Source organism: Grus americana, chromosome 3 (genome assembly GCF_028858705.1).
Source record: "Grus americana isolate bGruAme1 chromosome 3, bGruAme1.mat, whole genome shotgun sequence".
Classification (NCBI taxonomy): domain Eukaryota; kingdom Metazoa; phylum Chordata; class Aves; order Gruiformes; family Gruidae; genus Grus; species Grus americana.
In genome coordinates, this window is record NC_072854.1 from 20,282,203 (window position 1) to 20,354,291 (window position 72,089).

Genomic DNA, 72,089 nt, shown 5'->3' on the forward strand with positions numbered 1-72,089 from the left:
CAACTATTTAAAGTTGTTGACTTGTTGAGAATGCTCGTCCCACATCTAACAGAAGCACTGTTCACCAAAAGGGTTATCAAGCACTGGAACAGGCTGCCCAGGGAAGTGGTTGAGCGACCATCCCTGGAGGTATTTAACACGCATAGATGTGGTGCTTAGGGACATGGTTTAGTGGTGGACTTGGCAGTGCTAGTTTAACGGTTGCACTTGATGATCTTAAAGGTCTTTTCCAACCAAAACGATTCTATGATTCTATGATTCTTCACTGACTCTAGTTAAACATCTTTTTGCATGGGTGAATTATGTGGCTGAATCTTTCTGAGGAAAATATTTAGTGGAAACATTTTTCTCTGATGCATTTCTAAACTGATTAACGAAAGTATACACCAATATTTTCATAGGAATTAGGATCTTCTTAGCTCTGTTCCACAGGGGTGGAAAATAGTTTTTAGTTGACAGGAAATATGTTACTTAGCGTGTTCTGATAAGCTGTCCTCTGATTGTTTAAGTTTTAAGATCTTATCACCTTAATAGTCATTTTTGTCAAAGAAGATACACGAGCAGTTGAGGTCTATATTTATAGAGACCAGTGCTGAATGCTAGTATTTTATCTAGAGAAAGCTGAGACTGGTAAGTTGTCCCAAGGGACAAAATTTGCCACTGGAGCAAATACAAATAGATTTTAAAAGAAGGCTGTCAACACTGAGACTGATCTTGATGACTAGTTGCCTGAGTATTGTTATACTGAATTGTCTTTATGGGACTCTGCTCTACATAAGGCCTATAGACATCTCCAGGAGAAGATATGGGAAGAGGCTGTTTGGGCTTGGCTTAGCAGGCCTCAAGGACCAATATGGAGCAGTAACAGCAGCTGGAACATTCTTAGAAGAAGGAAGGAAAAGAGGAAGGAGCTGGAGGAAAAGCCACTGGAAGTCCTGAGGGTGGCTGCAGGAGCAGCAGGGAGCAGCCTGGCACAGTCAGGACCAGGACAGGGACAACGGTGTCCTGCTCCTGACTGGGGATGAATGTTGGGGCGCTGAACTCCAAGGTGTCACTGGAAGTGAGGTGATGAGTTTAAAACCTGCACTACCAGTGCAAGCGGGACCTGCAAAGTCTGTGAACCAGTGTCTGGTGGGTTGGAGTAGGAGCTGGTGGTACACTCCTTCACGTGGCACTTAAAGCAACTGTGCCCATGACAGTTTCACTGTCTGAGCATGGAAATCATAGTGTGTTATTTGTCAGGATACAACTATTTATAGCCCATGGGGGGCCCAAGCTGGGAGAGGCTGGTGTCCAGGCACACGCTTTGGCCCTGCCTCTGACTTTGCACTGTCTCTGCACATGTCTGCACATCAACATGCCACACGTTCACGCCGACAGCCCAAAGAGGGATCAGTTGCATTATCATCTAAATCCCAATAGTGTGCTTGGATCTGATGATGACACTAATATACCCTATTTCTGTACAAAGAAAACTGCACTGATGGAAGCAAGGAGGATGGCAGATGGGAGCTGTGGCTTACCAGGTGTGGAGGTTTATAGGGACTACTTGTCTGGAGTTTTTACTCATTATCTTTTCATATGGTACTTTCTCAAAAAAAAAAGCCAATGTAGTTCTAGTCTCTCAATTATCTGTTTGTATGCTTGTACACATGTACATAACTATCTGTAATCTTTCGCTGTCATATTGCCAGCATGATTTTTTTAATCAGAACAGTTGCCAGTAGCTCTGTCTCTGCCTGTTTCCTATTCCGACAAAGATGCGATTTCACAGAGCGCAACTAACAGTTCTTCTTTCCCAGAATGTCCCAAAGTTTGATCTTTTTAAAAGGAAAGATAGGAAAGGCACCTTGAGTATTATTGCTACTGCTGCTTCCCTTTAATGGTTATATGGTGACACTGCTTCGCACAGGATTACTGTCACTGGCGCAGAGGGGATAGGAGATTGGCTGCCTTGAGGAATGAGATGAGACGATAAAGGAAAGAGGATGCTACCTCTGCCGCATCTGGCTCCGTCTCTCGATTTTCATTCCACGCGTTCTGTGTGGAGCCAAGGTGGGGTTTGAAGCAGTTTCTTGCCTTTGCGCACCTGCCATTGTTCGGCAATGGCAAAGAGTGAGAGAATTGTGACAAATCTATTTTACTTAAAATAACTGAACTGTGTAATTGTTCGCGAGGGCTTAGCAGGCAAATGCGATAAAGCTGAAAGTTATGCAGATCACCAAAGGTACAGGATACAGTGACAGAGTGATGCAGAAAATTGACTTGTGCTATATTATTCTTTGGTAAGCACTGACGTAATTATATTACTTAAGTGCTTATATTGCAGTGAACATGGTTTTCAGAGTGCCACACTTCTGCTTAACTGGAATGAAAACCCCTAAATTTCTTAACTACATTTTGCTTTGTGCAGCCAAGTCTGAAGTTTTCTCCACAGAAATCAGGTTCCAGTATACTAACCCCTTTGGAGTGCGACAGTTAGAGCTAATCTGGGCCATTTTTGCTTCATATGCATCAAAAGTGTCACAATTAAGACTGTGACGGCAGGAGAGAAAAATCATAAAAGGAATGAGAGGCCCAAGAGTGGGTTGAGAAGAGGGGAAGTTTTAGCTGAGCCTCACTTGCTAGAGCGAGTTTTCCTCCGAAGGCAGCGGCACGTGGGTGGCTCCTGAGCTTGCGCCTGTCATCAAACAGGCAGCTGCTCTGCCAGCGGTTTTACCTTTGCGCTCTACAAAGTTGTGTCTATCCCAGAGAATTTAAGTAAAAATGTTGTCCCTTAAAAAAAATCTCAGTAGTGAGAGATTTCAGTTTTCTATTGAAAGTTTCCTGTAATAGTCTTTCTGTTATTTGATGTCTGTTCATTTCAGGGAGGGGTAATTAAGACCCAGAAGAGAAAAGAAGAAAAAAAAGTATCTCACCTTTCTGGCATATTTTCAAAGGATTCAATTAGGGAACAGAAAACAAAATTCCTTTAAAAACCTGATTGATGTGGGAGCTTTAACTAGGTGCTGTCATTTGATGCAGGGGCTTTTTATTAATGCATATTGCACGATAGAAATGTGGGGGACAGGATGCCAGGCTGCTGACAGTGTTTGTGTGTGGTGTATGTGTTACATGAATAGATGGGCTGTGTAAAGGTGCATTTTGTTTCTTCTTTCACTGGTTCATTTCTTTAATCTGAACTGAATCTGAAAGATCTTACTGTGAGGCAAGGAGTTTTGAGTGAATAGGGTTGTTAAGAAAATCTGCCTTGAAGGGGAATATTTTATATACAGAATGTTATTTTCTCTAGAATGGAAATCCTTAAAAGTTCGTGGTTGTACCCTATATTATGCATACTGCAGAGGTCTGGGAAACCATTCATGACCATTTGATGTTCCTGATTTTCTGCGTATATATGCACATATATACAGATGTATATATGTGCATATATACAGATGTATATTTGTACATATTCCATATACACATATTCATTTATACTCATATACATCCAGATGATATGTATATATGATGTATATGGTATGAATATGACAGCACAATCACTGAAAGTTGTAAAATGCTGTTAGCCTATCAATAGCCTTTAGAGTTAAGAGCCGCTTCTGATGGAGAGCAAGATCTTTGTCTCATCTAGAGAAAGACAATAAACTGTGAAACCCTTATTGGTTTTGAAAATGCAGTTCAGAAAGTGAGTAGTCATTTTTTTTGTTATGGACATTTAATTTGCCTATAAATAGACAATATTCTCCTCTCTTTTTTTTTATTGTTTGGTTGTGGGGGTTTTTTAATTTAAGAGTGATGAGTTGCCTGTGCATGATGCAACCCTGATGAAATGAAAAATTTGACAACTGTTATTGAGGGATTATAGCTAATCATCTTGCATATAGATACCAGTAGCTCTGGCGAAACCTAAGGTGGTCTTGCATGTTGGAAGAAGTTAAAATGTAGGTACTGGACAACAGTTTAAAACAGTTTTTATATTTCGGAAATATATACAATGACATTATTCGCCAGCTTTCTAAGGAAGATTAGGCAGTAGTTTAGGGGTTACAAAAAGTAAGCCTTAAACCCCAGAAATTTTGTTCAAGAAGCAGGTAAGAAAATAGTTTAATAAATTGTTTAATGGCAATTTGTTTTAAGCCAAAAATAAGTTTGTGCATTTTTTCTTTTTTATTAAGATCTCTGAGATTTTTACCTAGAACTGTGCATAAGCATGGTAAATACATTCACCAAGTATGGGATTTGAAACTGCGAACACACATGAATAATTTTACTGAGATTTGTGCTTGACCAAGTAGGTACATGTGATCTGCCCTGCACCACGACTTGATCTTTTGCTCGTATCGGAGAGCTGAGAGCAGCCCCTGGCTGGACTCCAGCATTATTTAAAATGGTTTCCTACAGACCTTAACTCAGATACCCTTCCTTGTGATGCTTTTGCAAACAGCGTTGAACATAGTCTGAATGGCACGTCCATTCACAAAAAATTGCACCCAGACAATAAATCTTTCAAAACTGCTTGTGAGATTGCTTTGCTACAGCACTAGCTACTTGAAGCACTGAAGAATTGTCCAGTAAATAAAAGGTACTGTTAGAAACTGCTAATAAAGTTTAGAGAACCACCCACTGACAAATTTCAAAAGAGCAGTCTTTCGATAAAAATGACACTACTTGAGCACAAGTAGGAAAATTATCCAAGGGGTAGAAGATGAAAGGTTCAGAAAATCTAACTTTTTATATAGTGGCACACTCAGATCCATTTCCTGTAGGTCTAAAATAAAAATTGCCATTTAAGAATAGAGATTTCGAACAAATGGCAGAGTTGGCAGAAAGAACTGCAGGACCTTGGATTTTGGAGAAAATACGTTAACATGAACATACTGTGTACATATTGCCAGGAGTAAGGAGAAAAGGGCAATAAGGTAAAACATTTGTCTGAATATATGTCTCAAGACTTGCACTCAGACAATGGAGTTTTTTCATCCATTATATCAGAGCCATTAGATGAACTCAGTAAATTTATTGTTTGAAGACACCTAGGTAATATATAACAATTTTTTTCAATGGAATAGCTGTTCAGATTAGAGCCATTGTAGTGTATGAAAAAAAGTGTTCAGGACAAAATATCTAAAAAGGAAGAGACTGGGCAACATTGTTAGGAAACAACAAATTTGCTATTGAAGAATCTCCTTAAATTGGCCAAATGCTTTTGCAGCAGATAATGAGCTATAATTCCTGAATACTGAGTCTGAGAAACTCTTAATTGCTCATAAATCCATGTACTAGAAAGTTTGGAACATTTAATGAGTTGGCAACAGACTTCAAAGAAAAGGATTTCATCCAGACTGAATTAGTAGAAACTGATGGACAATGGGTAAATAAGAAGGACTGCAGCTGAACTGTTGGGGACTTAGGACAAACCAACCCATACATTTTGAAGATTAAATCTTTCCTGCATGGTCAAGGATATCTGTCTTCTACAATGATGATGACTTCTACATATAGTTTGAGACATGAAGTTCAAACAATAATACATATCTTGCCTTATTGCAAAATGATCTAGGACTGTGCATTTTCCACACAGGTATCTTTAGTTGCTTGAAACAGAGGGAGTCACACAAAGGACAATGACACCGTATACCTTATTGCTGTAAGCTGGTTTCGTTTCTCTGTTCTTTGAGTGAGAGTTTGATGAGGCCTGACTTGCTCATGAGGATACTCACATATAGAAAAATCTGTCTTTTGGGGACTTGCATCGTGCACCTGTGTTCTTGAAACAAATGTTTTGATTGGGATCCCCATTGCACGTCTCAGCACCTTGTACTGACACCCCTCAGCGAACATCCAACTTGACATCAGCTCTACAACTGGCTGCCCTGTCATGTGTCACTAATGACCAGGCAGATTCAGCAAGCTCTGCACATGCCTTGTTAGCACTGATCCTTCTTTGACATGGCTCCTTTCGGTGATAGCGGACAGATGGCATCTACAGGCAACCTCAAGTTTGCGATTACAGATTTTGTAGGAATCTGAATGTCTATATTTGTTCTTTTAAATTAGGTGATCTATTAGAATTGCTCCAAATGCGTATTGAGATTTCTGATAATTTCCAATTATATTGCCTCTTTCATCCGCATTTTGTTTTTTGCCAACTTTCAGAAGGCAAATATCATTTTGTGTGTTGTCTGTGGACTTATCTCAGAGAGCATTTCATTAATCTGTGCCCTAAACAAGGCTATTTTGGTGTCTGGGCTTTTTGAAAGCTACGTATGGTCCATTAGAACTGTGTTCACAAGCTCCTCCTTCTTCACTGCTCATCTAATATTTGTGAAGCTTATGTTTCAAACCTACCATAAAAGTTAAGACATTGCAGAAAAAAGCTTAAAGGAATTAGATAAATAAGAGCAGCAGTAGCAGATGTATGAATAAAAACACATAATGTGGCATCCTGTATTCGCTTTGATAAAAATCTTGAAAAAAAAATACTTCTGTGGGCAGGTTATAGGATATGAAATGACTCTACCAAACCATGTAAATAAAGTTGTCCAATTCCAGTTTTGCTATCTCAGAAGTTACTGGATAATATCCTGATTAACGGACTGCAAGAAGTCCTTAACAAAGTCCAGTTATTCCATAACTAGAATAAAACCAGTGGGTTATGAATGACTACATAAATACAGTAAGATGACGTATATCTTGTGTAATTTTCATTTTCTGTAGATGTTTAGAAAATAGAAAGTAATTCTAGAAAACTCAAAATTATCACGATAACTAGCTTAGAATGATTATGTGCTGTACATAGTAAAAATGCCAAGTCCTGAAAATACATTTGCCTGAGTTTTTAAATGTAGATATTATTAAAGAAGTTAATTTCAGGGTTTGCTACAAAGTAACAATTCTGTCTAAGGATTGGAAAGTATTTTTCAGCCCGTAACAGCAGAACAGGTATCCAATTGTGGCTCAGCATTTGTTTTCGATTTCTCAGTGCTTAAAGGACACCCTACACCAGATCTGCTTTTAGTACAGATTATTTCCCCTTTTGTGGAGGCACAGGTCTGCCTAAAGGGACAAAAATATAGAACCAAAGCTTTCCCAGCTCTTCATGCTTGTTCTCTCCCCTCCTTCTCAGAGGAAGATGCAGTGGCCTTCACTCAGGTCTCTACTGGACTCGTGGTGCCATGGAGCAAGAGTACAGGGTGTTAAAGCTTTTGTCCCTGGCACAAAAGGTCTTCCTAGTTAGGCAGGATCTCTGCAGAAACTTTATTCTTCTTAATGCGTGGACCACAACTGAAAAAGTCATGAAAAAAATAAAGCCTTTTCCAAACCGTCTGCCCACAACCATATTCAACGTTCTCCATCAGTCTAGAAGTTTTGTCTCCCTTCTCGGGGGACTCTGACACGATGCATTTACAAAGTAAAAGGTGACACCTGCTGTGAAAGCAATGAAGATTATTAGTGTGTCCAACTTCAAATACTTTTCAATCTTTCAGTGATTATGGATGCTTCCTATCAAAACTGTCCAAGATGCTGTAACTTTTATATGGGTTTCTGCAAAAAGATAAACCTTGGAAGTTGCTGGACTGTAAAATAGCAGTACACTATGACACCGGCAAACCTTTAAAAGATAAATCTTGGCAGCCACTGGACTGTACAATATTAGCACACTCTGACACCATTGGATCTCTGAAACTCCAGAGAAGGATCCTAGAAGTTATTTTTCTCATGTAACAGAATGAAGAGGACTGCCTAACCTTAGAAATCCATCTGGCTTAATTTAATTTACAGCTATCCTGTGTAAGTGCATATATCTTCAGTGATCTCCTTCTAGAAAGGCAACAATGGCAATTACTTAGTTGGTTTATATTGGTTTATATACTGTAATGATAGCTCTGAAACAAAGCCTGGCAATTCCAGTTCTCAGAACAATGGCTTATCTGTAAAAAAAACCCCTTCTAAAATAGTCGATAATTTTGACAATGTAGTTTTGCCATTTCCAAGATTTGAAAACAATAAGCTTGAGCCCCCCATATTTGTGGCTGCCTAAAATCACTGGAAGCTTCTTATTTTATACCTAAATCAAACTTTCTTTTGTCCCTTTTTCTCTCCTTTTTAGCTTTAGTGAGAAACTCCCATTTCCTTCTTTCTCCCACCTTCCCCTCCCTGTCTGTGGCATTTTTGCAGGTTTTAAGTTTATCCTTAAAAACCCGTGCAGAAATGCAAACTCTCAGCTCACTGATCCAAGAGACTCTATCTACTAGGAACCCCTGAGACTCAGATTTCTCTATCCCTGCTGCAGGAGCAGCTACCTGCTTGAATTTTCTTTGCGTGTTTTCGCATAGCTCCCACGCCACAGCATTTGCTTGACCTCCATACTTCCTCCTCTTACAATTTCCTACTTGGCACTTTCCTCCGCTCTGTTACTGCACGTTCGCCTGCACTCTGACTCCGTGTCCTCATCTTCACGCTTGTCTGCCCCTCCTCTGCATCCCTCCTGGTCCCTACATTAGTCTCACTCAATTTGTTGTCCCGTTTCTGAATGCATTTTCCCTCCCTGCTGCTCCCACCATCTCTGGCACGTCCATATTCTCCTGTCCCCTGCCTGGTCCTCACAGAGCAGCTAACGGACCATTAGCTTCCCTGATGGCATCCTGTCTTCTGCCCAATTGCAAATAACAAGGATTGGCATCCATCTTCACTGGTTTACCCTCTCTTTCACCCAGAAACTTTAAATGGATCTGGCAACCAATCTTCAGAGACCAGGCTTTGTCCTGGTTCCAGTGTTGGTAATGGGAGATGGAAGGCATTTTACTTACAGATGAAATTTCACAATTTTTTAAATAAAAAAAATTATTAATAACTTTCATACCCAAAACATAATTAATAATAACCCTCTAACTAATCTATTTTATAATATGAGTGAAAACATGGAGGCTGGTAAGGCTGTTGATGAAGGCCCTACACAGCAGTTGCAGGGGTGTGAAATCACGGAGGACTGAGAATGGGGCTTTTCCTCTGGTATTGGTGGGACTGTGCTCCAGTGAAACCCTTACAAAATGTTAACATCACTTACTGAGTTCAAATCCTAAATAAATGATCCTTGCTTGCCTCACTTGCTTTCACCTTTCCGCGGAAAGTTGTCCCACGCTTTGGAACAATTCCTGCCATTTCTGTGACAGCTGTCTGTAAAAAACTAGAAATGATGGCAGCTTCATTATGATATCTCTTGCTGCACACTGTAGAAAACTAATCATGACCTAAAACTAATCACTGGACCTAATAAAACACCTTGCTTTCTATGACTTCAGAAGCTATATTTTATTTCTAAAGTTAATCTACCCTTAATGTGTGGGGAGGGAGGACAATAGACCATGTCCTCTCAGCACAGGCTGGGAATCTCAGGCGCAGTGTGGTTTTGACAGCTTTGAATAGCAATCCATCACTTAACAGACAAATAGAGGCTACGGTCTCTTTGCAGCAGCTCTTTTTCAACACTAGGATGACATCTGTGCCCTCTGCAAAGGATTGCACGGTGCTAGCCTCAGAGAGGGATAGGTTTCAAACACAGCTGGGCTTGAGCAGGCTGTTTGCAAGGTGGTTGGAGTGTTATTTCTTCTTCAAGAACTGGTTCTCCAATGGTGATACAATATTTCTGCCGCCCAAACTAGGCACACCAAAACAGGATAGCTAGGTAGTGGGTAACGGCATTTGGGGATCACAGCCCTATAGCTGTATGTGACAAGCAAAATAAGATGTTATACTGGCATATGCAAAACTTCATCTGAAAGCAGAACTGACGTAATGTGTACATCAGAGGATTACATAATGATATCTTCTGATGTTGCTCTCTTTGATGAAAGTTTTGAAAATAGGGGTAAATATTTGTAAACATTTGGCTGGGGAAACTGCATTAAATATATATATTATAAAGTGAATTTGCAAGTGAATTCTTAAGAGATTTGGACACAATACAGCAAGAATAATTGGAAGCTGGTTATACAGTCCAACACTTTGACCCCATATAGTCCTTCAAAGTAGATGAATTATGTTCTTTGTTAGGACTTTATTGTAACATATAGTGTACATTTAATTGTCAATGCCACGTTCTCATAAAGATCAAAAGTAAATATGCTAATCTATTTTTTTTAACTATTTCATTTTTTTACTATATAGTGCTTTTCTTTTTCATAGTGACCTTGTTAGAAGTCTGACATTGTCAGAGCATCTAGCTGTCCAGGTTGTTAGGGACTGTATTTTCCCATAAAAATATTTAAGATATTTTACTCTTAGAGAGGACTACAGAGCTTTCTCTTCACTTACATGTGCAAATAGAACAGTGGGATTATGTATACAGGTATTTACTTCATTATTTCTTATGGTGGACATGTGTTCTTTGAGTAAAGTTGAAATGGTTTTAATCCATCGTGGAGTGTATTTAACAAAATTTTAATACTAACAATTAACCAGTAGACTTGCTTGTTAAGAACAATGCCCCTGGAAATAGTGTATCATAATCAAAAAGTAGTATAATAACTCACGAACTCTTTCCTAGTAAATCATTTCTTCCTGTATTTTTGGTATTTATACTGATAGAGGAGAACACAGTAATTATATAATTGTCTCCTATTGATATGTACAATTCAGTAGCTCTCAGTCACTCATTCTGTGGCCTTGCAAAAGTCGTTTGGCAGTTCCATATATTTTTAAGCCATCAGGGACCATTAGATCGTCTTGTCTGATCTTTCAGCATAAAACAGGTCAGAGAATTTCATCTAGTTACTCCTGTATTGAGTGGGGCGAGTGGTATTTGACCAAAGCTTGTCTTTATGTCACACAGTTTACCTTTTTTTTTTTTTTAAATGGGGAATGTTACTTTCTACTTAGTACTTAAGATGTGAAGATTCATTAATGTTTCTGAATACACTAAGATACTGGGATTTAATGTGCCATAAAAGTGAACAGTAAAAATATTTCCAATGATGATCTAAACAGGATTTTTTAATCAATGTGTTGAATTGGATACTAGGACAAATTAATCGGTGGTGTTTCCAGCAGGAAGGAGTTTTGCCAATTCAGTCCAAGATTTTTTGTTGTAATAGCTGCTGATAATTTGAAGAAGAAAAGATATACAGTACAAAAATGACGTTTCACAAAAATGTTAAACAGAAAGTAACTTTAAATATTTAATGTCATTAAATCTAATTAATGACATTTTCTTTAGGTTTCAGACTAAAAATTCACAGAAATTCCATTCCTTTCATCTTCATTAGCCCATGTATGTTATTAGTTATTTGTTAGGTATTTCCATAAATGATTATATTTATGGTGTGAATGTAAAATCAAAATTCTTTTACTCTTAATGTCACTAGGACAATATAGGGATGCTTGCCCTGCTCCATGCACGTGCCAAAGAGCCTCCCTTTGAAGGCGTCCAGTTACGTGAGAGCATCAGGCAAAACCAACTTCTACACAAAGGGTAGGAACCCTCTCTGATCATCTGTAATGAGAGAACAGGAGTAGGTAATCAGACAGGTGTTTTCCATCTTCAGCGAATGTGATTTTAGTATGACTTAACCAGGCTTTCAGAATACTTACAGCCATAGCAAACTTTTAGAAAAATACTTGCTTTCACTGGTTTGTATTTGTCTTTGCCTTTTTAGTAGCATCGTCTTTCAATTTGCCGCACTGAGCAGTATTGCCCTTGCTGCTGTGAGTCTTCTCTGGATCCTCCTGGTTATTTAAGAAGTTCCTCTTCAAGCAGCATTTGTGAAGTTTCTCCATGGTCAGAATTTCAACTTACAAGAAATCTCCTTCAGAGGAGGGTGTAGTCAAGGCCATTCTGGTCTACTATGTATACTGTCTATTTATATTTACCCATAGTCTGTGTATATTTAGTCTGTTTGAAAAACACACACAGATGTATTTGCTGAACAAACAGTAACTGCTGTCCCAAAGTTACATTTAGAGTAGGCAGAGTAAAACTTTTAAGAATGGCAGTACCTGCACGGAGTGAACAACTACACAGGGGACACTAAAACCAGTGATAATTATTTTAAATCTCTCTGCTCCATCAAAACCTTTTTTAAACAAATTAAACTCTTTTTAGAGACATTAAAACTTCAGGTTTTTTGTTTTACCTCTGAACAGTTAATTTGGCAATAGAAATACACACTTATAAAATTTTAAGAATTAAAAAGAAGTTGATCCAATCCATCCAAGGTTTAGAGATGCTGTAATTTAAGCTTTTGGGAATCAGTAAAATAAATGGCACTTTTGAGAACACTTTCTGCATGATCCTGCAGGATCTGCTCCTCGGATCATTTTGATTTCATCTGGAAGCAGCAATTATTAACTTTCTGTCCTCAGGTTATTACTTCATTTCTTCCTTGGTATTTGAAAAGCTGCATCCTTTATCCATCGTTCGCTGCAAAGGTGGGGAGGAGGAGGCAACCAGCAGGACTGTTGGGGCTGAGAGACAATCCTGTGGGAAGAGAGTCTCAGGGAGGAGACAACCAGAACAGGGAAGGCATCTCAACGTGTGAGACAGAGCGCAGTGTAGTGCCAAGCTAATGTTACCGGACAAGTCTTCTCTTACAAAAAAAAAAAAAAAAAAAAAAAAGAAGAAGCTGAAGGAAGAGAGACCTTCCAGTCTACTTACAATAGAAGAATAAAGACTTTTTTGAAAATTGTTGGGTTTTGAAAGGAATTGCAGCTAGCACAATCACCACCATGTCTTGAAAGACGTGACCATATTTAGCTTAACTGGCAGGTAATCCAAGAGGCGCTGCTATTCTTGCTTCAGGACTTGTAACTGCTCTCATACACGTAACAAGCACCTGATCCTTTTTTTTAAACTACATGAAAAGACTTTGAAAAGACTTCAGTGATAAGCAGTATAGTTACTTACAACCAGCAGAATCAAAAGCAAGGAAATTAATAGTTTAGGGTCCTTGCAAATCTTGACATTTCCTGGCGTGCAAAACTCCTATGTTCTTCTTACCAAGAGCAAGAAAATGCATATTTCATGACAACTGCCTTAACTTTGACCTGTGCATTGTAGCTTTTATGTATTATTTGTATTATATTGATTTAGAGTAGAATTCATCTTCACTACATTTAGCCATCTGAAGTTAGGGGTTTCATCTAAGCTATTTGTCCAGGTTCTCCTTATAGTAAATGGAGAAAGATAGGTTCCTCCAAAAGGCAATTCATCCCATTTTAAGATGGGTGTCTGAGATATAGACTGGATGAATTGCTCTCTATCACAGTCTCTCTCCATTGTTTGTAGAGGAACTTAAGTGAGTAGCTTAGGCTAAGCACCCAACTTTCAGATGGCTAAAAATTAGAGGAGATGAATCTTTCCCAAATATTTTCTTTTAAAAGGGATGCATTTAACTGAGAAATATCTGGTAGTCAATTTGCCATGTGTTATTTTGCTAAAATTTGACAAGCGATATTTCTTTGGAATCATATACCTGGTGTTTAATGAATAACCATAATATCAAATAATAGCAAAATTACATATGACTAGGCGGTTGATCAATACATGACATTAATGTGCACATAAATCATTCTCACATTCTCTTTCAGAGCAGTGCATTCATTTAGACTGCTGGTAGAAAACAAAGCTTGTTTTTTTCTGAACCACCAATCATGAAGAATTCCTTTTGAAACATTACAGAGCTGCAAGAACTAAGTACTTCTGAAAAATCAGGCTGATAATATTGATTTAGGGTCAGAGTAGAGGAGGAGTTGTAGTATGTTTGTTTCTATTTGATAGGAATTGTATGTTCAGATTTTATTATGTGGGAGTATGAGATTTTTAATACTCTCAACTATTAATTTCTTTGAGTTCAAGTGTCTGGTTTTGGAAATGATGCAATAGATAACACTATTGTCTCTTAGCAACATCAATTAGAATTTGAAACAAAGAAGGGGTTTGCAAGCTTGGACTTTTTCCAATGTTTTTACATAATCTTGTTTGTTTGTGTGAGTGAACATATTAGTGAATGAATCAGTTACTAACAGTTTTTAAAATGGGGGAGACAGGCCATCAGCTTATTAAATTATAGGAACGAGTGGTGCAGGGCAAGTGAAGGATGCCTCTTGTGGAGTCCTGCCTCCTTCACTGAGCACCTGACAAGATATGCACATTCCCCAGGTGGCTAAGTTAGCCATGCATGCGTGCACATCACAGCATGCCTTCCTTCCAAATGCTGGTAGAAAAGGCTAAAAAGTCACTGCAAATTACGTGTCAGACGTGGCAGTAGTGTAGCCAGCAAGTCGCTACCACACCTCCTATTCCTTTCGTGTCAACAAATTGCCCTCTGACCTGGAGGACTATGTCTAGAGTGAGAAATTATTTGCCCTAGATCCAAACTGGTTCTATGACTTGTTCAATTAAAACCAGGTATGAATGGATTTAAGTACCGTCAGCTCAATGTTTGCGCTAGTTTCACTAACCAGCTGCTCCAGAAATGCCTAGGCCTGTGCGTGTGGCTCACGGAAGTACAAGGTTCCTGCCGATTCGTAAGAAGATTTCACCAATAAAAAAAATCATTTTGGCTTCTTTGCTTTTCCCTCACTAATTATAGTTATATCCTCTGACCATATTTTGTGTAATATCTCTTCCATCTCTAAAGTTTGGCACTTGCGTGTTCAAAAATAAATCACATTCTTCCTTCACAAGAGCTCGGCATGAATAAATTTGCATTCAGAATGAGTTGGTGGGGACAGAAGAGTGAGTCTGGCATTGTAATGACAGAACTGTATTACTTACGTGCATTTCATGACACTTCATGTTGTTGTAACCACATCAAGCCTTGATACCACTCAGTTTACAAAAAAACATGGAAGATTATGCAGATTCCCCCTCACGCCTTGCCTTGCCTTGCCTTCCCTCGCCTTTCCCCTCCTGTGCCTTCTGAAGAACTAACACTTTTTGAGAAAAATGTAGAGGAAACCTGTGTTCATGTCACCATGGATGATCTCTTTTTGCACATTTCGCATTTCTGCTGCAGTGTACCTGGCAGAACAAACGAGCAGAAGCTGCATCCAAGGTGCACATCCAGAAAAACTCAGGGCTAATACTATGGTATAATACCTTAGTTCCCTAGGATCGTGATGCCCATAGCAATAGGTCCCCATCAGGTCTTTTGCTGCATTTATGGTGTTGCCTTTTGTCATTTAAATCCTTCCAGTTCAAAAGGCAGAAGTAGCAGTTTCCATCTGATAACAACAAACTGACTTAAGATATTTTTTTTCCTATAAACCTGAAAGAAAACTCCCTCAAGAGCAAAAACCTAAAGCTGACCATTACTTGCTCTGAAGCCCCAGTAAACAAGCCTGCTGTTCTAATAAATGAGGATCCACAAATCCTTAGATTGATTACATATTCAAATTCTGTATACTCACAGGGAACCTGTAGGAAATAAGAACTTCAAAAAATCCCTAAAAATAAATTATTTAATCTTCAAACTGGCACATAATTATCACTAGTGTATTGAAAAGAGCAAAATAATGGTAAATTACAAGAAGAATATGCACTTCTGTGTTAATATTTATACATTTTTTCTTTGAAGTGAATACAGCAAATACACAGCTATAACATCCTAGTGGAAATATATGATAGCTATAGATGGATAGGTAGATATTCACAAACTGAATGTCAGAAAGACCAGGCACAGGAGTAACAAGAATTCCTAAGGAGAAGAACCAAAAGATTTGCCCAGAGTGCTACAGCTATGACAAGAGGAAACCTTTAAGATCTGGATCTGTTATAAATGTAACAGAAATATTGATTGTTCTTAGTCTGGTCCACGTGAGGTTATCTGGTGTGCTGCAAATGCCTCTCCGTGTTTTGCCTTCTCAAGGGATGACTTCTGTCCCTTGGCTGGTTAGAGGCACCCATAGGGAACACAGGTGAGGGTCGTCTTCATGGTGGTGGGATTGACTTGCTGCTGGTGGAACTGAAAGGCTGGCCATGACCATAGCAATCCAAGTTACACCTCAACACAGTCTAATCCCCCTCAGATTTGGTAGACACCAGCTATGCTGAGGCTAAGGGCTGTCAAAGCCAGGCACACTGAAAGACAGACCACCTGGAAGAGCTGCATGGCTGCTCACGCACAGGTTCAGTCCCTACAGACACACTTCACCAGGGGCCTGTGAGGGAGAAGGAGATGATAAGCCTCAAGCCTCATGTGAGCCCCAGCTGCTGATTGCGCACTTGCTGCTGTGACAGAGGACCGGGAACAAGGAAGAGTTTGCCAGTGCTGTCCCCTGCCCCATCCAACAGCCCACGGCTGAAGCCAGTGTGTGCCCAATTCGGGTCTCTGCAAGCCATGTCTGTTTGCACAGTGTTTCTGGGAGCTCGGTGTCTGGAAATCTGGGATGGCACCACCCAAAGCAAGAAGATGGTAGAGCTGGGAGTTCCCATGTTAAACAAAAATGCCAGATAAACTGATTTATGAGAGGGCAAGACCCCCAGCACCCCAGGACATGGGACTTGGTTTTGTGCATGTTCATCAACCCAGAGACCTCTGCGTAAGCAACTACCATATCCAGTCCTCAGGGCTGATGACAAGTGGGGAGAGGAAGGACAAGGGGATGCTAAAGGGAAGGAGTTTTACCCAGTAGCCCCTGATATGACATGCTTGGTCTTTTTCAAACCTCACAGCTCTCTGAAATTGACAGCAGCTGGGTAAGAACTTTCCCATTTGGGTCTAAAGACTTAAGTGCTGTGAAGTTTTAAGTTGTCTGTAGTTACTTTGGTGATTTCCTTTATTGTCTCTTTCCTTTGGCAAATACGAATGTCATTAGACCGCTAAAAAGTTTCCCTCTGGATCTGATGCTAGCTCTATTTACTGGAGCTGTTTAAATCTCAACAAAAGACTTTTAAATAAACTGAAGAAAATAATTCGGCGTTTGAAGGCAGATGGCTATGATGACCTAACGGACTTTTTTTTTTCCTGCTTTTTGTTTTCATCACTAACTTGTTCTGTGATTCTGTCAATGTTTCAAATGAGATTTCCAAGTGCCAGTGAAATAGCTTCATGTTAGGGGGTTATTTTTATAATTCAGTGCATCCAAACTTCATGAAAAATATGCAAATCACCTTCATTATAACCATATCTTGTCGCAACATGCAGCATACGTAGTGCCAAAAATGAATGCATTCATGGCATCTTTTGGGTCCTAAGATCCAATTATGTCTTTTGTTGTTCCTTTTTGGCTTTCTATGTCAGCTGCATGCTCTGTAAAGTTACTGATTACTGACCTGTTGGCAACTTTACAAATCAGCTTTGAAATGCAAGCTGTCAGTAGCTCTTGAGTACCCCAGTCCCAGGTTACCAAGGCCATGAAATGCTGCATTGAATTTTTAATCTGTTTTCCCTCTGCTTCTGCCTAGCTTTTTCCAGGTTAAGGTCAATTTTGAAACCAGCTGAATTCTTTAATAATCACTGTCTTTGCAGTCCTCACTGGGTTCAAAAGGAAGAACAATTTTTTCGTTGCATTAATATTAATTTTTTTACTGTGGGGGCTTATTACAGTGGCATATTTTCTATTTAAGTATTCATTGTTAGATCACAAAGTGCGCTACAGTCTAGCCAAAGTATTGCCTCACGAAGATATGAGTGAACTGCCGCTAACCCGAAATTTCACTGCCCCCTCTTTTAAAATGAAGCAAGGCTGCTATTGTAACCCATTCTACTTTTTTTCCCTGCAGCCGTGCTACTCGGAGGAGAAATCTTGCCACCGCAGATACATGTCCTTTGGCTCACCTTTCTAAATGTGACAACTGCAGTTTATTTAGTAATTCCACCACCAAGCTTTGATCTCTGTTTTAAAAAGTTGCAGCTTTTTGTTTAAGTAGGCAAGACCAGAATAAGTCTTAATTAGAGTGCTGGAAATTCAGACCTAAATGTAAAATGAAACAGTCATCTTTATTTCCTCTTCAATTTTCACCCAGAAGCATTTATCATTTAGGAATTTGCTTTGATTTAGTGAGTAGGTGCTTATTTGATTGCAACACTGAATAATCCAGGAATGCTTTATTTTCAAAGACCCTAGTGATGCTTTATTCTACTAGATATCCTAGAAGTTATGTTTATTTACAGGTTCCTATGCCATGATGACACACCTAATCAGATAGTTATCACCTTTTTTTCACCACAGTTCTTTGTATATTCTTATGGAATCTCACAATAATGTGATTTTTTATCCTAGAGTGAAAAGACAGTTATAATTGCATTTAGCTACCAAGGAAAGCAAGTCAGTAAGCGGTATTGTGGTAGCATTTCTGGTTCAATAATCAATAACTTATCACAAAAAGATGCTGATATTTGGCTGTCTCTTGAGCATGTTTCTTCTCTTTGAGGCTACAGAGTGACTGGGATTTCCAGGCACTGGTAGCAGTCCTACTATATGTAAGTGAATTCTTGGGGTTGTTTTTAAAGATGTTTGCCCCCATACTTCTAAGAATCTTCAGGCAGTTAGTGACAGAATAATTACCCAGGGGCACTCCAGGCCATTTGAACTCTGCAGTCCCCTGAAGCTGTGTTTCTTATGGGTGGAAGCAATGTTTTGTACTGAAAAAGTAGAGGTACCTTACAGCAAGACTTGATGAAGGTGTTATTATACATGTACCTCAAAACAATCAGAAAACTGGAAGTAGCCAGGGCAAAAACTTACTCATGATGCACACTGAGTATTGAAAATAACTGCTGATGCATGGATAAACTGCAAATGTAGGACCAAAACAATCAGCCACAAAGTTAAGAAACAATTATGTCATTTTTAAAGCCTGGTTTCTGCTGCCTTTGTGTAAGGTAAGTTCTTGTCTCTTTTTCAGCTCTGGTTAAACATCCCCTGTGACACATGTGGCTAGAAAAACAGGACAGCATTAGAGAAAGCAGTTATTCAAGGACTTATGGAAGGAAAGAGGAGGTGATAAGACTGAGAAGAGCACTGATAAAAGACAAAGAGTGGATAAAACTGAGACTAAACAAGAAGAGCAGTAAATAGGCAAATTGAGGCAACTCTTGATCCGAAGATAGCTGCTGATGACTAATAATAATTTGGTTTCGGTAGCACTCATAATGTAAAAATTGACAGGCAAGCATTTCTTGCCAGAGATATCCTATCATACAAGATTTTTTTATATTTTAACTTGGGTTTTTTGGCCATCACTGTCGGTTAATCATAGGAGAAACTGGTCAGACTATAATGGTTTCCATTGATCAGATTGATAAGTGCCCTGTAAAGCTGAATGATACCCTGGGAACTTAAATTTCAGTACAATCCACATCACTGCCCACACAGTGCATAACTGCATATAGAAAACATATGAGAGTAATTATCTTTTCCAAACAGAAACTAAAGCTTTCTATCTTGGTAATACAAAAAGAAAAAGTAGTGCATGAAGAAAGCTTTGAAACCTTTGCTGACTGTTACTCTGACATGAGAAAGTCACACAAGCTACGGTGTGATATTAGGGCACTGCAAGGAGTGGTACTTCTCATGGGTAATGACATCCCTCCTTACACACCAATACAATGCCAGACAATGTACCATTTAGTGGCATATCTTCAGAAGCAAACCAGCCACCTTATAGCCCAGTGAACTTTAGACATCGCATTTTTAGTCGACCCCAGAAAAAGGAACACCGCAGGGAAGGGCTGAGCCGGTTGCTCCACAGCTCTTCTGCAAGAGAAGGTGCTATCGCGTCCTCTTGCTGTCGATGCACTGTAGGCAGGGGATGACTTTAGAGAAAAAACTATGCAGCAGGAGGTTTTGAGGGTACATTAAACTTCTTATTTCACTTTCTGATACTGTAAGACCAAACTGGGAATATTTGTTCTTAACATAGCAGTGACCAGGGATATAAAGCAGAGTTTGAAGCTCCACCACTTCATATCACACCCTGAACACTGGCATTTGGGTATAACCAAAACCTCAGCGTACTTTTTATTTCCTGGCTTTTTTTTTTTTTTTTTTCCCCAGTCCTGCATGAAGCAACGAAAAGAGATCACAGGAAAACCCATCTCTTTGCTCATTATACTTCCTGCTGTTTGGTGTGCAGCTAGTCGCATGAGGTATGTATTTGCACGCAGCTTTTTCCTTGCTTTGCCTATGACTAACCAGAGAGAGAGGAACTCCAAAGAGACTCGTTAAACCTATGAAAGCTGCCACAGTTTGTCACATGTGGCTCTGCACACGCAAGCAGAGCATTGCTTTTATAGTATGCTGCAAGTCTCTCCTTCTGCAACAATAGTAACTCATGTCGCTGCTTTAGTCTCAGGAGAAGCTGCTATTAAATGGTAGATGTTAGTTTAATATTAATAATTGTCTTAACTTCATACATCTACAGGTTTTCATCTAGTAAAAGGGAGCTATTCATTTTTCCTCATAAAAACAACATTTCTCTGAAGGGAATTTAACAGATGTAACGGGGTTGATGGCAGGTGCAGCGTAATGAAAGCAAGACACTTTGAACTGTCAGTGGCTCTCTAACTGCTCTTTGTATTACCCTGGCAGAGGTGTGCCTGCTCCAGTTCAAAACAGCTGCTCTCTCACAAGTGTACTCCTGGCTCCCATTCACCACCCTGCAAGGAAAAGCAGGGCTGCAGGAGGAGAAAAAATGTAAAAAAAAATATCTAGACCAGGTGAAAAACATCTGCCTGCACATCAGTAGAGTTTAGAGCAGTCAAGAGGGGCCGTAATGTTTTATAGAACTTGCATATTGTCATTTTTAAGGGGGAAGACTCAGAAAATGAAGATTCATTAAAGCTGTAGAACTGGATGTCGGGCGAACACCTCTTTCATCATCCAGCACACCACCGTGGGGAGCGCTGCTCTTCTGCAGAGTGTTCTCCGGTTTTCTCCAGTTAGTTTTAAATTGGTGCTAGGGCTTCTGCCACAAAAGATATTAATAGGTCTTAGCAGCAAGAGATGTTTCTTGATAGCTAAACTACAGATAGCCTTTCTCCCATTTTATCTCATTATGATTATGTTGCTAGTTTGTAATGCGTTAAGATTTTGTCTTTGTTCTTGTTTTTTACATTCTTCACCTTCTTGTCTTCTGTATGACAGAGTTGACTATTTTCATCTTTCTCCACATATTAGTCTTTTGACCATTTAATCAATTTTGTGCCTTTTTTTTTTCTTTGTAATTCCCTCATCTCTGTCCATATCTTTCTGGCTGAGACTCTCTGAACTGTCTGCAGTATTAATAAAGAATGCATGACACTGTAGTAAAAAGGTTTCTTGGCATGGGTTTGGGGTGACCTGTAAAACTCTTGTGGTAAAGTCATAACGTAAGCTATGCAGCTCACCTGAAATTTATTAAACCTTCATATGAAGGTTGCAAGATATATAATTTTAAGGCCGGTGCATAGCTGTTTTTCTAATACTATTACTTTATTTTCCTTTCATTTTTATTTTCCCTTCATTTTTATTTTCCCTAAGTCACTCAGCAGAGTGTCTTCCAGGAGGAATTGACATCTTTTGACACCGCATATAGAAGTCCTTCTGTTCTGCCATGGTCTTTTTTATGCATGTGACTACACAATGAATGGGACTGCTTTTCCCCAGGCAGTCGCTGGGACTTCCAGACCATAGTCAGGAGAAACAGGAACTGCTGAAAAAAATCTATAACCACTGTATGCAGTTGTGTGTGCAGTTGTCTAATGTTGTCTCCTTCTAGGTGGCATGGGAATATCTGGGACAATGCAGTTGCTATTGCATTTTACTATAGATTAAGATGTAAAGACAAAACAAAATGTTCTCAGTGACTACACAAGGCTGTTTCAATCCCTATTGTCAAATTTCATATTGATTAGAACAGGAGAGAAGTTAGGACTGCTGAACTGTGGGAGACACGCTGTATCTTTAAATAATTAATTGTAAAAATACCACCAACACAGATTATACTCAAATTATTAGTATATAATCAGAGATCTGTTCCTCAACTATTTGTTTTCCAATTGCAGATGTAATGCATTCCTGTGAGATCTTAACTAAGAAAGGGGCATCTGCCATCGAGCACACTGGTTTTAATCAATTACTGATTTTGAATATCTTGCAAAATAATTTTTTACCCTACTGATTTAACTTTTTAATTGTATGTATTTGGAAATACATATTTGACTACCTTTCATATGAAGTAATAGACCATACACTTATTGATATGCTTCATTCAAGACATGGTGGCCCAAACTCAATAAAGTACTTAAGCCTGTGCTTAAAATTAAATATATGCTTGAGTATATTACTGAAAATCCACCTGCTGAAGGGCTTTCCTGAATAAAGGTGGCTTTAGGCATATGTCTGAGTACTCCACTGAATTGCAGCTTGTGAGTCCTATTATATTGAGAATTGAATGGAGTCACTCAAAGTGTATAAAATTAAGCACGTTTATGACATGTTTATGATTTTGCAGGATCAGGGCTTAATTCATATCTTGGAGCACATATTCACATGAGGAGCTCTTTATTAATGAAGGGATTCAGAACTGGTCTTTTTAAGTGGCAGTTTTAATAAGAAAACCTTAATAAAAAGTGTAAACTACAGAGTAATGATGTTAGTTCAGTTCCCTAAGGCAAGCCTTACATCATCGTGTTTGTGTACAGTAAATAAGCCTACAGAGAAAAAAATCCAGGCCAATAAATGGATTATAGAAACGAGTTTGGTAATGAAACTTTACACATGGACACTTTTGCCAGTAAAGGCAAAATGTGTGTGGCTGAAACACTGTTAAAAATAAAGGTTCTTCTGGCTGCCTAATATTTCACTGGCCTTTGAAATGTTCATTTGCATAAATATATTTTCTTATGGCTTCCTTGAAGAAGGGATCTATTATTTGCACACTGAAGATGCATGTTGGCACTCTTCTGAAAAAAACCTTTTCCACAACATGGGAGGAAACTCGGGAAATCAAGTCACCAGCAAAACAATAAGACGGGTCAGAGTGAGCTGAATATTCATACTTTGTCTGAAGGCATGAAAAGGCTGACAGCTCTGAGATTTTAATTTTCTATGTTAAAAATCTTGAGGTCCCAATCATACAATGAATTCCACTTGCGTGAAGCATGCTGCAGGACCAGGGCCTGAACTAATACAGTGCACCTTTAGATCAGTCATCTGCTTTCATCAACTTTCTCCTCTTTGTCTAACTGCAGAGTGGATTTAAGCTGTTCTTGCATGATACAAAATTCAGTGCAACTAGCAGACCAGAGGAAAATTAGATAAAACTTCTTTTTTATGGACAACTTGCATACTACATGAAGCTGCTCCCATCACCAGCCCCATGTTTTCACTCGAATACCTGTGCTGCCCTGGCTTGTTTTCTAAGCAGTCTGCGCTCTTCTGTGAAGAACAGCAAGTACCACAAAGTGGCAAAGGTGGAGACTCAAGCAGGTGCCGTACTAGCCAACGAACTACGCAGCCAGGCTTTTAGGAAACATCCACACAGATGAGGAAACTGCACTGCGGACTTCAGGCTTGAGGTCAAAGATGCATCATTAGAGATATCATTTCCTGATATTAGAGGCTCCAAATCATTAGTCTTTTAATACATAATATCAATAGCTGTAATGAAAAAATGCGGCTAGGATGTAGAGAATCCCCATAACCTTAACATACGCTCTGCCAGCGGAAGCATAATGCAGTATATATGTCAGCTGAGATGGAGACAAACAATGGGTCAAATGGAGAAAATGAAGATGAAGGCAGCAGCTAAACCTCTGATTCTTGCATGTGAATGCAAATCACCTCTGTTCCCGGGGTCAGCACAAGCTGTGCCTCTGGAAATGCACTGAAACGGAGCGCGAGTGGGATTTCTGTAGAACGCATGACTGTTCTGGCTCCTGCACAGCCAGACGTTTCACACTGTGCACAGCAGATGGGAGCTGGGAAGTTCAGCCCAAGCATTGAAGTTTGCATACATATGCATAAATATCTACATATATATATATATAGTGTGCGTGTTTGTCACTAGACCCTGGCAGAGCTGCTGCTGGTAGCCTCTCACTGGGCTGTGTCTGGATCCCACCACACCAGGTCCATGTGCACCGAAGCTTCCTTGCACGGCCCTGGCACGCCGCCTGGGCATGGCTGCTCCGCTGGCAAATGGATGCTCGTGGCCAAGCGACATTAAATCTTCAGGGCCGTGGCTGAGCCCTTTCTTTGCAGATTCCCTAGCAGTCCAAACACACCTTTTCCCAGGGCATGGATATTGTGGGCACACTGAATTTAAAAGTAATTTGGTAAGGAGCCCCAGTCCTTGAAAGCGGGTGGAAATATAGACTTTATCTGGGTTCAAAAAATCAGTTGTCTTTTAAAATTTTATCACCAGAGGTAGCTGGTGATAGCATAATAAAGCCCCATGCACCCTTTTCTGCTTCAGTTTCTTCTCTGCTTTTACAAGATCTCAACAGGGTACATGGATGAGTCTTCAAGTGAGACAGGGATCCTCTTCCTGTCTCGGGTTTTCTGAATCACAAATCCATCCTGTTCAAAGACACGGCATTAACACGATATTAGTTTCTTTACCCTTTTGAGCTTTTATATTGCCCAGTCCAGAGGCTTGGGAAAGGTGGTTACACACAGGATGAGATGACCTCAATTAAATCCAGCAATGCTTAACCCCTTTCCATTATCCACAGTCGAGAACAGTGTTTCCTTAAGAGTTTTTAACTGCAAGGTGCATTTTACCTTTTTTGAAAAAATTCCGCTGATCGTTGTGCAGCATTGCTGCAGAGATTTCCATTTAGAACAAAATAAAAGGCTGAATTAAATTTCATTTATTACTTTTATTTCCTCCTCTCCCCACTTCTGCTTGTTTGCTCATGTGTTGAATATGTGTAAATTTTTTAATGTAAATGTATTTTTGCAGGTTTTTGCAGGCAACATTTAATCTGTATGGCATTGGTGTGGGAGATAAATAACTTCAGTTTGACTGCATATGGCTGACTATATACATTAAGACGTTTCTTGATGCAATGATTTCCTTAGGTTAGTCAGAATATCTAAGTTGTAAACCAATAGAAACACCAAATATATACCTGTGGACAAAAAACTATGTTAATTTTCATTGAGAAGCTGGTTTCTGGAAAGTTAGCCATGAATGCACAGATAAAAAGTGCTTTTAGAACTCATCTCTCTAAAAGTTCTTTCTACCCAGATGCCCGTGAAAATCTGAAATATACCGACACATATGTGTTTTCTTCAGCTCTTGCTTCTCTACAAGGCTAGTGTGAGAAACATCGTAGTTCCAGGGAAAAGGCTTTAAATATTGCTATTTTTCACTGCAAGATGCATTACTACAGATCCACTGCATGAGCTGAGATTTCCCAACTCATTTCTAGCCCAATTTAGCAGGCATACAACGTTTGGATAATTGGGGCAAGTTCTGGACTCTTTTTCTGAACGAAACCATAACTCCATGAGCCACGAGCGGTGTCTCCCTCGCCACAGCAGTTATGTTAGCCTTGGCCCCAGGTGGGAAACTACATCCCGGCATTTAAGCGTTGCTCTCAGGTGTTCGAAGCATAATGGAGTTTTAGGCCTCTGAGGGGCGGGTGGGGAGGGCTTGGAGGAGAAGGTCAAGATTCCTAAATTAAGGCTTTTCATTTTCTTCTTGAGAAATGAAGAGCGAGAGGCGCCGCTAGAAGGCAATTCAGACCTCAAGAGGCTCGAGCATCCCCTGGAGGTGCTTCTCCCACTCTTCATTTGCTGTAGAAAGAGCCAAAGGTGACGAGGCTCCTGTTTGGGTGCCTGAGACAAGTGTGTAAAATTAGGCAGGCCGATTCCTCTCCTTTATGCCGTCACAAATTCCCTGTTTTGCCCTTTTGTACAGCTTGCACAGGGCTGTACATTAATACAATATTGATGTTGCGTGACAAGTTAAAAGGCCAATAAAAGCAGTGCTCAATGTGAATTATTTCACCTATTTGATACCTGCTTTTTCCTTAGCTCTCTTAATGACACAGTGTGTTTTCCTACCCCAGTGACATTCGGTTGCATGTATTGTTAATTTTTGCTTTGTAGCTTGCATCTAGATTACAGTTTGCGTGTCCCCAAAGTGGTATCAGTTGCCTGATATCTTGATTCCTCAGTGTTGTGTGGCTTGCATAAATGTCAGCTGGTCCAAGGGAGCAGTTTTAAAAGAAACAGAGCTGATCTGACATTCTTCAAAGGGAAGCCTAGGAGACTCATCTCTGCACCTGGGTTTGTTATATACACTGAGCAACGGGAAGAGTGCTATGAATGCTGTCACTCGAGCAGTGAAGAGGGACAGGCAGCCATGTCAAAAATGACAACGTTTCTTTTACTAGTCTTGCAAAAGATGTCTGCAGTGATGTGACTGCAGATGACATCAAACAACATAAGTGGCTGGTTTCTGCAGTAGATTGAAATTCATCCAGTTCCCTGTGTTCACTGTGATGACTTTCAATGCTAATTCTCAGTGAGTGAGGCATGAAATATATTCACAGGCTATACACAGCCAGGATACTTTTAAGTTATTTGAGGTACCTGTGATGTAAACATCTGTGTCTCTTGCTTTCGTGCATTTTTTTCCTGGGTTTCAATTATGCAGCCAAAGAAACACTGGAAAAGGGGAGAACAACTTTGCTGATCTAGTTCTTTTTCTTTTTTGAAATGAATGAGTGCCTCATTGCCTGAGCAGAGGGAAACACAAGATAGGAGCACACTTTCATCTTCTCCAACAAGGAAGAGATCAGCCGAATTGATGCAAATGAGGTGTTTTTGAAAGTGATCCCCAAAGCTCACTGTATTCGTTGAGCAAAACTGTGGGTCACTTAAACTTTCATTTGGAAATCTAAATAATGTGAGATGGTGTAAAAGATGAAAAAGTTTTAGCTTGAGTTTTACTGCATGGCTGTAGCAGTCTTTGAAGCTGAAGCTAAATCCAGCATTCAGCGCACACGGTGTCCTGCAGCTGCAGCAGCGTGTGTGCTTCACTGTATTTGGTGAGGATGCTTCTCAGTTCTGACTTCAGATGACAGTCTGTGCTCCTCTTAGGATTACCTGGAAGAAAGAGGCTGCAAAATGCAAGGGGAAAGGAGGGAAAAGCTTCCTGTGCATGTGTGGAAGGTCATGGGAATGTGGTGACAGGAACTACTCCCTGGGATCTGCAGCATAGGAGAACTGGGAGAACAGTCCAATTGTCAGTGCGTCAGGTCTAACTAATCCAAGGTAAGTGGGGTTATGGTAGTATAAATAAGAAAGGGATTTCTTGTTCAGTATAAACTGATACTAAGCCTTTTTGTTTACCACAAATAACTTCTTCCTTTTTAATACGTGACACTCAGTATCTGCATTTTGTTTTAACTCCTTTGCTATGTACTGTCTGCTTTTACAATCAGCTAGGAAGAAAGAGACACATATCTCTGTTATGACTTTTGGATTTCAGTCTCTATTCTAATGGCTTTTTCACATAAAAGACATAAATAGCTGTGGGAGCAAGGGGCTGGCACTCCCCCCCCCTTTCCCAAGGAGAAGGCCACAGAGTAATGCACAGCCTCTCCTCCTGACTGCTCATCTTGAATTCAGGTTTTTGTACCATGGAAGAGCTTTTCTAGGATAGGGTGAGAATGTCTTCACCCTAGAATAGATTACCGGATGGCTGTAAAGATGACAAAGATTAATTTAAATAAGGAGTGATTTAAATAAAGGAGAAGTAAAGCCAGGACTCTCGCAAGCTGGCTGTGCCTCCTAGCCTCCGAGCAACCTGAATCATGAGCTTTGGTGGTTCCCGCTGGAGCGATTTCAGAGGTTAGCCCAGCCAACGGTTTGCCCTGTCCTTCCAGCAGAGGCGGCGGATGGGGCGACATGTCAGCTCCTTCACAAGGTGATCGGTTAGGCTGGCGGCCGTTCGACCTCACACCCTGGGCTGCGACCTGCGGCAGCCGACCAGCGAACACCCAGCTGGATGCCTCCAGGGTGGGAGCGGGGAGGCTCGGTGGGGAGTGCCCGCGGGACCTGCCAAGGCTGGCGAAGCAGTGTGGGACTGCTGAACCACCTGGTGGCTTGGGCTCCTGCACTGTAATAGTCTAGCAGGGAGATGCGGGTTGAGATTTTGCAGAGAAGCTGGTCTGCTGGGAGGGCGCCAACAGAACCTGCTGGAACGGAGCCTCTCAGGGAAGAGCGACGAGTGATCTTCCCTGGGTGCAAGCACACACTCCTCCATCAAGGCTGAGACACCTTCAGGTGTAGAAGGAAGCAGAATTACAGACACTTGGGTTGGGACTCATCTACCTTTAGATGTTTGTCCTATGAGTGTTTATATACGAGCTGGTTACACCAGGCTCCCATTGATGAAAAATAGTCCGTTGAGATGTGATTCATCAGACTGACAATTTCAGCATCTTACGAGCTCTTTAAAATTTTACTATGAAGCTTCTCCATGTTGGTAGGTTTATTGGTGATACCTAATTATTGTTGTCTTCAGATAAAGCTGCAGTAAGAACACTGTCCTCCCTTTTAAAAAATTAATTTCTCCAGACATCTGTTTCATAAAATAGTCGTAAGGAGAAAAAAGATTTAGGGTTTCTCTCTTATGAGATGCCAGGAAATAAGGAAGGGAAGTAGAGCTGAATTTAGATGGATCCATAGGCTCTATATATTTGTGACCTGACACACTAGCCATTTGATCATTATACCTCTTTAGCATTTAATAAAGCAGAATAAAGGCTTTTATTTTATTAAATATTAATTCACCTTTTCATATTTTTAGGGAAGGCTATAGGAATAAAGCACTGATGGAGGAAGATAACTGAAGGGATAACAGTAAATGAGACACAATTTCCCTGATTTCTAGCAAAAGCTCTCCTGGCTTTATGCTACCACTTTATCTAATTATATCTGATTTTTTCAACAACAAAACATAAAGAGAAAGAAAAAGAGAAGAAAGCACAAACAGCTTGGCTCTTTGGAAAAAAAAATTGTCACTGAAAGCAATTTTTTTCCCCTCTTTGTTTACTGGTGAAGGTGAAGCAGTAACTCAACATGCAGGTACAGACGTGATAATTTACTTGTCAGTTATGTGGTGGAAAAATCACTCTTAATGATAATTGTTGTATTAAGGTTTGGTTTTTTTAAATCATGAAGGCAGCTGACTATTCTTTTTCAACAGTGCACTCTACTGTTTTTTATTCCTGGCCCCTATCATCCTACATGTATTTTTTCACCTGCCAGAGTCAGAGGGGGATCTATTGTGTTTTACCATTCAGCACGAAGGCTATTTATGGTCCTGAGTCTGGTCTTCTCTATCCACTTGGCAATGTTGTTCACTGTTATTAAGGATGTGCAGATAGAAAACGTACCTATGATTCGGTATGATTCACTTGTTGACAGAATCAACCCTTACATTTCTTTAGATGCCCATTTCTCAAGTACAGCAGATCATAATCTTAAGCAGTGACTTTATATTAAATTTTTAGCACATCTATTGAACTGGTATACATAGTGCATTTAGGTGATTTAATAATGTGTTTTAAGCATTCAAAATGAAAGGGAAGAGGAGCTACTTCTTTGGAAAGATGGTGGTTATTTAGTTCAGCTGGTTAGAGAAAAATTTTTGTTTGTTTGTTTGCTGCTTTCCGATGATATACTATGGGGATGGGGTGTAGTTGACATAAATGGGAGTCATGCAAATTAATTTGTTTTGTAAAGCTTCACCCTGAAAAAAGCAGATGATCCAGCAGCAATGGGATGAGGTACAAAGTAGCCATCCCAGGTGAGAACAGAAAGCTTCTAGAAAATGGACAGGAATGCAGGCAAAGATTGTAGCTGTCATAACTTGTAGTAGCTGTACATATTAAAATTATACTTTCATCGGGAGAAGCACACCCAGTTACAACAAGGGTGAATTTCTCTTCACTTCTAATTAAGCAAATAAACTAAAATAGAGAGGAACATTCTGTCACATCTCAGTGCATGCAGAAGGCAAGGTGAACTAGACCTTGGCCTTCTGGCTTGGCTTCTCCCATAACTTTGACCAATAAAGCATATGTCCATGAAGAGTTCAAGTCCCAAACAAGCCTTCTCATTAAAAGATCTGGAAAGGATCTTTTACTTGATGTTAAGGCCATTAGCAAAGGAGGTGCTGCTTGTCACATGCACGCAAGTGCCCATCATGTCCATAACCTGCTTGGCAATTTTCAATGGTTTTAACTGTTGATGTTCTGTCTAGCTCTCTAGATATGTCTTTTCCAGCCCCTCTATCACCCATCACCTGAGGGTACGTCAAGTTACAATCAACTACCTACCTCCATCTGCTGCACTCCCAGTGCAGATGAAGCATGCAGACCAACTATTATAGTGTGTGTACAAGCAGTAGGATTTTTACCAGGAGATAAAAATGGAAGGAAAAGATATGCCACAGGGAAGGAGAGGGGATAGATGAAGCTAGAGATCAGAGTGTCCTGCTCCTACTGCTACGAGTGAGTTGGGCAGCATGAGGGCTGACCTTGCTGTTTTCCAAGGGGTTTTATCCCATTCTCCACTCCTACAACAACAGCTGCCACCCCAGAAATATTGATATTTCCCTGAAAACCAGCAAGAAGCCTGGTTCTTCATGGCTGTGGTGTAGCTCACTAGGTATGGGAGGTTCATGACTCACCCCTCAGCAATTTGCTGTCCCTTGGTCCCAGCCATGCCCACACTGTAGGCCTCTCCTGCCCAAAATGCACAGCTTGTTTCGTCTTGCTTAGGGATATCACCATTTAGTCAAATTTTAATGATGCAGCTTTAATAAGGATGGATTTTCTTTTTTACTCCTGTCTTCCTTCTGACATAGCAGAGCCCTTCAGAATGTAGTAGCCCACACAGCAAGACCCTTACAGAAAGAGAGGCAAAAACAATTTCCAAAATTCGGCAGTACTTGAAATAATTTCTTTATTAAATATATGGTAAGAATTCTTTTTTCTTTTTACAGCTCCCTTTTGTCATCCCTGTATCTCCCCAAATCCACTTTATATAAAATTGTGTTGAAAAAGAATTACAGATAAAGTAGCCCATGTGGATTCAGATGTTTAGTATCATTTTTCCTTTTCCACCAACAGAGGGAGCAGAGTTATCTTTCCCCTCCAGAGCTTTTGGCCATAAGGCTTCATTACGTGAGACCAGTAACTTCGCTGTGGGTTTTGCATGTGTTAGGGCAGGAGGTCAGCTGGGTCTGGGTTTGCAATCTTTAAAAAATTATGGTGCAGTATAAACTAGCACAGACTGTGTAAGATTAAATCAGAATAGTTGATGTATTGTGGGCTGAATGGATGTTGCACCAATTATGAGATACGTATTGAAATTTTGCAATGTGGTGCACTCCCTTAAGGACTGGTGATGAGATCTGTTAATTGCATTATATTATCTACTGGTAACTGCACCATTAATGCATGTCAGCGCCGCTCCTGACAGGGCTGGCTTGAGGGGTTTTTACTGCCCTAGGCAAACTGGAAAGTGTGTGCCACTCTTAGCCACATTTACTTTCACAGTAAACAGTCAAAACAGTCAGTTGTATGTAGGTCTCAATTTTAAATTATACACCAGTGACTTATTTAAGTAATTAGGGCCATATTATCCACCCCAACAGCCAAAAAATATTTTATGAAGAGGAGTCTTCATAAGAGTAATTACATTTCTTTCTTGATCCCTCCTAGGCCATGAAGTACTTGTGAGTTTGCACTGCTCAGTGGGCACTTGGCTAATGCAAAAAGAGCGAGGCTGGAAACGACAGATATTTGTTGCCCAAGGCCATACGCTCTCTGCGGCATCAAACCCTGGCTGACTTGCAGGGAAATTCCTGAAAAAGTTAACACTGAGTATGTCAGTCCTTTCTACCCCAAATTCTTCTCCGTCATTTTGTGTCTTGCGTTACTTCCAAATTACCATTAGACTTCCCTAAATTCCTTACTTCTATTAAAATTATACTTCTATTGTACTATTATCCTTCATCACAAATTTGCAAAGCCTTTGCCATTGTTTTGATTGGAATCCGTAATGTCCCCTAAAGAACCGGCCTCTCCTTTCTTACACAAAGCTATCTCGTGATGCTAACTCACCAACGCACGTGAGGAAAATATACTCACGTTGGCTGGGCAGCTTGACTTTGCAGTCTTGGTCTCGATGTTACACACTTGCTCCTCTCTCCTTCTGGCCGTACAGGATATATCCTCTGAATTCCTATGAGCTGAAGTTGACCATAAGGTTCTTTTGGTTACTGTGCATAAAGAAATGCAGCTTTATGGGCTCTATGCATGTGAGCTTTATGTCCTGCCGAGTTTCCCTCTGGATGTCAAGCTGTGTGTGAGAGCAGGTGGGTGTCCCCTCGTCTTCTGTCCTGCGCTCAGTTCTGTCGCTTGCTATGTGGGGTGTGTGGGGGAATATATGGGGAGGAAATGTCTTATGGTAGGTTAAAAATCAGAATCTATGTATGTGGAGTGATAATTCGTTTAATATGATCTTCTAATCGGGAGTGCTCTGTGTTCCATCCGAGTAGGAATTAGATTATTTAATATATGTAAAAAACCCAGGAATTGCTAGCCTGTTCTCCCCCTCTGCAGTCAAAATATCTAAATTTATTGTGAATCGGAAAGTTGAAACAATCAGTTTGTAAATAATGCAATACTTTCTGTAGTATTTTAATTGAAATTAATTATTTCTGCAGTCCCAGGTTGAAATATTTCATCTCTGTGCACTGAATCAAGCTGAAATGTTTGATGTTCAGCTGATGCATAATAACTCTTCAGTTTCCAAAGGAAAGCTTTATGGGCATTGTACTTTACTTGTCTTATTTCACCCTGCCTTACAGGAAAGGCTAATTGGCTGTAGTATATTTACCATCAGCCTTGCATACCATATAACTCAGAGTATCCTACATGACTTGGTCATAGGGGAAGATACAGAGCATCACTGAATATATTGCCAGCCCAGGAAGTCTGTGAGAAATCACGGAGTTGTGTAGCATCTGCATCACAGTTCCAGTGGGACTCCCATGAGGTGCTGAGCAGATGCAACTTGACATCAGAATGAGTCAAACGAAACATTTCTGCTCAACAGACCAAAGTGTTTTGATGGGGACCACCCTGGAACAAATAACTTTGGTTTTATTTTCTCAGTTTTGGCAGAATCATTTTTTCCTACACAGTTAAATCATTTAACAAAAATTTCCCTGAAAATTCTAATATTTGCATTGCAAAAGTGTGTGCATATGTATGTGTGCATATACAAATACATATACGTGTGTGTATATACACACATATATTGAACAAAGCTTGCATATGTTCCTCCTTGTTTTCATTTACCTGGGATGCTTAACTGCATTTCAGAAATGAGGGAGAGACGTGACCCCAGAAATGAAACTTGCTGTATTAGACAAAAGGGTTACTGTAGGTATGAGCATTGACTTTTTTTTTTTTCTTCTCTTTTTAAAATTGTGTCTGTGTCACCTTGAAAAGTGAGTTGATTATGTGGTGCAAAATATGCATTAGAAAGCGCTTGGACTGAAGGACTGGCTGGCTCAAGGGATCAGTAATCTAATGTGGGACCTTTCACCCCTTAGTCACCAGCCTGACTCCGGCATAGGTAAGTAATAAAAACAGAAGTCTCTCTGCACCTGGCAGCCATTTGGATGAATAAATAAATTAAGCTGATAATATCAATATAATTTGGTGGAAGAAAATCCCACATCTGTGCAATAATTAGCATGCTTTTTGGGTATCTCAGCAAACAGAACAAAACCTGAAAGGGCACAGGGATTGAAAATAACAGTGGGTTGTGCTTCTGTGATATTTCCCATCCTGAATTATCCCAAAGCATTTTATAATCTATTAACTTAAGTCATATTCCAGAGTGTATCTCCCTGCAAATGCCAGAAACCAGGGTCTGCTTAAATCCGATCAACTACTCAACTTGATAAGGACACCATGAAGACTGAATTTGTTTGTATTTAAAATTTCCTAAAGAGGGAGTTCTGGGGCTCTGCTTGAAAAACAGGTATGCAGGGGAGCGAGGCGCTGAACCGGCTCCAGGACTCTCTTCCCACAGTTACTTGGCAACATGGCCCTGGCTCTCCCTCCTCGCCACAGTCCCCAGGACCTGCTTTTGGTTGGGGTTAATTAGATGTTGCTTAGCGCGTTCCCTGGCTAACGCTAAAGTCTTCTGGGAGTTTTCTTGTGGCCTAAGGCTGAACTCACAATAACTATGCTAATGAATTAATGGGAACAAGCAGGGAAAGGGTGAGTTACAGAAAGCTATCTGTCTTTTTAACCCCTGTGTGAGCCAGTGTTAATGTAGGGCTGGCAAACTCTGAAGCCTTGCTGGACATGAGCTGGCTTCCCGTGGAGCTGCTTGGACGGATCCGCGTTGCACTCCCTGGCATGCTGGTTCCAGCAACACGATGTGGAGGCACCCGAGCGCTGGCTCTGGAAGCCGTACAGAAGTATTTATGCAGAGCTTAAGCTAATAAGCTCTGCCAGACCTGGGCTAGCCTGCACAGAGCCAGTATGGATGTCTGCAGTTGTGGCACCATTTATCAGCAAACTGGATAATCTGCCGGGAGGATAATGGAGAGCTGACTGTATATTGAATGTTTGTTTGCAATGAAAATTACGTGTTAGGGTTTTGACTCTAAAGCATCAGTGGATTAAAGTCAGACAGCTGACAAGATTTCTGCTCCTATCTGTCTGCTGGCCTCCTTCTCAGAGGTTACTGCCCCTGTGACAGGGATGGCTTAAAAGCTCATGAAGCAGCTTCTGAGCAGTTTATAACATGTTGTGGCAGGGTTTTTTTCTGGAATGATGGAAGTGATAAATAGTATTCATGGTAGAAGTTTCAATAAACCAGGAGACTGATTCAGACACCTTGGACCCTTTCTGTTCTGTTTTCTGCAGGTATGTCAGGTTCTTTGATTGAGTTGCTAGAGAGGGAAACATTGCCTTGCTTCTGGCTGCATTCACTCTTTAAATGCCTAACTGGCTGCAGAAAGGATGATGAACATCCTCCTACATCCACCCCAAACTTTGGCTGTTTTGCAGCTCTCTGGGTGGACGCATCGCAGGTTTGACATTTGTGATCCAGTGTGCCAAGAGGAGTAACCATCAAAATATGATACATGGGCAGAGCTTTCGGGGTCATAATCCAGACACAACAAAGATATTACAGCTGCAAGGATGAGAGAGGAAACTAGGAAGACCAGCTTTATATGTTCTGTCTTGGATGTTTTAAAGTAATAGACATGACTGACAGCAAGTGCACATGTTCGTATACATGTGGTTGTGTAAACATCGCTAGAAGGGCCAGAAAAAGTAACATTTAAATTCAGTAATAAAAGAAGTTTTTCAAGAATGCTCTCCTGGAAGCACAAAAGCAGTTCATCCCCTTTAAAGTCAAGGGAAGTAGGTGGAGCAAAAGACCCCCTTGGCTTAACTGCGAGCTTCTGGGTCTGCTGAAAACCGAAAGGGAAGCATATCAGAGATGGGGAAGCATATCAGAGATGGAAAAGCAGATGAATACTCCTTGAGGACTATAAGGGCATTGCCAGGGCATGCAGAGATGCAGTCAGAAAAGCAAAAGCTCAGCTCAAATTGAAACTGGCCAGAAATGTCAAAAAAGACAAGGGTTCTTCAGGTATGTAAACAACAAGCAGAAGCAGAAGGATAATGTTGGCCCACTGTTAAACAGGAGAAGTGAATTAGTGACCAGCAATGCTGAAAAGGCAGAGGTTCTCAACACTTTCTTCACCTCTGCCTGCTGTATGAAGAAAGGCTGAGAAACTTGGTTTTGTTCAGCCTTGTGAAAAGAAGGCTTGGGGGACACCTCATCATCATGTTTCCGTACCTAAAAGGTGGCTACAAAGAAGATGGAGACTCCCTTTTTATAAGAAGTCACATGGAAAAGACGAGGCATAATGGGTGCAAGTTACTCCTGGGGAGATTCTGATTGGACCATAGAGGAAAATTTTTCACAATGAGAACAATCAGCCATTGGAATGATCTCCCCGGGGAAGTGGTGGATTCCCCAACACTGGACACTCTCAAGATTCAGCTGGATGGGGTGCTGGGCCATCTTGTCTAGACGGTGCTTTTGTCTGGACGGAGCTTTTGCCAAGAAATTTGGACCAGAAGATCCTTGGGTTCCCTTCCAACCTGGTGGTCTGTGATTCTATGATTGATTCTATGAAACATGCTGGAGTTACAAAATATCCTGAAATTCCCTGTTGGTATGATATGGCAATCAGGGAAAATCACATGTTTAAATGTAGGAGAAAAAAATTAGTGGACAGCAAGTACAAAATTTAATCAATTATAATTTTATTCTGTTTGCATTTATACATATATATGGAGTTAATTTGTCACAGCAAAAAGAGCAAAACCAAAACAAGTACACCAAAAGTTTGTCACATCTGTTCTCAGGCCCTTTGTGCTTTTAAGAAGGAGGTGGAATAATCTTTGCACAGTCTGCTGGGTGATACCTCTTTGTCTGTGACTGCCAGTCATGGCAAAAAGATTAGGTATGAGTTTTTATGGCAGTAGATTTTGTGCTACAGTCTGTCTCCACACCATGCGAGCACAAGGTTTTCAACCTATTTTTCAGTGGAGATGCATATTAAGCTGTAATGTTTTATTCCTTTATTTATTGAAGGGAATGCAGATTTTCCCCCCTGTCTTTAAGGTGGCAAGTGCTGATGCTGACAGTAGGGTCCCAGATGATACTGTGATCTGTTTGTCCTGCCCATGCTTCCTGAACTAAGCAGGAACCCTAGCACCCCCCTGGCATGCAGATGCTCTTTGCTGTTAAAGTCATGGTGTCTTTCTTTCTACCTCTGCATGCATTACACTGCGCAATTAACTTTGTATCTTCATCTGTGAAAGATATAATTCTAAGTATGTATTTTCCATTTCCCTTTTTAATAACGCAATCTGTGAAAGAAGACATCAGAATGGAAATTGCCTTTAGAAAATGTTTTAGTATATGTGTCATGTATATCATGTGACTGAAGATTTTGTTTGTTTGCAGCTTTCACACAAGAAATTTCAACGTTAAGGACCTATTCTTGCATACACCAATGCCCTTTTGGAGTACCCTGATGCCCACCCATTTTACAATCCCTTCACAATGAGGAAAGATTAAGTAGTCTCATAATAAAGGAAAATATGGCTCATATATTGGTATCTTTTCAAGTCATTGAAGAAGAGACGCAGAATTGGTTTGACAGCCATGTTTTCTTCAAGGTAGCAACAAAGGGTGTGTAAACCCCTGTTGATAACTGAGATGTAACAGAGTTCATGTTATTTTTCTTTAACTGATGTTCCAGACCTGATAGGTGTTTGATGGGCTATCACAGACAAGGTTTTCTTGCTACTTGCTTTAATTCCAAACTGTTAAAGTATTGATACTCTCGCAATGCTGAAGTACTCATCAGGCTCACATCCCCATTGTCCCATGCTGTGCACAAACTTGTAGCAGTTGCATATGTTATACCTGAAAGTACTTTGGGTTGTCTGCTGGGTCATGTTTCCTGGAATTAACAGTTGGGATGATGGACCTCAAACCTTTGGCAGATACCGGTTTTCACAGTTATAAGCTTGTTAAGGCCCTTACAACCAAAACATTAAGGAAGATGCTCTCCATATGCAAAATTATTAATAGTTATATTTATATTACAACCTACATAAATGTTTTCAGGATGCAGAAGAACCATCTTTAAAAAAACCTTCATTAATTATGAACATCACATTCTCAGTAAAATTACACAAAGGTGTATAAAGTGCTGGAATCGATGGAGCTGGATTTCACGTATTTTTCTGCATTATGGCAGCCACAGCAAAAGTCTGGGACCTAAAGCTCTTGTCTATAGCAGTCCGGGCTCATCCACACTGCAGAAGTATCCTCTTAGAAGGTGCCCTAAGGGATCACCTTAAGCTTCTACACAGAAACAAGCTTTGTCTTGGTCTTAGGCCAATCCCAAGGACAGTCTTGCTGGCATTTAACACAGATAGAAAGCTTCTTCGGACTCCAGGACTCCCTGCATGGTAATATAGATAAAGTCAATATGTTTTACAGGATCTGAGCATTTATTAAGTGCTGCTGTGGCCCAAATATGGTTCTAATGTAACAGTTAAACAAAACAAATCAATGGAAAAAGTACCATTGGCTTCAGGGAAGATTGTTTCAGTCTTCTGAGGTTTTATTGTAAATGCAGATGTGTTCAAGCCTATTGCTATGAAGCGAAGCAGTCTGTGCATTACTCGGCTGAAGCAAACTATGATTACTCTGACATCGTTGCTCTGCAGAATCTTGTTTTCAAAGCTGAATACAAAGACAGTTGTGTGAGTCTTCTGCATCTCAGAGCCACTGAACTCATTACTTAATAAATGGAACAGTTTAATACATCTACGTAGGGATTTTTCTTTTATTTTCCTGAAAAAAATTACAAAATGGACAGTCTGCCATTTTGGCATGATATAATAACCAACTCTGTGCTACATAATGCACTTTTAGATTTTCAAAAGGCATGGGGTTTGCTCAAAGGACCATGAGTTCTGCAGAGGAAAAAGGTATATAAAGTGAGATCCCATGTGACAGCTACGGAGCAAACAGAAACCTGCCAGTTCCAATGTCTTTGATGTCTGAAAAACAAACACTGAGATTCAGGTGCAAAGTTATTAATTAAAAAAAAAAAAAAAGAAACTACCTTGAAATACTTTGTGTGTGTGTGAGTGTGTAAATTTTGTAATTTAATATTCTGGGATAAGAAAGACATATTGCAGGAATATTTGAGCCTATCAGATTTGTCTTCTTAGAAAGTCTACACTAGCTAGTTATGGTTTGATTTTAAGTAAGTGCTTTGACTCATATTTTGATCATTCCTTTAGTGGGTTTTTTTGAGGTCCAAATGTTCAAAGATGCCAAGTACCAAACTGTCCCCCAAAATGTCATTCTGGGTGTTCTAGGGCTGCATGAACAGAAAATCTAGAACCATGAGGCTCAAGGTGACCTGTTTAAAACCAGTCAGAAAAATATTGCCCAGTCCTATCTACACTTTAATTTTATTATGGAACAGGAATATTGGGGGAAAATTCCATATCTGCATTCAACTGTCAGGTAGAAATTTTACATTGAAGTCACAACCATGCAGTTATTCGCAAAAGCAAAATTCACACTTAGATAAGAAAATATTAAGAACCCACTGTGAGATATGAGTGAACAATATGGAGAAATATTTCTTTCTTTTTTCTTTTAAGAGTTATTTCTTAATATTTTAAAACTATCCTAGGCTATGAATAATGAAGAAAACTTGAAATAAGAAAGGAATAATGATAAACTGTAGTTCTGTTGCAGTGCAATTGAAACTAAAATCTGTATTTATAATAGTTTGTCCATGCATTTATTCAAATATATGAAAATGTATGCAAATTTACATCCTATTGTTTTGTGGTTAGGTATACTACAAGGGATGTTTCAGGCTATGCAGATTCCCTAGTTAACAACTCTCACTGACTTCTGTTGCGATACGATTCAAACATGGTTTGCAACTGATCTTGAAATCTGAAACTAAAGAGGGCAAGCAAACGTGAAGTAATATTATCCAGGAACTTAAAAGAAAATGGAAGAACTATCCATTCTTGCAGGTACCTTATATTAAAAAAAAAAGTCTCTTGACTCATTTTTTAGTTTTTTTGTGTCCATGCAGTTAGGCATGTAATTACCTGTTTACCAGGTAACAGCCTAGACATTCAACATTCAATAAATTGGTGATTGCATTCAGATGAAATTCAAGAGAATTATTACCACCCTAAATAATACTTACATTTATTGCAAATCTTAAATGACCCTTTCTAAAAATTGTCAGTCTCTACAGTACATCCTTTCCCCTAAAGGACACAATAAATCGCTTAAGCACCCCTCCAGTTCTACTGAAGAGGCATCTGATTAACAGCCTTTTTCTAATAGAGGTAAGAACCTGGGAGGGTCAGAAATGAAATCTAAATATCTCTTTTCACAGCTATTTGGGAAAGAAATCTGTGTAGTAGTTTGATCTGTATCTGCACTTGGATTGAGCAATTGTGTTCAGGCAGAGAATTGCCTGGCATTATCTTATGACTCACTTGACAGAGCTTACCCCTACTTTTCATTACCTGAGAAGAGATCATTACAAAACATACAAGTAGTATAATTTTATAGCAATCTATTTTGAACTAGCAAATTAAATGGGAAGAAGAGAGGAAATGGAATGCAGCAAGCATAATGCTTTTAAAATGTTTTTAAAGAAATAGGAGCCTAGCAGAAATGCGGGAGAAGGTCCAGGTTAGGTAGCAGGAGCCCTTTCACTGTCTTGTGACATGGTGGGACTAACTGCACAGACCTGATTCATGCTGGAGAACCCTCTCACTGAAAAAGGGTAAATATATGTGGGTGTCATAGGCGAAAAATATCTTAAATTGTGAAGGGTGATAGGTGGCAGATAATTGGGGTGAGGGTGTGTGTGTTTTGGCAAATGTCCAAAATTGCACTTTTGAAGTTTCAAGCTGAAGCCTGGTGCTTGCTAGCTGCAACCAGTATAGGCTAGTTATAAATTTTCATAACACTTGGACTAAATAGCAGTGAAAAGTCCCGAGTCCTCTGATTACTAAAGACACACGACAGGACCAACAATTAGGATGCTGATTATGCTTCAGCATATAAACTAGATTGAGAAAGCCCTGGGTTTGGGGGGCCTGTGAAGAAAAGGAGGCCAAAAGAGAAGGGTTCACACAAAGAAAAAGTGGTCTTGGAGAGAAGAGGACCAGGAAAGAAGGTGGTCAGCATCCTGACTGGGGGATGCATGCTGGTGGTCAGAGAGGGGCAGAGACAAACACCAGGGGATGCCCAGGGACCTTTACCAGTGATGGTCCAGAAGGGTTACTGGGAGCAGCAGGGCAGCAGGAACCAACAGGACTTTGTGTCCAACTTTCCCAGACCAGCAGCATCTGGGATGGAAAGCGAGGGCTAGAGAGCAGGTGGGGGAATGAAGGAGTGTGAAATGATCAAGTAGGCTAAAAGATCTAATCTTGTTGGTTGTTAAGTAAAGCCCGGTATCCAGCTCCACTACCAGTTACTGTTTATTCTGTCTCTCCTGTGACAGTGGGAGGAGGACAAGGTGACCAGCAGAAAGGCTTCAAAGTCAGGCTTGGGGATTTTGCAGGACTGCACTGTTATCAAAGTGTGTGAGGAAGTGCAAAACCAAATAGTATCGCTCTCCTCCAAATTCACATCTGAAGTAACTCCCTAGTAACATTTTTGGGAGAGGAATTAATTAGAGGGAGAAGAATTTTGCAGGCAAGGTCATCACATTCAGTTGGTTTGGAGAACTAATGATAATGAAGTGCAAAGTTTTACCTGAAAGCAGGATCTTCCCACTCTTCTGGCCTTCCTCTAAGATTATCTCACCTCTTGGCCCCTTTGCTTGCTACGAGTAAGACTCAACATAAGTGCAAGTCCCAAATGTGAAATACAGCCAGTTTTATGGGATACTCCTGAAACATGTTTAACAGTCAACCTGGCTGAAGCATCTCCAAGATGCAGAGAAAAACTATAATTAATAGAGGAATAGTAACAGAAGAGGCTGCAGAGATGTGCCCTGAGCCTAAGGTTTTAATGCCAAGACTCTGAAACTGACTTACCAGCATGACAGTCAAAGCTGCCTGGAAGAAACTTATCCACAAGGTTGCAGGCACTTTTCTTGCACATGGGTGCAGAAGGCATTTTTACAGATAAGAAAGTCTTTAGGCAAAAATGTAAGATGCCTCAGAATGCTTTAAAGACCAGAAGGCATTTTTTGGCACTTTGGTAGCTCTTAACTCAAAGCTAGCTGAATGCCTTTGAATGAAATACAGCGGCTTTCAGAGGTGCAGCAACCTTCCTGACAGCCTCTTTGCTCTGTAGGAAGTTTTTCTTCCTTCATTCCTGTGACCTGCCTGTCTGCTCCTGCTGCTGCCAGCATCCTCTCCGCTGGAGCCATGGGCTACCATCTCCTCACTGTGGCTGTAATGGAGTTTCAACCACACCTCTCTCCCCAAGGCTTCTCTACAGCCTGGTGCCTTCCTCTTGCAGGTTTGGAAAGGTGAATTTAAACTAAGTGAAAGGAGTGGTGAGGCTGGGTGTGCCCACAGTCTCATTAGTTTAAATTCATGTTGTAGTCCTTTCAGAAAAAGCAGTTGGATGATTTTCCTGGCGCTCGGGGAGGAATGGGAAGGAAATGAGACTGCTTGGAGAGGGAGAGGGTGGTGGAGGCGGCAAGGTGCGGGAGCGGGGAGCCACCGCAGGGATCCAGGAGCCACAGGGAGGAGATGGGTTGCATAGGGGCAAGTGGAACACACTCGACTCTGCAGAGATAGCCAGAAGCAAGGACACCAGGGACCAGGGGGAAGAATTGTGTAGAAATCTTTCTGCTTTGTTCTATTTACACCTTGCCAATTGGTGCTTTCTGTCATTAAAGATAATGATCCTAGCTGTTATTCTAAGAAAAAAATTGCTTTCCTGAAATTGTTTTGGGGAGTTTGCTATAAGAAGAAACCTAAGCAGACCCATCACAAACCTCTGGCCTGCTCGGGGTCTCAATGCACTCGACGCCTAGGTGAGCGCTCCAAGCACAAGGTGCCAACCACAAGATTTAAAATTGATTGCAACTGTTTCTTGTGATCCTGCTGGGATATAGGACAGGAACTCAGACGAGTCAGGTCCTGCCTACCTCTTAGCGTGGCATTTGCAGGAGCCTGGTACCAATCTGCTCAAACTGAAGAAGTTGTGTTTGTGTGTAACAAATAGGTAGGCTTCTTGAGAGCTTTCAGGTCCAATGTGGGAGCATTTAACGGGTTTAATGTGCCCTAGGGTAAGCCAGGGAACTGATATGCAATGTCCACCCATGTCCTCTTTAAAATGTGTAGTCCTTCTCATCTGTACACAGTAAATTGTTCTAAAGCACAAAAGGAGAGCATTGAATCCATGGAAGTTAATGCTTGTTTTGGAAACATTTTGTTTTCGTTTCAAACAAAATCCGTTTCTGATCTAGAGAAGGTGAACTTGCAGATGCAGAGAACTGAAAATTGTTCCTACAGTAAGACTGGTGTAAGCTTGAACAAGCACTTAAACTCTGATCTTCGGGTTTCCCCTCTAAAAAAGGTACATTAGTACTGTTAGCTGTGAATAACACAGTCTTAAACTTGGGGCACTTTTAAGTGATCTGAGTTCTTAGGATTGGAGATACTAAAGATAACTGAGCAGATATCTCAGTTAGATGGCTCTTGTTCATTTTAGCTAGTAATACCAATAGCATTCATTTCAGTTCTTTTCATCATGCTTCATCTATTCTTTTTTATTAAAGCCAATTAGAAAATTTTCTAACTGCAATGTATTATCTCTGATATAATTACTAGTAAGTCATGAATACTAGTCATATGAGTGCTAATGAAAAGCTGTTCTGTTTCTTAAATTAGCTATCTTAATATTTTCTGCAGTAAATTTTCTTTTTTATTTTCCAAATCAAGTTTATAAAAGTGCAATAGAACAGTAATGGGACAGGGGTGCTATAAAAAAATCTTAGTGAATGGAGAAATTGTAGCACTTAGAATAGATGAGATGTTTGCAATTAATTTTACAGTTACCACTCAAGACTGTATTTTGGGAAATAAAATATTTTACTAACTTAAATTAACACTGTTTGTAGACATTTCATCTTGGAAAATATTGGGTCAAAATTTACTCTTCTGTTTTCCTTAGATGACTAAAAGATGCATGTTACTGCCGCCTCATTACACTGGTTTCAGCTCTGTGATTTTACCTCCAATATTTTCCTAAACTCTTGTTTATATTTTTAATAAAGTTTGACGTTAAGGTAAGGGAATAAAACAATAACTAAGAAGAAAGTTTTATCTCCACAGATGTACCAAAATATCACAAATCGTCATGCTTTTAGTGTGAGAATACCTTTCAAGCTTTATATTATGTTATATGATATGTTATATGCCTGTAGTAAAGAAGAGAAAGGGTATGATGCAGCCACTGAGAATGGAAGTTATGGTCTGGAGTAGTGGCTCTTCTGTTAAATTTTAAAATTTTGTTATCTTACAGGCAGGCAAAAAGGCTCCGTGCACATGGACGCAGTTATACCACAGGGGGTGCAGCAGGGAGGCTCACGTGGCGCTACCTAAGAACTAGAGAGTGAAGGAGATGAGGAGTGTCCTCCACACAACAAGTCATTAGGCTGAAGGTGCATGCTTGTTAGAGTTTCTCTTAGTCTGTGCCATTCATCTTTCAAAAATCAAATCTCTGAAATTCCTTGCCTGGAAACAACCATCTCATGAACTCGAGCATTTCCCACAGTGTGCAGACCCAGCCCTTGCACAGTTTGCAGCCCAGCCCCCAGGCCGGCTGCACAGCAGCAGCAGCAGCTATTTATCTTCTCTATTCTGGAACTGAATGATATCAGAGGACTCCCAGTTTTGTGAAAAATCAAGTGACTGGAACAGTCTAATTAATGTTATCTGAGACCATGGACATCTGGTAGATTTTCCAGGTTTTTATATTTTTCCTAAAAAGACGATTTCTGAAGGAAACCCATCATACTGTGATTTTACCAGGTATGATTTTAAATCTTGTTCCTTTCTACCAAAAGTTAGCAGCACTGAAAGCCAAGCTTCACTACCTAAGTGTTACGTATGAGGACTGCAGCCCTATTAAGATAAAAGTTCCAAGGAGTGAAGCTGGCTGAGGCTATTGCCTAGAGCAATCCCATCAGGCCTTCTGCTAAAGGTATATCTTCCACTTAAGAAAAACCACTGTATGTGCTTTCTGCTTTGTAGCGATGCTTTTCATTTTAATCTAGCTGTATTTGTTCCTGTGCTTTTATTCCAAGCAAACAAAACCGAATTCTTAGCAATCTGGGAATATATTTCCTAATGCCCTGTAGCAAATACACTTTTTTGAGCAATATAGGCTACTGCAAAGGGAAAACAAACCCTTTATGCAGTAAGGAAAGACAAGTCAAAACCAGAAAAGTGCAAGAGATGTTTTCTGACCAAGAATAATTACAGTGAATGGGAGTATTTGCTATTCACAGAGCAGGTAAGCCTAACTCCCCTCTTCTTCAGGTTTGATCTGAAGCCAAAGCCGCAGCATGTGGTCTCCATGGAACTGTAGTGCAAGAAGGTCGTTTGCTGACCTGGCCTTAAGAAGAAGAAACAAGCTTTTGAAATTTGTTTACTGACCCACTCTCTGTGTGGACATACATATTTTTTAATGGATCCACGTGGAAATGTGCATTAGCAGAATATATAGTACAGTTGTAGAAGCAGCAAGTAAATCTTCATCAAAATATTATAGGCTGTAGCACTAGCATAAATCCTGCAGACCCAATCATTAATGTACAAACCTATGTTAAAAATAATGGAGTTTTTTTGTCTAAGAAGGTGGCGTAAGCAACTGGCATGAGGTGATTTTTCTTGTTCTACTTCATGGTCTAAAGCACTGAATATAAAACACAAAATGCCATGGGGCTGGGGGGCAGGAATGGGGAACGCGCTGCCTTGATTAACCATTTGTGTTACTTGCTTACTGACAAGTTAATGCTCCTCCCCAGGCCACGTCGCTCAGACTAGCACGTCAAGTGTGACTGTAGGCAGATCCCTATATTTAGTAAAGGATTCTTCAAGATAGGTTCTGCAACACCTTTTGGACACCACGGCAGTGTTCAGATTAGGCTGCCTATAGTTAGGCACATGGCCTCGTCATGTACATCAAATCAGTTACACCATGCTATTTTTGCAGGAGCTTTGCCTTTGAGGAGCAATTCAGAGTGCCCTTAGTAAGCTTTATTTTTAGATAAGTGAAGAACACAGTCCCTGTTTCTCATATTGCTGTTCAGTGGCTGGAACATCTGCCCAGGAGGTGGAAAACTCCTTTGGAGCCCAATGCCATCCAGCTGAAACGGCTGAAACCCATTTCCCTACCCTAACCACAGCAGGCTGCAGCACAGGCAGAGGAGATGAGGGCTTTCCTCTGTGCCTCTCACTGTAGTCATGTCACTGCAGAAAAGCAAGAAGTCACAGGAGCTCAGAAACTTGGAGCAGAAAACAGAAAGGGGCTTTGAGGCTCAGCAGTAAGTCTATCAGCAAGAGCAGGAAGTCTTGGCTCTTCCATTCTGCTTCATTCACAGCCCACAGGCAAAGCACGTGATACAGTCCCGTGGACTCCAGAAAGTGCAGTAATCCATCTAAAGCTTGGTCACAACCTACTGTACATGCTAGGGGATAAGAATCGCTGAGCTCTCACCCGTTTGGTTCGCCACGGTGTGCAGCACAGGGTGGAGAACAGCGTGGGGGGAGGTTGTTCCCATCCCTTGCTGGTAAGTAGATGCCTTGACCCTGTCTGACCGTATGGTCTTCATAGCACAGCCACCCCCGCTGACCATATTCTTTACAATAAATGCTTCTTTTGGACACAGTGCCTTATTGGACTGTTGCTGGGGTGCTGTGGGAAACTGTAAACTGCTATCAACTGGATTCATTCCTTGTTTGTTTAAAAGACACCTGTACAAATACAAGAGAAAAAAATCCCAACTTCCTTTTGCTTAAAGGTGGTATAAAAGTCCTTGCACTTCATAAATAAAGAAATTCTGAAAATTATCTAGACCTCTGGTGTGGTTACTGTATCTTCTGTACAGTTCTTGAATGTGAATAAGTAATTACACAGTCATAGAGGACTATTACATTATCTTGCTATGAGAAATTCTGTAATCTCTGATGATGGGCAGTTATTTAACAAAAGGTAATGCTGGTCTGCCTGTGTGTCAGACGTATACACACAACTGTGTACTACTGAAGCCTGGTACAACTTCGAGTGTTTGATTAAAATGAATAGATCTATTTTACCACCTGATTTTCTAGCACATGATAAATACATATTGCTGTTGTATTACCATAAGGATATTGGTTGTTTTTGCAAAGTTCAGGCAGGAAAGGGATTCATTTAGAGAAAGTTCACGTCGCAGTTAACAAGGCTTTCCTTTCCTTCCACTGATGTTTTTCATTTTTATTTTTATGTTTATTTGTATTGAAGGCTTATATTGCTATTTTCATTTCTGTAATGACAGTCCCTCTAAATAAAGAGGAAATAAAATGTGATAAAACACCAGTCAGTCATTTTCTGATAATTTCTTTCAACACTAGAGAACCTGACCTACATTATTTAGGTGCAAGGTAAGATGCAGTAAAATGTAACTGCTCTCCAGGATGCTGGAGACAACTGTGACAGTTATGCTACTGAGCATCTTTGTACAATCCTTTATGTGCTCAGACATCTGGTTCATTTCTCCATTTCTCACTTGAACTGGGCATAAGCAAATGGGGACTATTTTTGCTCATCCATATAAATCTAGCAAAGCTTTACTGGCAAGTGGGTTTAAATAATTCAGACTGAAGTTCTACTTTAGAAAACCTGTGACTTTTCCAATCTAGGAGAGGGTTAGCATCATGTCCTGCTTGTTGCAGTGTTTGCTGACATGTCTCTCCACTGCTCCGTCATCTCCCTGAGACATGCTTTCGAAGGCTTTTACACTATTTGTGTTGTAAGTTGCATGCTCTGAAGCTGTACAAAGGTGCGCATGAAAATGAACAGGTTTGGTTCTGCTTTGTAGAATGCTGTCTGCTCAAAATTCTGGCTGAAGTAGAACCATCTCTTCTTTTTCATGGACGGAAAAGCTATTCAAGTATTTTTTTTCTGCAACTTGTTCATTTTCACTGAAATTACCAGTTATATCTACAGCATAACAAATAAGAAATACCTGGTTAAAACCACTCTTAATTACCTCCCTATGTCTTTTCTCTGACTGGATAAATATTTAGCATTTTAACCAAAAATCTGCATTTACATTGCACTTCAAATTCACAGCTGAGTTGAATTTGTACAGGGAACTTCTAGGATCGAGGTTGGTAATGTGCTGTGGTTTTGGCTATTGAGTATGCGTTTGAAGGATTTTGTGTTTCTGGAGTTCCCTGTGTACTATATATTCTATTCTTTGTCACTGATTCGTATCATGTTTGTTGTTGGCCGTGAACTCTGGAGATATGCTTTGACAATTGTACCATTGATTATACCATATACATCAGATTTTTACTGAGTCAAGGAATACTTTAATCAAAGTGTTCTACTTAAAAGGAGAACAATTATTGAAAGAGTTGAAAATTAACTATAAACCAGAGGTTCTGGAAATTGGTTTAAAATATCAGCTTTGAATGGTGGCTTTGTTTGTTTATGAGGTTGTTATTCTTACAGTCTGACTGGGAGAAAACCCAAGATTTTCATTTGCACTAATATATATTTATACTAGTATACTTGGTGTAAGAACTGTGGCCCGTGCATTATTCTTTACTCCCTAAGATATCACGTCTTTCTGAGGCAGGAGTGCAGGACTGTCTCTGAGTCCTAACAGTCTCTCGAATTTCTGACATGAAGTAGGAATGTGAGGAGCTCACTGGGCTCAGTCTACAGAAACCACAGGGTGGGCCGTCTACGTTACGATATTACAATATTGTAGCATGCATCAGTGTGAAAAGGAAAACCACGGGTCCTTTCTACCCTCATCACTGCTGTAATACTACGCTTGAATTTTTTCAGCGAAGAAAACGCAGTGAACTCAGAATTATATCAACTCATTTGAAGCGTTTGCAAGTCCAAAATAACTCTGCAATGCTGTACTTGCTGGTGTAAGCAGGACTAGAGTCAGATCTACCACATGTGGTAATTGATGCATACTAAATGCCTCTCAGGTACCTAAGATGCATGGCTGAACTTTGCCAGCTTTGGGATTGAGCTGGGACAGCACCCAAGGGGGACTATGAGGTCGGACACCAGGCAGGAGCTGGTGCCGGGAGGGGAGAGGCAGGGTGCCTGTCCCACTCTCCCAGCGGAGAGGTGGCAAAGCCGGGACTGCTGGAGGCTGCTCTGAAACCCAGTTTGGGAATCCCTTGTGATTTTAGCACATGGCTTTGCTGAATGCGATTGTACAGCCTTTACCATATTCCTCCATAGAACCTCAGTGATGATGTTATAACTGGCCATTTTTTATGTTTGTTTCCTTAAATTATAAAAAATTCCACATATATATGACAGTGCCTCCAGTAGTAACTGTACTACTATTTTGCTACCACAGTCAGTGCAGCTTGCATTATTTCAATACAAAGAGGGCTTGGTATGATTCTTGATAATTACAAAAGAACATCCTCACAGCTTGCTGTCATCATGATGGCTTTGCTGGATTCATACTTGCAGTAGAAATGAAATGCATTCCTGTTTTAAACGTGCCCTCATGCTGGATACATGAGCAACCGCAACAACTTGCTTGAAATCTCAGCAAATACATGAGTTATCTAGCTGAAAAGTTTAGGCTGTGTGCAATTGTGATAGCATCTGAGTGTCTTCCACGCACAATCAGTGGCCAGTGACATCCCCAGGACCCCATGGAGGCTCTGGCACTTCTCAGTGCCAGTCACGATGTTACAGCTCTTGAACTACACAGCAATTCCTAATGCCTGCTGTCCTCCTCGTAACACACAAAGCGAGAAATGAAACTGCTGGCTGTTTACTATCATTTCCAATTTTGGATGAGTGTTCCCTGCCAAATATCTGCTGGATTTTTACGCTGGTGGTGTGTCAGAGCTGGCTTCCTGAAAGTGAAATATGATGCGGGCGCTGCACTATCGATTACATACCTTTTCTCAAGTACTACGGTCTTTTGCTAGGCAACAATTAAAGTGTTCTCAAATATTCTGCTGCTGTTGTTAACTCTACATTTTCTTTAAGGCAAACATTTAGGCCATTTCTGTTTTGGTTGAGTCAGTCCCCTCTGGAGTTACATATCCCTGCCAAGGGCATGCACAGCATGTAAGGTTTACTGATACAGATCTCCTGAGGCCTCTGGTTTGGCTTTAGGGGGGAGAAAAGAGAGTGCACAAGGCACAATGTTTGGCTCGAATTTAGCTTTGCTTTTGCCTCTGGAGAATAAGACCACGAGAGATACAAACACAACTGAATGTGCCCTAAACCAACTGAAACCTGCTCCATGCCTATTCCTTTAAAACAGAAGGGTAAGTGCTGCGCTGAAGAAGTCCCACAGGATGCTCTCCCCTGTAGCAAACATCATCTGCAACCTCCTATTGATTCCTTCCCAGAGGATCTGCATACATATACAGTCCCCAGCACAAAAGGAAAGGTCGGATGCAGGATCCCTGGAGAGCAGTAAGCTGGAACTGAAATGAGGAACCATCCTAAAGATACAGGATGGTTCCAGACTATTACGATGATTTCAAGCAATACGTATCTTTTATTTCTGTGCAATGTCCTTGATACTGTGTTGAGGTTACTCATTAGTTTCAACCAGGAATAGTAGGTAAGAAAAAGTTGTGCATGTAGCCCTGTGTTAGTAGCAGGATTTGTTCTTGCACACTATTAAACTTCTTTAGACAGTCAGGGAATCTCGGTTAAAGTTAAAATGTATTCAGGCAGAGCCTCAGAAGTACTAAAGAGATCTGATAAAAAATGTAAAATTTTTTTTTGTCTATTTTATTTGAAAAGGAGTTTTTGAGATACCGTTACTCCATATGCACACACATACATGCACATATATATGCATGTAAATATATACATATGTATATGTAGTATGTTCTTATGAAGCAAGCTCTATGTTTACTAAAAAACAATCAATTGATTAAATTACTTTAGGGGAGTCAAATAGCCTCTCTGTTAATATAAAAATCTTTCAGAGGCAAGGCAGAATCCTTGTGGTGTGATGTACAGAGTGTGCCGGGGTCTGCTGATGTGTCAAAGTGCTGTCTCCTGACATCCTCACGTTCCCTGACTACTACTATACACAGTACGGACTATCCACAGAACATAACGTTAGGTGTCTTGATGCCCTATACTTCCTGGAAATCATGGGCCGCATTCGGAAGAGCGTGGCCAGCATGTCGAGGGAGGTTGTCCTCTCCCTCTACTCTGTCCTGGTGAGGCCACATCTGGAGTACTGTGTCCAGTTCTGGGCTCCCCAGTTCAAGAAAGACAGGGAACTACTGGAGAGAGTCCAGTGGAGGGCCACAAAGATGATGAGGGAACTGGAACATCTCTCGTATGAGGAAAGGCTGAGAGAGCTGGGTCTGTTTAGCCTGCAGAAGAGAAGACTGAGAGGGGATTTAATCAATGTTTATAAATATCTAAAGGGTGGATGTCTAGAGGAAGGGGCCAGACTTTTATCAATGGTGCCCAGCGACAGGACAAGGGGCAATGGGCACAAACTGGAACCCAGGAAGTTCCATCTGAATATGAGGAAAAGCTTCTTTACTGTCAGAGTGATCGAGCACTGGAACAGGCTGCCCAGAGAGGTTGTGGAGTCTCCTTCTCTGGAGATATTCAAAACCTGCCTGGATGCGATCCTGTGCAACCAGCTCTAGGTGATCCTACTCTAGCAGGGGGGATGAACTAGATCATCTCTAGAGGTCCTTTCCAACCCCCACCCGTCTGTGAATCTGTGAAACTGAAGTAGTTTTTTCTTGATTGCAAGGCACAACCTGCAGTGTACATTATAGACCTGATCTCAGGTCCTAGTCTTCTTGAGGTGAGGAGTCCTGGTACAGGCACAGTGCTCCTGCCTTTGTGGATCCCCACGCATCCCAAGGGAACACGAGTGTTCAGGCAGACTCTGTGTATGCAGGTCTATCTCCAGGTCTGGACATGACCAGGGTATATGTGGGGACCAGGACTGCACAATGTTCTGTGGACTGCAGCTCCAGTGCACCGCACATGCAGTTACTGGACAGAGAGGAGGTGCCTCTATGGGCACCTGTGATTCAGGGCATCCCAACAGGAGTTAATTCCTAGCTTAAGTGCACTTAGTATTTACCAAAATGTTCTACTGTTTAATTATATAAGAACCTACATTCCAAATTTAGGCATTTTTATTTAGATAACCAACCTTCCCTTCTCCATCCAGCAAAGGAGGAAAGCAGAATCTGGTTAAAAATCAGTGTTATGTGGGATGAGGTCAGTGTTAGCAACATTAGAACAGAAAAAATCTCAAGCATTTGTCTTGTTGGCATTTATATCGAAGTTTGTTTGCCATTTGCATTTCTTTGTATTTCACTGTGAGTCTAGGATTAAAATGCACTCTGAAACTCAGCTGAATCCATAAAGCATCAACTATAAAAATTCATGCTCAGTCAGAAACTTTGCAAAATTTTAATGAAGCCATAACTAAATTCAAAGTTGAGTTAGCTGCGCTTTGTTATTTTGTAATGAAAGTTCTGCACAGCACTTCTGAAATGGAGAGGACTGCTACTGCTCCCGCGATTAGTAAACATGGGAGATACGCTGAGCCAAATGCCTCCCTGCGGCATTTTCAATGAAGTCAAAGTCACCCTAGGGATGAATTTGACCTGTTGAACTCAGTGTTTTTAGTACTAATAGCATAATTTCTTCAACATACAGCTAGAAGGAAAAGGACTTGTGACCTGAAGGCTGAGTTGTATGAATTCAGTTTAGCAGTGGGGAGAAAAAGTGTGGAAGACAAACCTGCCCCAAACTAGATTCAGTTTTGATTTTCTGAAACATCAGATGAAAAAACAAGGAGGTGGGTGTATATATGGACCTGCAGGTTATCCATCAAAACTCTCATGAATCCCATCCTGAACTTTCACTTGCTTTTTTGTTTGTTTGTTTTGTTGCAAGTCCTAAAACCAAGTGGTTTTTAGCCCATGGAAATGTTTTCTTCTTTGTTTTGATGACAAAAAACCTGCTTCCGTGTTTTTAAATCAGTTTAAGTGGAGCCAGTTATTCTTCTCTCAATCTCAGTTTTTCAGTTTAACAGCTAAATCGACATAATTAATAATTTATATCAGAGGCTATACAGCATTGTTATTTTTTGTTCAATGCAAATGACCATATTTTGAACTCCATCCCACTTTGAACTATTATTAGGATTTTTTATCTGATATATCATCAGTAGTTTTCCCGTGGGTTTTCTCCCATAGCAGAACATCAGAATTTGTAGTCCGAACATCTGCGAGGCTTTAAATGCATGTATGACAAAGGAACTTGGAGGCTTTTCTTTTGAAATAGAGTTTCACTAAATCCAAATGGAATGTACATTTGGATTATCTGGTAGCAATGAAGGTGAATTCTTGAAAATGCTATCCCTGAAATACAACCATTGCCTTGAAAGAAGATTAGTTTTTCAAAAAGTTTGATTTGAAAAAAACCCAAACCACCAAACAACCAAAAAACTAGAGAAGGCTCAAACAAGACCCAGGAAGGTTACATTTCTGTATTTTTCAGATATTCACCTCTCCCATCAAGGTAACCTAAAGGTCATGCACCAACATTTTCTAATTTTCATCTTTTGAGTGACATAGCTAAGTACAAATGGCCCAGTTTTTCAGAGATGTTAACACCGCAAGTAGTCACAGAAAACAAGTGTTTTTTCTTGAAGTGCCAGCCATGAGAGAGTAAAGCCTGAAAAGACTGGAGATAATATAGAAAGGAAGGTGTCTCTTTTAGGCTCATACTGTATGAATTCTTCAAAATTATTTCTGAACAACCTTCCAGGAATACAGGAATGGCAGAACTTTGAAACGTTAGTGCTGAATAAGGAAACCTGACCAGAATAAAGGAAAGCTTCAGGACAAAGTAGATAAAGCTGTTCAGTAAATGCTTGTATCTGGAGACAAAGAGAATCAAGAGCAATTAAAACAGGCATGACTGAGCAAGCATCCTTGAAAGGATGACCTTGAATTTCCTTTCATGTTCACTGGAAATTATTGGCCAGCCAGAGTGAAAGAACAAAACAGTGTGTGTTATTTTGCTGGATTCCACGGTATCCTGGAGAAAAAGCAGATGTGATCCACCATAAACATCTGGCAAGAATAGATCGACCAGCCATTGTTAATGTATACAATGATCAAATGGGATAAAGAGCCCCTGCCTATTTACAGAAGTTATCCCTTTACTGTATATGGGATAATCATATCAATATCTTCCTTCTCAATTCCACTTAATCGTTTATACTGCATCTGTTCTGGAGATGAACTCCATTGATCTGCATGTATCCATCAGGTCACATCAGTGCTGGTTTCCAGTGCTTGTATTGGACAGACCACTGTTCCTGGATATCGAAGAGGGCATTGAATGCAGCCCAGCTCTCAAGGTTACTTCAAGCAGAATGTGTCCTTTTTATACAGTGTAATCCATGTCTAAATCGGTAGTGTGAGACTTACTAATGACTGTGTATGATAAAATGGTAATAAAATAAAACATGCATGTGGTTTCTATGTATATAGGCAAAATAGTTTAGAAAATATCATACATTCACTTTCAGAAGCAAGGTAATGAGGGTGACGGATTGGTTGGGTTTTTTAAGCCCTTTCTAGCATATCTGCATTGCTTTCAAACCACAAAAATGGCAAACTTCTGCAGAAGAGAAAAAACAATGTGATTTTACAAAGAGACACGTAATCATAGTGTTATTTTATGAAACCATATTACATTGTAATCAACTGGAAGAGCTAGCAGGTTTTAACACTGAGTGTGTTTTCTTATGATAAACACTTGTCAATATAACACTATCTTGTGCCTGCTATATCTTGTTTCCACCATGACCTTTCAAACCACATGCATGTTCTTTTCTCTCCCTCTGAGAAAACCTTAACAACATTCTAATCATCATGAAGAGCAATTAACTGTCTTCAACCAGCTGTGCTACTCAGCTCATCTGGGAATGGGATAAAACCTGCTCCTTAGTGCAGATCCGCCTACCCAGGCATGGCAAACAAGGCTAGCGCAGAACGGTTTTTAAATATGAAAAATTGGCACTTTTGCAAAGTTTGGAGGCTTGGAGTGAAGTGCAATGGTATCTCTTCTAGTAAAGAGAAGCCTCATTCCTGCTTGCTCTACAGTCTCTGTAAGATAATGTATTAGTTTTAATAATGCTCTTTTTAAAGGTCAGCAGTTGAAGAACAGCACTTATTTGTTGACATCACTGCAGAAAGCAGCCTTGCCCTCACTGAGCAAAACTTTGTGGCAGTGGTATTCTCTGATTGCTCAAGGAAGAGAAATAGCTTCTTAAACGTACAGTTGCTGAAAGGGCACTGCAGAGACTTTCGGAAACAATAGTTGGAAATTAATTGTATGAATAGTATTTGACTTCTTTGTTTTTATGAATCTGTGGCTAAACTGTGTTATGCCTCAATTCACTTAACAAAGCTCTTGCAGTTTTTTGTCTGTTAGCAAATGAAACAATAGCAAACACAGAGCAAGTAAAATTAATCTGTATCCAGAATGTTTTAATAAATAAAAAGATGGAGGCAAAAATTAGTAGAGTAGTTAGCACTTCAGAACAGTTCTTTGAGCTGCAAAAAAAAAAAATAAATCAAGCTGATGGTGTGCTGCTAGTTTCATGAAATCGTCAGATATTTTGCTATGTATAATGAAAGAGGTGTACCTTCATTTTTAACACGTGCGTGCTTTGAACAACAGAAGTATTTTTTGTTTTGGTTCTATGTGGTCATTTTATTAGTTACTCTGAACTGCCTTGCAGATTGTTCAGAAATGTAATCTAGCTAAACAAAATGTCTATGAAACCTATAGTTAAAATGCAAATTTAATCAACTTATAGTGGGACTGACCATACAGAAACTTTTTGGAGTTCTCTGAAAAATACAATCTTATTTGGATGTTTGTATATAAGCTGCCTGGAAAAAATTATTGTGATTAATACATTTTACACAAATATGTGAATTATGATTTTGTGAACAGGAATTAATTAGCTGATGGGAAATGTTGACTTCTTTTTGTCAAGTTTGAACCTTTGTCAAATTGCAAAAGACTGGATTTTTTTCCCCAAATCTTTGGTTAGCCTCATGCTATACATTTTCTGAACATTACTTTTTTATACTGATATTTTCTGAGAAATAAACTACACATTATGAACCACACTAATGCGCAAGCTTAGGTGCCTACAATTTAGTCCTCGGAAGCCTCTTTAGCAGCCTAACCATGGGTTTTAACACAGGCGTATCAAGTCGTTCTGAGTTCACCCAACCCTTTGTGTGCATGCACTATAGTAGGAAGCCAGGTGCAAAGTACTCATCAAGCATCAGAAGTACTCTTCTTTACACAATCCACCTTCCATTAACTACTGAAGCTCAAACTACATGTGAACTAAGTTAAGAATAAGATTAGCATGAGGTAAGGTAAAAAAAAAAATTTATTGGTATACCTTCCAGTGAAATTGCAATGTAGGAGATCTCCTAAGAAACAGTTTAAAAGAACTGGGGAAAAAATGATTAAAAAAATGAATGAGGCATATTTTAATATGAAGGAACAGAAAGATCCACAGCATATTATATGTGGTCCAGAGAGAAAATCTGGTTGTATTACAGGGGGAACTAAGATTAACTGTTATTATCGAAGCCCTTCGACAGTTTGAAAGAAGGGAGGGGAATTAGTTGCTTATAATTTTGCCAAATTCAAATAATTGCTGCTGATTTTTTTTTTTTTTTAATATTTGACTGAATTTTTGGGGGGATATTTTCAGTGAAAACAGTAGAGCTGCTTCTGAGACAATTCAGTCTCCTGCAGGATCTACCAGGACACTTGAATTGTATAGAGTCAACAGGATGAAGGATCCATTGATAGCCAGAGGACAAGCTCTCTGTCTCCTTGAACAAAAGGAACATACTCAGCTTAGCAAGATTTAGGAGACTTGAGCAGAAAGCGGCATATCCCCTGCATGCTGTGGGGAACAGCTCTACATCTTAGTGAATAAAGTGTAACAGCCATCTGCCTGGCCGACCGATCTGATGGCTTGTAGAGTAAATTGCTCAAGTTAGAGTCATAGTTATATGCCTGTGAGCTGTAACAACCCATATCCTGTGTGGGGCGAGGACGTGCTCACTGCTGACTTATATGAGGATGGCTGGAGATGAAGCCTGTGGACAGTCAGCTGCACAAAATCCACAGGCTGCTGCTCTTCATTTCTGTAAGGTGCTGCTGAAACAAAGGGCTTCTTGGATGTACGAGTGGCAGATAAAAACCTGAGACTCCTTTATTTTTTGGGACCCTGCTGTATAAGAGATTATATCTTTATTTCTCTCATGGATAGGCAAATCTCAGTCTGCCTTTCAGGTTGCTGAGGAAATGAGATTTGACTGCATGAAGGAGGCTACACTAGGTCACCTGGGTGTGAGCAGAAACATGTCTTGTTCATGCTTCTGGAATCCCTTACCATACTCCAGTAAGTCATTCTAAATATCAGCCCATAACATTAAGACAAAGCCAAACAGTGACTGGTTTCTCTGCAACCCTGTTTACTGAGCTGATTCTTTTACCACAGAAGTGCCCCTTTGTGACCCAAAATTGTAACAGATCTGCAAAACCCAAAACTGAGACAGGCAATACATTTTGACTGAAGTACCGATGCCAGTGCTTGTCAAAAGGCAGTGTGTTTCAGCCCTTACGGAGCCTGGGTAATTACAGACTTTGGATATCAGCTCATGCTTCAGGATAATAGAGGAATCTTTAAAATAAAGGTGGAATAAATTGTTTCACTGTTGATTCAGAAAACTGAATGTCATATCTTTGGAAAAGTTGTGGAAGGACCAATTCCATAGTCACAAAGTGTATTGGAAAGTCCCTGGATGAAGACCTGTTCCACTTCCAAAGGATGCTTTTTGGGCCTGGATGGTCATCTTTCAGAAATTTATGGATTGCATTCTGCCTCAGGATACCAGTCCATGAATAGCTGCCTCCTTAGACAAGGATGCAATCTATACCTAAAATGACAAGTACCACTTGTAAAGGCAGTAAGCATGGAACTGCTATCTATGAAGCACAGCTCTCACTGTCAACATGATTAATGTGCTGCCTTTCTTGGTGAGATAGCCCTTTTCTGACTCAGTTGCTGACTTATCTCGTTGTGCAATCCTGAGAACAAAAAGGCAGGTAGTTTTCTTTCTGGACACTGTGAGACTAATTTAGACAGATTATTTGAAATGTTTCCACCCTAGCTACCGTGGCCATAAACTTCATTAGGATCCTGAAGGTGATAGTTTTAGAGGTTGGCCCGAGCATAAATTTTTAGGACTCTCCAAGGGATACTATGCCTACCTCTATACACTGAGGTGTTCAAAAGGCCATACACAAAATACAAGTGTCAGAAATATCAATAAGCAGCATTCATGCTGCTGGGAAGAGTACTTAACCCACAATTGTTACAGTATGAGGAGAAAATACTCAGTCATTGAGAAAGCCTAGCAGGAAAATGGCCTATTTAGTTACTGAAATGCAAGTAACATCTACTGAATGATTGCTTTGTTCGTTCATCATGGATCATGCATTGCTTTAGTGAATTTATTTAGCAAAGAGCACAAATGGCAGATTTCTGAAATGCAACCCTTTGTCTTTAAGATATGTCTCATCATGGCCTGCAAAGTGCCTTCTGTGGCAGACTGACAAAATGTGTGTAGAGATGCATGGTACCATGCTGATGGGTCCCAAAGTCTCACATACTCAGACAGATTCAGGTACAGGATGCAGTGCACACCACTTGGAAGATACAACTGAAAGATGTATTCCTGGAAGGAAGAGGGGCCCAAGACAGCTGGCTAATATTCAAGGGTCAACTCCTCCAAGCTCAGGAGCGATGCATCCCAACAAAGAGCAAGTCAAGCAAAAACACCAAGAGGCCCCCATGGATGAACAAGGAACTCCTGGGCAAAGTCAAACAAAAAAAGGAAGCCTACAGAGGGTGGAAGCAAGGACAGGTAGCCTGGGAAGAATACAGAGAAACTGTCCAAGCAGCCACGGAGCAGGTTAGGAAAGCCAAAGCCCTGATAGAAATTCATCTGGCCAGGGATGTCAAGAACAACAAGAAAAGCTTCTATAGGTATGTCAGTGATAAAAGGAGGACGAGGGAAAATGTGGGTCTCCTCTGGAATGAAATGGGTGACCTGGTTACCCAGGATATGGAGAAGGCTGAGATACTCAACGACTTCTTTGCCTCAGTCTTCACTGGCAAATCCTTGAGCCACACTGCCCAGGGCACAGAAGGCAGGGACTGGGGGAATGCAGAACTGCCCACTGTAGGAGAAGATCAGGTTGGAGAATATCTAAGGAACCTGAAGGTGCACAAGGCCATGGGACCTGATGAGTTGCATCCGCGGGTCTTGAGGGAACTGGCGGATGAAGTGGCCAGGCCACTCGCCATCATATTTGAGAAGTCCTGGCAGTCTGGTGAAGTTCCCACCGACTGGAAGAGTGGGAACAAAACCCCCATTTTTAAGAAGGGTAAAAAGGAAGATCCAGGGAACTACAGGCCGGTCAGTCTCACCTCTGTGCCTGGCAAGATTATGGAGCAGACCCTCCTGGAGACTATGCTCAGGCACATGGAAAACAAGGAGGTGACTGGTGACAGCCATCACTAAGGGCAAATCATGCCTGACAAACTTGGTGGCCTTCTATGATGGGGTTACAGCGTTGGTGGATAAGGGAAGGGCAACTGACATCATCTACCTGGACTTGTGCAAGGCATTTGACACTGTCCTGCATGACATCCTTGTGTCTAAATTGGAGAGACATGGATTTGACAGATGGACCACTTGGTGGATAAGGAATTGGCTGGATGGTCACACTCAAAGAGTTGTGGTCAATGGTTCAATGTCCAAGTGGAGATCAGTGACAAGTGGTGTTCCTCAGGGGTTGGTACTGGGACTGGCACTGTTCAACATCTTTGTCGGCGACATGGACAGCGGGATCGAGTGCACCCTCAGCAAGTTTGCCAATGACACCAAGCTGTGTGGTGTGGTCGACACGCTGGAGGGAAGGGATGCCATCCAGAGGGACCTTGACAGGCTGGAGACGTGGGCCCATGCGAACCGCATGAAGTTCAACAAGGCCAAGTGCAAGGTCCTGTATGTGGGTCAGCGCAATCCCAAGCACGACTATAGGCTGGGCAAGGAATGGATTGAAAGCAGCCCTGAGGAGAAGGACTTGGGGGTATTGATGGATGAGAAGCTCAACATGAGCCAGCAATGTGCGCTTGCAGCCCAGAAAGCCAACCGTGTCCTGGGCTGCATCAAAAGAGGCGTGACCAGCAGGTCACGGGAGGTGATCCTGCCCCTCTATTCCACTCTGGTGAGACCCCACCTGGAGTACTGCGTCCAGCTCTGGGGGCCCCAGTACAAGAGAGACATGGAGCTGTTGGAGTGAGCCCAGAGGACGGCCACGAAGCTGATCAGAGGGCTGGAGCACCTCTCCTATGAGGACAGGCTGAGAGAGTTGGGGTTGTTCAGCCTAGAGAAAAGAAGGCTCCGGGGAGATCTAATTGCAGCCTTCCAGTACCTGAAGGGGCCTACAGGAAAGCTGGAGAGGGACTGTTTATCAGGGAGTGTAGTGACAGGACAAGGGGGAATGGGTTTAAGCTGAAGGAGGGTCAATTTAGATTAGATGTTAGAAAGAAATTCTTTACTGTGAGGGTGGTGAGGCACTGGAAGAGGTTGCCCAAAGAGATTGTGGAGGCCCCATCCCTGAAGTGTTTAAGACCAGGTTGGATGAGGCTTTGGGCAGCGTGGTTTAGTGGAGGGTGTCCCTGCCCACAGCAGGGGGGTTGGAACTAGATGATCTTTAAGGTCCCTTCCAACCCAAACCATTCTATGATTCTATGATTCCATCTCCACAGGGAAGTGGTAACTGCCTGTGAGAAGTTTCACTGAAGTTAGGGCAGGCACTTGGCCTGGATGAAATCTTAGCCTGAGGCTCACCCAGGCCACAGTATAAAGCTTGGTCCAACTGAAAACGGAGTGACAAACCTCTTTTTTCTGGACTGCATTATTTCATGGTCATTTTTTGGTCCATCTAGGGTGGACAAATATCTCTAAGTAGGAATGAGAAGCATGTGCTTGAGGCAAAGCTGAACATGTATGAGAGCAAATCCTATCAGCATGCAAACAACAGAAGACTTGCTCTTCACTTTGAAAGCAATCACCTCCATAGGGTACTTTGTATGGATTAATTTGTGTTTGAGAAACTAAGGATGTAGATGTTCTGGATTTATTTTATTTATTTTTAGAAGGTATCTGGTTTGTATCACCTTGGGGTTTTGCTCATCGATTGGTGAGATTTGCTTATGGGGAACAAAAAACTAGAACAAAAAGTAATTGCAAACAAAAATGTAGACTGTTCACAGTGTGCAAAAAAGTGCTAAAGCAGAACAATGGTATGGCTAAGTGAGGGCAACAGAAAAGGGATAGAAAAAAAGCAAGTGGCTAAGGATAGTGTAATTTGGTGGTAGCTGAGAGAGTAAGGGTCTTTTTAATTTAGCAGTTAAGGTAGGACCATGGGTATGACCCATGAGACAGAACCACATTGTACATAGATAAATGTACAGAGATGATTTGAATAGAATCTGTGTATGCAAAAGCATGTTGGGGCTTTGTTGCAGTTGAGGTCAAACAAAAGCTTTATACGAGATAATTTAACCAATGTTTCCTTCAAGTGGACAGCTGGTTTGCTTTCCCCTGAGGCTATGATACACTACTTTTTTAGTCCTCCTGAGTCTTGCCAAAAAAACAAAACCTAAAACCTGAGTTGCTTGTATTATCACTGAAGTAAGCCCCTTCCTTTTCATTCTTTTCTTGTCTCCAGTGGGAAATTATGAGCAACAGCACCCTTCCATAGGAATAAAAACAAGATTATGAATCATTAAAATCTTTTAAATAAACTAATTTATTACTTCAGCAGTAACTTACCTTTAGAAGCTCTGTTGACATCTTTTAAAGTCTCTGAGAAAGATACAGCTGACCTGTTTCTGAAGCAGTCACAATCCAGGGACATCTGTGCTAACGTACAGGAGGCAAAGCTGAAACTAAGCTTACTTTGTCATCAACTTTATCAACAGTGCAAGGGTCAGGTGGGTCACAATCACTGAGTTCCTCAAAATGAGCACATTTTCTCAGCATTGGAAAACAATAAATAACAAATAAATGCAGCTCATTTCACAGTGCATTTGTGTAGTAACTAGTTCTTGCACAGGTTCTTGGGGCTACCCACAAGCATCCCCAAATGTACCTAATGAAAGAATTCATACAACGCTTGTCAGACAGCATAGAAAATTTCATTTTCATTCCTGGTTTTAAAGAACATTAAAATAGTCTAAACACCTAGAAAGAAGACAACATCAAGGAAAGAACAAAAAAAAAGGAAAAAAAAAAACAAAACAACAAACCCACAATAGAAAATTCTAAATATGTAAAACAAGAGAAGTATAATCACTAATGAGATTTTTGGCATTGTCTCTCATTTTTTTCTTTAAATACTTTAAAACATTTTATTTGGAATTTTCTCTATTTAATGAATATTTTTTGCAGCCTCTCAAATGCAGTTCTCCAGTCCTAGTTCTGCAAATGTCGTAATGCCATTAATACTTCTATTTTCTATGTAATTTATCTTGGTTCCAATAGGTTTGTTTTTCTTATCCAGTGCTTACCTTATCCACTGCTTCCTCCCTCTTCTTTTTCCTTCCAGTCACGTTCCAAAACGTAATCTGCTCCTACCAATATTCATGTCTATGGTGTTAATAAACTTCACATCTCATTTCTGAAGTTTTTTTTTTGTTGTTTTATTGATGGTTCTACTGCCTTATTGGTACTAACTGAGCAAAATGTTCGTTTTAGCACCAGTTTTCAAGTGTTGACATCTCATCTTGCAGCACACACCAAATCCATTTTAAATGGAAAAGCCAGAAAAGGCTTCAGTTCAGAGTGTTAAAACACAAAATCCACAAGCATTGCTTTATATATGGACACCTACGTTTTATTTTATAATTGTCATCATTTGGCTATCATTTATGGGATTTTGTAGTCAATTTTATAATTTATACACTCTCCATGAGGACCTTATGAGCAGAAAAGCATGCAAAATATATGGTATTTTTTGTGGAAGTTCAACACTTCATTGCTGATAGTCCTTTGTGATGGTGGTTGCTCTACTCGGATATTTTTATTTACAAAGCTGAAATAAAATGAAGTTTTTCTTAACTTACATAAGGTGGTGAAGTAAGATGATTTTTTTTAAAATGACTTTTTGCAAGGCAGTATGAGAAGTTTCTTTTTCAAACAGGCAGTATTTAAGTGTATTTCAGAGTTTTAAAGGATGATCTGAAAAGTATTCATACTTGCTCAGGAAACAGTTATGTCTGATTTGCAGATAGTAAATTGATTGAGAAACAGTTGTATAGTTGTCCCTGTTGTTAAAATCTGTTCTGGAAGTCTGCTTTGTCTGTGTTTCAAGAAAGAACTGATCAACTGATCAAATGATACTGGTCAAACTGTACTTGACTGTAAAGGATGCTGTACAAGAATGGCCTACAATAAAATAAAGATCTGAGGGACAGGATTACCAGTTAGTCTGTTCCAAAATCTTGATTCTACCAAGGGGCATATTTTGGAGTTTGCAGCTATGTTGAATATGGCTGTTCCTTGAGATTTCCAGTTAATGTGTTTCAACTGAGCACAAACCATGTTAATTTTTTTTTTTTTTTCAGTGTAAGCTCAATTAGGTCTCTTAAACCACAGACTAGAAGCACAGTCAGTTACCACGGCAGAGCTGGGAGCTCAGATATGGAAGATACCTCTATTGTTGAGTGCTTATTAACCTATTTCCATTCAAAATAATGAAGCAGGTTAATTAATCCATCATTGAAAATGTTTGACCTGACTTATCTGACTTTGCTCTGTGAGAGTATAGGATCATTTAAGGAGTCAGATACATCCGGAAAATGGTTTTTAAAGTTGCACATTGTCTCTCCAGTGTTAATTTTCGCTTCTCAGTACTCAAGTCCTGTGCTGCTAATGTCCTTCCAAAAAGTGCCATACCAAAGGGTATTATTTATAAGCTGGCCCTTGGCTATGAAAACCACAGCCAACAGCTACAATTATAAGGACAAGAAAGCTTGACTGTGTGGACTGAAAGCAAAGGCTCAAACCCAAACACCCACTCTGGCATATGCAGAACACTCAAGCATCCCACTCTGTTTAGCTTTGCATACCAAACACAACTTTAGATGTTGCACTTTAGGTCAGGCAGTCTTGAGGAGGGAGAGTTTGCTCCTTGCCTGAGAGCACCTGAGCATTGGGAAGATAGAGACAGGCAGAGAGTATGGGAGGCCAGGACATTCACAAGAAGCAGAGACAGACCCAAAGACAGGTTCAGAAATGACAGCTAAATCAGATGAAGCTCCACAGTGAAGATGTTGAAAGTCCATTAAGGCAAATGCCATCACTAGTGGTAAACATTAACAATGGAAGCAGTTAGCCACTGCTTAACAAAAATGTCAGCAGACCATGAAGCCTCTCATTGTATCAGAAATAGTGTGGCCAGCAGGACTAGGGAAGTGATTGTCCCCCTGTACTCGGCACTGGTGAGGCCACACCTTGAGTGCTGTGTTCAGTTTTGGGCCCCTCACTACAAGAAGGACATTGAGGTGCTAGAGCGTGTCCAGAGAAGGGCAACGAAGCTGCTGAAGGGTCTAGAGAGCAAGTCTTGTGAGGAACAACTGAGGGAACTGGGGTTGTTTAGCCTGGAGAAGAGGAGGCTGAGGGGAGACCTTATCGCTCTCTGCAGCTACGTGAAAGGAGGTTGTAGCCAGGCGGGTGTTGGTCTCTTCTCCCAAGTAACAAGTGATAGGACAAGAGGAAATGGCCTAAGTGGCTCCAGGGGAGGTTTAGATTGGATATTAGAAAAATATATTCACCAAAAGGGTTATCAATCATTGGAACAGGCTGCCCAGGGAAGTGGTTGAGTCACCATCCCTGGAGGTATTTAAAAGACGTGTAGATGTGGTGCTTAGGGCCATGGTTTAGTAGTGGAGTTGGCACTTTTAGGTTAAGGGTTGGACCTGATGATCTTAAAGATCTTTTCCACACAAAACAATTCTATGATTCTGTGTAAGCAGGTGTAGATGTTTTGGGCTTGATACAGGAATTGCACTTTCACTACAAGCAGGGTCAGCCCAAATTACTGTAAAAGCCTCCTCTGTTTTTGAAGCATGTGGGTTAATGTAGTCTTCATTGAAGTAATTTCTACCCTGTCTTATCTAGGGCCAGAATTTCGTCCTAGAAGTCTATAATTTGCTGTTTCTGCACTTGATATCTACTACTTAGTATGGCTTTATCCAGAATATTATGCTAAACCCTGTGTGGGGAAACACAGTTTCTTCACAGGTGTTCACAGAATGTGATCCTGATGGAGATCTTTAGCTTTCACAGCAGTTCCAATAATCTATCAATAATAGAAATTAATCTGCCCTTCATACTGCCATTTTAATATACTAACATCTCTTGAGCCACTGCTTTATTTCACTGAAATGTCACCCTTTCACCACCAAATTTTTTTCTTTTGAAAGGCTAAATTTCTCTGGCAGATGTCTTTAAATGTGCATTCAATTTCTGTTCAAATTCCTTAAGATACCGTAAGACCAACTCTTTAATGAGCATACAGACCTTTTCAGGGTATATGACTTGGGAATTCTTAAAACATCATCATGAGATTGAGTTACATAGCCAATAAGGTTTCTGTAAAAACAAAATGCATTATACTCCTGGTCTGGATTGAATGTGACACTAATTGCAGACACTATTGCTTCTGGCCCATTGCCTCAGGGTGCCATTGTTTTAAAAGTGATCTCAAAAGACAATAGTGTTTTTAGACTAGGGAAACTGGGATTTGAATTCCTGGTGGAAGAGTGACTATCCTTTGGCTTTTTTATTCTAAAGAGGAACAGAAGATGTCTCTAAGTAATCCTAAAAGCAGACCACAGTTATTAGTGTCTCAACAATCTCAGAAGAAATTGAAAAAAATTAGTCACAAAAATGTCAGAAATTCTCAGAGTTATCACAAAAAAGTAAAACTGTCATTGATAGATTTGTTATAGAAACTTGAAACTAGATTTTAGCATAAAACTGACAGTTTCATATTAAAAAAACCTCTATCATCTTTTCAAACTTTATAATAATCCTTTTGACTTTTACTGAGCTTTCCAAATGAGGCTTTCCAATTTCTTCACAGATATCACTCATTGTTATTTATGACTGTGTGTTATATGACTGTGTACATACGTATATGTATGTACATGCATATATATAGACATACATAAGTACAGGCATACGCATATGTGTAAAAACTCACACACACAGAGTCTGGGTCTATAAGCCACCATTAACTCTCAGAATTATCGGGCACCATTGGCACCTATATTTTACATTTTCAAACCCATTACAAATATTACTGCTTAATAAGGAATCACGGACAAACTGCAGACTGCTAACCCTTGGCCTCACAAAACGAGAGAGTCCCACGGTCTGGGTTTGACAGCATTGCAACATTACCGAGTCAGAATTAAGAACTTATGTACAATTACAAGATAATTCAGAAAGTTGGTGTCATTTAGCTGCTTGACTGGTGGACTACATTTAGGAGATACGTGCTCTATTCTGTGCAAATCCACAGAGTTTGGACAAATCACTTCCTTGTGTTTTATTTGATAATGATTTTGATCTCTTTTGCAAAGTGTTTTGAATTCTACTAAACACTGAATAAGCTTTATTTAGAGATAAATTTGGATACAGATTTTGTTTTAAATCATAGAGAGGCTGTACTGAATAATGGAGAAGATAACTATGCCTCCTTTTTTCCCCTCCAAGTCTTCCTTTTTAAATATGTCTGTGATTTCCCCTCAAAAACTCAAAAAAAAAAAAAGTCTTAATTTGTCAGATCAAGTTTTATGAAGTGCAAATACTTAAAATTAAGTAGACTAAGTATGTTCTATAAAGGTTTTTTAGCACCAGCACTCAAAATGAATTGCTGAACTTCCCCCTGTAATTTTGACTGTAGCTGTATACGAGTCCTTGAGAACTGTGAATGCATTAATAACTTGGGAGACTAAGCCTCGCTGAAATCTGAAAAAATAATCACATATTTTGAATTAAAATTTGATATGATAAAATATTTTTGAAATAGAATTATTTAAAAATTTATTTGAAAAGCAATTGCAAAATTGTTGCATTTGTCAATGACATTTCTTTGTCCTTCTTCTAGACCAGAAGTAAGTTTTCTAAAGAAGATGAGATTCAATTCTCAAAAGTTTATCCAAACACATTTTTACAACAGTTTGTATCAACTAAAAAAAATTTACAGAAACGTTTCAAGCAGCTCAATGTGGGTATGTTGTTCTTATTACAGTAATTGTTGTCCAATGTGGACTTTGTTATTGTTCACTCTTCCAGTAAATTATAGATACTCATCTTCAAAAATGAAATGGTCAATAAATAGACAATAATTATAATGCCAAACTGAATGGTCATATTGCTATAAGACAAAAAATGTAGTTCTACTTTTGCTATCTCTGAGATTATATTTACTTACGAGCAATCCTAAAAAAAAAAAAATATTCAAATAATGAATGGTAATTTTGTAATTTTAAGTTACACAAGCAGCAACCATAACAACTTTGATCTACTAATAATTGTTCATCACTAAAAACTGCAGAAAAAAGTTCAAAGGTGCAAAAGGTAATATGACTGGCAGTCACTGAGATCTGGGCACCTATTTCCATCCTTCACTTGAGAAATTCTCCCCTAAACAAAAGTACACAGAAGGCAGGATAAAAACACAAAATAAAAGACTAGTTAACATAAACCAGCCATACTGGGTGAGACCAAAGGTCCATCTTGAACAGTTTCTGACAGTGACTGCTAGTGGAAATTTAGGGATCGATTGTAAGAAAGCAGGTATAGTTCCACTAACATCTTCCCACTTTCCCAGAATAAGTCACTCAGGGATGCTAAAGACTGTACACGCAGTTCTCCATTTAGCAACCTTTTATGCAGCCTTCATCTAAATGGGTCTGATTTCTCTTTGGTATTTTTAGCATACAATAGCCAGTAAGTTATAACAATAATTTCCAGATCATAGACATGCCCTCAGTGAAAAGGTAGTCTCTTCTGTTTTTTCTGCAGGCTATGGCTGGTATTTTTATTGTCTGCTCCTCGTCCTCGTTATGAGTACTAGCCAATAATTGTTTCATGAGTTGCATGGAGAAGATGAACAGGAACTTACAGACCTGCACTATATCCCTCCTTAGGAATCTCTTTTTGAAGATACGGAGTCCAAAGCTGTTTAACTGAGCTTACTTAGGCTGCATTACTGGAGGAGTGTGCCATCACACTGTGAAACGCACAGGAACAGCACCAGTATGTTCTATGAAAGGTTACGTGTCTTCCTCAGTTACGTGCTCCTTGTCTTTTCCTGCCTGGGATCCTAAAGCAGTGCTCGATGAATAAGTGCATCATCTTCCACTCTTGTCTAAGAAAGCCTTTGAGAGTCATTCTGATATAAAAGGAATTGCAGTTTTGTGCCTCTTGTCTCTTGTGACCTCATTTTCTCTGTACCTTTGGCAATATATGAAAATTGTAATAATAATAAATCTGCTCTCTTCAAAAGGCTCCCACACTGCATTTTCATCCTGATCTCAGTGTTTGACTGCTTCCGGTTGACACCTCAGAGTTCTCTTTTCTAAAATATAACCTTTTTGTGTTGCTTTTCCTTCCACCTTGCCAAGTCCTTAATACCTGGAATGTTAAGCTTTTAATGTAATCTAATTTGAATTCAGAGCTCAGATTTTTAGCTGCATTAATTTTTAAAAAGCTTGGGGCTCCATGGACACGGTAAGAAACAGTGCTTTCTGTAAACTGCTTGTGATACGAGAAAAATCCATGTCAGCGTGCTCTTATTTTCCTTGTCTAATGTTTCGCTACTGTCGTGGTCCATCGCCATACTCACTCAGTTCTGCTGAACAAATTCATTAAGTCTTACAACCTGACTTTCTTCCAAAACCTTTAAAATTAAGGAAAGCAGATGAGGTGGGACTTGGGTGATTTGTGTCTGGAATTATCATCTACTGGTTTAGACCTCAGTGATCCTGCATTTTCCGCTGACAGTGATAGGAGAAAATTATTCAATCTTTTTCCCTTTTTTTTTTTTTTTTTTTTGGAAAGGCTGAAATGAGTATCTTCCTCCCAAGTATAAATTTACAGCTGGTCTGCTACTAAACTGCTTATACCTCTTTTTGTATGGAGTAACACATTTGAATCATAAATTAACCTGTTTGTGCAGAGGTTGCTGGCTGGAGCAATTTGAATTTGATCCTCCAGAGGAACAATATTAAAAGTTTAGGTGAAGACACATTAACATTGATTTTCACTCAGTTTTGCTGAGACATACACCGGTAATTAACACCCATTCATCAACTCTGGCCCCTATCACAAGAGCATAGAAGCAAAATTTAAAAAAAAAAAAAAAAAAAATCATTTCTGTAATATAAAGTCAGCATGAAAAGTGATGGGGTTTTGGTTTGGTGGTTTGGTTTTTTTTTTTTTTTTGTCTACAGGTCTTTCTTTTTACCATAAGGATAGAAGATATAAGTTTTTTTAATAACTTGTCAAATACCTCAAAGCTGAGTGGGTAAAAGGCCTTAAAAAAACCTACAAAAACTTGCGTCTTGCATGTAAATAACATTTAATCATGCCAGTCAATCAAGAAGAGCTTTAAAATAGTATTTATAAAGTTGGAGAAAAACATGTAAATATAAACCAAGAATATGTTCTTGCATATTATGTTGTTAAGTTTGCTATCTTTTAGGTAATATCCCTCTGGCATTTCAGTAGGAAGCATGACCTTCTTGTAACTTTCCAAGAATTTGATTCCTCCACGTGTCATAAGAGACTTCATAAACGCTGGCTTACATCATCCCTGGGGAAGTGAAAAGGAGCTATGGCATACTTTGCTGGAGTCTGAGAAAAGCCCAATGTCTGAGGGATTCAGATGCAATCTGAAGACTGAAAACACTCTTTTCTAGGTGGTTCTATTTAAATAAATAGGGAAAGTAAAATTTAATAAGGATTTTTCTATTCCTATACTAATTACTGATAAATTCAATATAAACATAAAAAATATATGAACTTTATGTGGCAGAGCTAATTTAAGTTGTGGGTGGAAAATACTTTCTCATTATTCCCTAAGTTTGTTCCTTAACTGAAGGGAAGGGACAAAAAACCTGTTTGTAGTTGTCATGTCATAAATATTATATCTAAGAGCCAAATAAATGAACAAAAAGCTTGAAGTAACTGAAGCATTTTCTTTCCATTTCAAACTTCAAACTCTAAAGATTTACTTCCAGACATGATATGTTGCTTTAAAATAGAAAATACATTTTTCTAAAATGTAAGAAAATGAAACATTTAAACCAGTGTTTCACTGAAAAAAAAAAATATCCAACTGATCTGATCTAATAAGAAAATCTAAAACCAATGTTGCAGATGGAATGAAACTGTGGTTTTAACCTTTACAGGGTGAAAGTATCTTAAGGGGAAGTGTCTCCTTTGGATGCTATTTTTTAAGTAAGGAAGGGATCAGGAAAAAGCTTGAAAGCCCCTATACAAGTTGCTCAGCTGGAGAGATGTATGCAGGAAACCAGGATCAAGAGAAACAATCTAGAATAATGGTTCATATATTTCTAAGGTGGGTGTGAAAAATAAGTGACGGCAGTTGGACTACCATGCAACTTCAAACAGTGGACTCCCATGGGTAGCGGTTTTAGGGGTGCCACAGTACCAGGACACAATTCGTGTGTTTTGTTTTGCATATAACTACCTAAATTATTAAAAATAAGTTTCTTCCTGATGAGATGGAATGTAAGCATTGTGGCTGCCTGGAAGAGTTTGGTTTGCTGGCAGCCCACAGGTTTGGTGTAGACCCTTAACTTGGTCAGCTTTAACAAGCGAGTTTTCACCTGTCTGTCTTTATAAATACACATATGTTTATGTTAATCCTCTATTACTTTATTATACACGACACCAGAACACAAACTGTGTCCAAACACAGGCTGCATAGAACTAATGAAATGCAAATAGCAATACAGTAACACAAGAAATAATTGATTTTTAATAATTAACAAATTGATGTTAGCTAAACTAGAGAGCATAAAAGAAATTGCAAACAAGGATGGGCACAAGAGAGAAACATTAGTCAGAGTAAAAACAGAAGGCCAAAGCCCAGCTGGAGTTAAAATTGCCTAGTGACACGAGGAGTAACAAGAAGAGATTTGTCAGTTTGCTCAGAGCAAAAAGTTCAGAGCAAAAAGTTCAGAGAAAATGTGGGACTGTTGACGAAAGGGAGGAGACTGCCCGGTGATGGATGACGTGGATAAAGATGAAGTACTTGATGCCTTCCCTGCCTCCCTACCTCAGTCCCTATAGGAAAAACCTGAGACCAGATCGCTGCACAAGCCAGTCAAGCTTGGGAAGGAGAGGAGCAGTCAAGAGTGGAATTGTCGCAGGTTAGGGGCTACTTGGAGGATCCTGATGTATTCAAAATCCTGGGGCCTGGGTGAGATTCATCTGAAAATGTTGAAGCACACAACTGAGGTGATTGTGAAGCTGCTCCTTATTTGTGGCCAAAAATTGAGGCAATCTGGAAAAGTCCTTTACAAATGAAAAAAGGAAAATATTATGCTCAGCTTTATGAATAGCGGGAAGAACCATCCGGGAGTTACAGGCTAGTCAGATTCATCTCAGTCCCTGGAAACAGATTCTAAGAGGATTTTTCTAAACATTGAAGGACAAGTAAGTAACAAAGGTTTACCAAGGACTGATCATGCTTATTCACCCAATTGCCTTCACTGATGAAGTGACTAGTGATATGGATGAAGAGACAGTAGTGGATATAATATACCTTAACTTTAGTGAGACTTTGGCAGTCTCTCGGAGCACTCTAGCATGTAAACTGAAGAAGGATGGGTTGTATGAATGCACTCCTAGGTAGGCTTAATATTGGACGGACTTCTGTGCTCAGAGGTAGTAATCAGTGGTGTGATGTCCAGTGGAAGCTGGTAATGAACAGAAGACCCAGTGAGGTCATAATGGTTCCACGATTGTTTGGTATCTTTG